Source organism: Mastigoproctus giganteus, chromosome 11, assembly GCF_048544385.1.
Source record: "Mastigoproctus giganteus isolate SK-2022 chromosome 11, ASM4854438v1, whole genome shotgun sequence".
NCBI lineage: Eukaryota > Metazoa > Arthropoda > Arachnida > Uropygi > Thelyphonidae > Mastigoproctus > Mastigoproctus giganteus.
Window position 1 is genome coordinate 35443014 of NC_143585.1, and position 70322 is coordinate 35513335.

Sequence of the window (70322 nt, forward strand, 5' to 3'; positions counted from 1 at the left end):
TCCACATCAGCACCTATACCTGTGGGTTATGATGTGGTATTCTGTATAAGGAAGTACTACTTAGGCTTACTTTAGGCTTTCTTTGCAGTTTATTGTGTAGTGTAATAAATTATTGCAATACAAACTTTTAAAAGAAAGAGCAGAAATAATTGAATTAAAAAGTAGACAGCTGCTCTTATGCATTAAGAACCACAGGCTACTTTTTAATTGTACTGTAATACACCACAAGTGAGATGCAAAAATGTGATAGAAGTCACTTATATGGCTATGCATGAATATAAACTCAGTGATCACTGAATTATAACCAACTACCCAATACCATGTTGTGCCTCTGTCCACTATTTGCCTAGGCATTGACTCCACTAGATGTCTGAAGATATCTATAGAGATCTGCAGCCATGCTGTCCATATGCCTCACTTCCCATTCCAAAACATCCCACAGGTATTCAATTGGATTCAGGTCAAGTGAATTTGGAAGCCAATCAAGATGAGTGATATCTTCACTGTGTTCCTTGAACTACTTGTTCACAGTGTAAACCTGATACACAGCTCATTATGGTTTTGGAAGAGATCGCATCCTGGAAAAAAATGCAACATGGCAGGGCATCCGTGGTCTCCTAAGAGCTGTTTGTACACTTTACCGGTGAAATATTAGTCCAATCGCACCAGGGGTTCTAGTTCTTTCCAGCAAAACATGCCCCATATTAAGCAACTGCTGCCACCTGTCTAAATAGTGGGCACCATGTATAACAGACCAATGGACTCCTGTTGCTTGCACCACACAGAAGGCGTCGGCATGTTGCACCAGATATTTTTACTTATTCAACCAATGCACTTGTTTCCAATCCTTCAATGCTCAACCAGTCTGTTGTTCACACCACAGCATTTGCCATTGATGATGATCAGCAGTGAGGAGTGTGTGTCTTTTGGGTTGTCTGTTGTGGAAGCCTATACATCTGAGTGCAGCCTATCATCATTTGGGATATTGTTCTTGCATTCCTCATATTGTATTGCAATGTTAACTGTTGCACAGTGATCTGCCATTGAGCCTGTACAATACCCTTTGCTCATGAACATCCACCTTGCATAATCCTCTACGGTTCTCTCGGTGGGAGGTGGTTTGACCCATTCAACACCAATCTTTATACACCTTAATCGAAGTGGGCCCTAAGTAATGAAAAAGACATGCCATTTTTGATATGGAAGCACCTGATACATGAGCCCACCACAATCATTCCCTTTTGAAACTCCCTGATATCTTTACTGCATCCCATAACTGCTACTTTATCACTTTGACTTGCATGACCAGGTGCAAATTAGCACTGCTCTAGTGTACAAAGCTGTTTGACTTTTTACACTGCAAGCTATGTGGCATAGTCCATTACAGATGGCGTGATCATAATTTGGTAATCACTGAGTGTATAACTGTGGAGTCAGCTTATATGTTGTTTGTAGAATCAGCTTATATGATGTTTGTAGAATCAGCTTATATGATGAAATATAAACTGAATCTACTGTGATATATTTTATCACAGATACCTTCTTCATCTGTGATAAAATATATAATAATAATTGGCAGCTAAACGTTACAGCATTGAAAAGGTTGTTTATGCATGGGTAATGCACTTCCATCATTTCTACTACCCAGGTAGTATGAATGTGTCATTCAATTATGTCTCATATTGTGAACACTTTCACAACGAGTTGCCTAGGCATTGCACTGCTTTGAATAAGTAATGCTTCGCTAGTGGAGAAGACTAATATCACTTATTCTCGGTATATACCACCACCCAGACAGCACTGTTTCGAAGCTTGTTGGCTTACTTATCGGTACGTGGGCAGGTACCCTGTTGCAATATATTCTTATTTTATATTCTATAGTCCACTATAGACATTTTAGACATTTAGTCAAGAAATATATTTAGATTAAACCATGCACACCATCAAATATCTCTCATATTGCGGAGTTATACTTCATAACTGGGTTGTCACTATTGCAACAAGATACCTGCCCACCCACCGATGAGTAAGCCAACAAGCTTCGAAACAGTGCCGTCTGGGTGGTGGTATCCACCGAGAATAACTAGCATTAGTCTTCTCCACTGGTTAAGCATTACTTATTCAAAGCAGTGCAATACCTAGGCAACTTGTTGTGAAGGTATTCACAATATGAAATATAATTAAACTATGCATGCATACTACCTGAGTAGTAGAAATGATGGAAGTGCATTACCCAGCATAAACAATCTTTTAATACCCTTAGACATTTAGTCAAGAAATATACAGTCAGTCCTCGTATAACACGTGTTTACACTACACAATTTGATACTAGAGAGCTTTTAAGTGCTAGCTTATGTATAACTACACAATTTATAAATAGGGGAACGATATCTTATATAACACGAACCGAATTCGCTTATGTACGATTCGCCTTTGTGTTTACAAGAAATGACAGTCGAATGCGGAATCACCCCAACTGAACACAACACGATAGGAATGAAGAGAAGATTCTGAAAATGTATTTATGTTTTTTATATCAGTGAAGGGGAAACACATTTCACCATAATAACGTAAAAACCAACACAATTCCAGCTATTGGTTTAATCGTAAATGCAATTAGATCGAGTTTACTACCAGTTTATAACAGATTGCACTAGCAGAAACGCAACCGGAAATTGTTTTTATTGTTTTATGGTAGTAACCCCTAGAAATGTGCTTTAGTAAAATGTTGGGTGTTAATAGTGTATCTCTGCCTTTATGCTGTTGTTTATTCAGTTGCTACAGGCACGCAGCTTTGTTTATGTGTATCAAGCGTGCCTCCTCGTTTTGTAATTGTGCTTTATTCCCCAAAAATGAGTAAAATACTGTACTTAAAAGGTGTGAAAAGGAAGCGTCGCGGTGAAGACACTGCAGATTCAGAGAGAAAAAGAAAAGCAATATCGATTAACAGAGGCGGACTGGGTCAAAAATTCTTACCCGGGAAAATTTATAGTGGCCTCATACTATGGTTTATGGCCAAATCACACCAGCCTCCGGCCCACCGAGGTTTCCCCGGTAAGGCTTACGGCCAGTTCGCCTCTGTCGATAGAGAAAAAATATGAAATTGTGAAACGCTTTGAGCGAAATGAAAGACCATGTGATATTGCACGTGCTACAGACCTAAATGAGGCAACGCCAAGAATTTCAAAGAATGCAGAGAAAATAAAAACAACTTTCATAGCAGGAACAACTCAAAGTATAATTAAAATCCATTAGATCAAGACACAAAGAATTGGAAGAGATGGAACGGCTGTCATCTGTTTGGATAGAAAATCAAACAAAAAACAAGTTTGCTTACGATAGAAGTAAAAGCATTAGCAATATTTTATTACGTAATAGTCGTAATAAAATTTTATTACGACAATTTATTGTGTTTGGTAATGTTTTGGTTACAAATGTGTGTTCAATCTTGGGTGGTCGGCACCTAACCCTATTTTTCCCGTAGGGCCTGTTGTTTATATTGTACGATTTTGCATTGCACGAGGTGTTTCTAGGAACACAACTATCGTGCTATACGAGGACTGACTGTATTTCGATTACAATATTGTTGCAAAAAGGCTAAAACATCTTCATCCTAAAAGCACAAACATGAAATTAAGGGAATAAGAGCTACAGGAAACACTGGGAGCTCTGGTGATGTGATGCAAGGAGCTAAAGTTCTTCTAGAAATCTGTCTATAAATGAACTTTAGCTTCTTGAATCACAGATTGGAGTTCCCATTATTCCCTACCTCTCTTAATTATTTAATTGTGTTCTTGGTGGTTTTAGAATGTTGTGCCTTTGCACCATGTTATTCTGATGTACATTTATTGGTTATTATAGTAATAGGCCCTGAGTGCCAAGCGACTACCAACCAGGTCCATCTGGACATTCAGTACTCCGACTCTTCCATCCTCTGTTAAAGCAGGTTACGTAAACTGCAAGATTTGGCCTTACATCCTGATTGCTTACATTTGTTGCTTTAAGTGTCAGAAGTACGGCCATTCTCAGACAGCATGCTGAGGCGATGCTCTGTGTCCTATTTGTGGTTCCAAGGAGCACTTTCAAGAAGACTGCACAGCTTCCACTCCTATTTGTCCAAACTGCAATGAAAACCACTCGGCATTTTCTAAAGCATGTGACCTTTGCAAAACAGGCAAAAAAATCCAGAAATATAAAGTGGAGCATAAAGTCACATACCCTGAAGCAAGAAACCAAGTGCTACTAACCATGCCTAGCCAATCATATGCATCGGTCACCAGAAACAGCCACTTAGCTGCAACTCAAACAGATGTCTCCATAGAACCAAGCATTTCCTTTGCCACCTGGGCCAAAACTGAGTTATCATCCAATAAGAAACTTGCAGTCAATGAAACTAGCATTAGCATTAGCATTAGCATTAGTAGAGGCATTTGATGCAAGAAAGCAAGCTTATGCAGCATCAGCCAAAAAAAAAAAAAAAAACCCCACTTCCACTTCACCCCTCTGTTCGTTCAAAATACCTGTCCAGCTGAGCCTTAAACTTATTTAGGCTATCAACCTCCACCACAAGGGATGGCAGTCTGTTCCACCAACCAACCACCCGCTGGCTAAAGGCAAATTTCCGCACGTCTATCCTACATCTGTCTTTCCTCAATTTGAATTTATGCCCTCTCAGGTGATTTTTCTGAGCTAGAGGAAGAATCCCATCAGCATTGAGCATGCTTAAACCATTCAAGGCTTTATACACCTCTATCAGATCACCTCGCTGGTGCCTAGTCTCCAGACACTGTAATTTGCAAAACTTAAGCCTTTCCTCGTAAGAGCACCCCTTTGTTCCATTCACTAATCTTGTTGCCCTTCTCTGTACTCGTTCCAGCAGCTCTACATCCTTCTTGAAATGCGGCCTCCAGACCTGTATACAGTACTCTAGGTGTGGCCTGACCATTGCCTTATACAATGGAATAATCACCTCCTTATCCCTGCTGGAAAAATTCCTGTATATCATTGACAATACTCCATGAGCTACTCTTGCAGCCCGTCTGCACTGCTCAGAGAACTTCATATCTGCCTGCACAATCACCCCCAAGTCCCTTTCATTCTCTACCACTGTCAGTGTAGTACCACAGAGTTGATACGTTGCCCTGGGGTTGCTGTTTCCCATGTGTAGTACTTTACATTTGTCAATGTTAAACTTCATTTGCCACCTCTCAGCCCATCTGCTCAACCTTTCCAGATCCTGTTGCAGCAGTGTAGTGTCAGTAGTGTCCTTGACAACCCTGCCAACCTTTGTATCATCTGCAAACTTGGACATTAAGCTTGATATACCATCATCAGTATCATTTATAAATACAGAAAACAATAATGGACCCAACACTGAGCCCTGAGGGACTCCACTAATAACATTAGTCCACGATGAGCAGTGTCCATTGATTACCACTCTCTGTCTTCTCCCACTCAACCACCCCTTTATCCATAGCAGCAATTTGCCGCCAATGTCACACTGTTCCAATTTGTGTAGCAGTCTTCCATGTGCAACAGTATCAAAAGCCTTTCTAAGATCCAAGTATATAATATCAAAGTTATTCCCTGCATCCAGTTCTTTTGTGACTGCATCATAGTATCCAATCAAGTTGGTCAGGCAAGACTTCCCCTTAACAAAACCATGCTGTGTCTGAGCTATAACTGAAGTCTTGTCTAAATGATCCTGCAGTGCTTCTTTAACCAGTGCCTCCATTAATTTTCCTGGAACAGAAGTTAAGCTCACAGGTCTATAGTTACTTGTGTCAGTCTTTGATCCTCCTTTGTGAATTGGGGTCACATTTGCACATTTCCAGTCTATGGGTACCTCCCCTGAGTCCAAGGAAGCTCTCATAATTATGGCTAAGGGTTTGCTTACTTCCTTTGCTGCCTCCTTTAATATAACTGGATAGATCCCATCCACCCCGGGTGCCTTTCTTGTGTTTATCTTCAACAGTTTCTCCTCCACTTTACTCCCAGTTATTTCAAGATTCTGTAGCTTACTGCTAGAGTTGAATACACCTCTGGCATTCCCCTTGCTGAATAACTCCTCATGTGTGAATGTCGATGCAAAATATTCATTTAGTTTGTTAGCTACCTGAGCAGGATCATCAACAGTTGACCCATCAATATCAAGTGGACCAATCTGATTCATCCCCTTCCTTCTAGAGTTTACATAAGTAAAGAACTCTTTGCTGTTTTTCTTTGCATCCCTTGCCAAGGATTTCTCGTAATCTGCCTTCGCCTTCCTAACCTCCTTTGTAACTTGGTTGCATATCAACTTGTATCTATCATAGGCTTCTGTGTCATGTGTTAATTTGTAAGTATCCCATGCATTTTTCTTCTCTGCCATATGCCTCATTAGTTCATCTGACATCCATTTTGGCCTAAACCTTGAACAATATTTCTTAGTTGGTATGTAAAGCCTAGTAGCTTCCAAGATATGTTCTTTGAATGCTTCCCATTTTGAATTTGCTGTTGGTAACATCATCAGTTGGTCCCACTGTATAGAATTTAAATACTGTCTCAGTCCTAGTAATACACCAATCTAGTAATACACCAATCCGTATCCCAACTGATACTATCTCAACCTTGCCCGAAACAACAAAATCAGCTACTGTTGAAAATCAGAAGAAAGTGAAACCACGAAATAGCAACATGGAAACTGATGTTCAATCAGAGGATGACAACACAGTGCTAGAGTTACATGCTAATGATATCATGGATACGGGACGTCCAATTTTTCCCAGAAATGAAAAACCAAAACTAAGCAGACAGAAACCTTCTCAGAAAAAACAGTCAGATCAATCTTCCTCAATCAAACCTAACCAATGAATAAATTCCTACAATAGAACTGTAGAGGATTACGCAGTAATATAGATGACCTGATGGATTTATTGTTTCAAACTAATGCAGCAGGTATGTACTTACAGGAAACCTTTTTATCACCACATGCTTCTATCAAATTCAAAAATTATGCTATGTTTAGGCGAGATAGGGTTTCTGACTCTCCTGCCCATGGTGGAGTAGCTATACTTGTGAAAACTACAATACGCTTGTCCTGAGCGTATTGAGCAATGGGAATATCGTTAACCCTTGTATCAATTCACATTTCACTGAATTATCCTTTCTCCTAAACTGAACTTGACAGTCTTATCACACAGCTTCCACCTCCTGTCTGTTTACTTGGTGATTTCAATGGTCACCATCCATTGTGGGGGATCTTCCACCATGGATAGGAGAGGCCACTTAATCAAAACATTCTTGGATAATCATAACCTGATTCTGTTAAATTCTGGCTCTCCAATTCATGTTCAACTACTACATCAGCCATAGATCTATCCACCTGTTTAGCATCTCTTTTTCCAAGCATGGAATGGTCAGTGCTGAATGATTCATTCCACAGTGACCATTTTCCCATCATAAGCTCAATTCAAACGCAGGTCACGTCATACCCTAAAGGCCGTACTTCTTGGAATTTTCACAAAGCAGACTGGAAAACCTATTCCACTTGTGTCATACTTGAAAAGGAATATGCACAACAACAAAATCTTGATGACGTAACTGACACATTACCAGCCATATGTTATCTGCAGCAGAAATTTCCATTCCAAAATCCAACCAGCGCAAGCGTGTACACCAAAATCAGTGATGGAATGAAGAATGCTCCAAAGCAAAACGTGATAAAAACCAAGCTTGGAACCACTTTCATAAATTCCCAACTACCACCAACTTAATTTTACAAAAAAAACTCAGAGCTAAAGAAAGACAAATTAGAAAAAAAGCAAAATATGAATCCTGGATTAACTTTGCTTCATCCATTAACAAAAATACTGACACTTGAATTATCTGGAAAAATATACAAGCTCTCAATGGGAAATTTCTACCGATGCAATCTCCAATAATGCAATGGAATGGGCAGGACCTATCTTCCCCTACTGATATTGCAAATGTATTAGCAGAGTCTTTATAATATTTTCACCTCATCCTCTTATGTGACCTCCTTTCAACACGTTAAAACTAATGAAGAACGTCAAAATTTGAATTTTCAAACTAGACTCTCACTTCCTTATATCCAGCCTTTTACTGTATTTGAGCTCAAGGAATGCTTAAGCAAATCATCAAATAGTGCAGTAGGACCAGATGGAATTCACTACAGTATGTTGAAACATCTATGGAAACTGATCTTGGTATATTATTACTATTCTATAACTGTATCTTTTCAGAAAATACATATCCTCTGTCATGGTGGCATTCCTATATCTGTGCTATACCAAAACCAGGCAAAGATCCCAGAATTCTAGTCCAGAATTACAGAACGATATCATTAACAAGCTGTTTGGGCAAAATATTTGAAAGGATGGTGCATAAGAGGCTCACCTGGTATCTAGATTCCCAGAATCTTCTTTCTGATCACCAATATGGCTTCCGTAAAAACAGATCTACCCTAGATTTGCTTGTAAAAATTGAAAGCAACATACGAAATGCCTTCATCATGAAACAGCATTAGTGATGGTCAACCTATATATTCACAAAGCATTCGATACCACTTGGCATCATGACATTATTAAAAATATGCATCAGTTGGGGCTGAGAGGCTACCTTCCTCAAATAATTCCGAACTTTTTAAAATTATGCACCTCTTTCAAGTCCCACATCGAAACAAGCTGTCAGCATCTCGCATTCAGGAGGAGGGTGTCCCACAGGATTCAATACTGAGTGCTACCCTATTTGTGATTCAGGTCAACAACATATTGGAAGATCTTCCAAAAACCATTCAAATATACATGTATGTAGATGACCTCACTATACCTGCCAGTCACAAAGTTTGAATACTACTGAAAGACAGTTGCAAATTGCTCTAACCAGAATAGAAGCCTGGACCTTATGCAATGGATATCATCTTGCTGAGCAGAAATCCACCACTACTCACTTCTGCAAATTATGATCACTTCATCCTGATCCTGAGCTAAAGATCAATACCCTTGCTCACACTGTCCGTTTTCTTGGCCTAGTGCTAGATGGCAAACTAAACTTTCAAGCACATGTAACCTACCTTCGGACCATCTGCTTGAAGAAATTGAATATCCTCTGGTGTGTGTCATCAATGTCATGGGGGCACTGATCAACATACCCTGATCCATCTTTATCGAGCTCTCATCATGTCCCACTTAGACTATGGCTCTCCAGTGTATGTCTCTTCTAGAAAAACTACTTTAGAGCGATTGAACACAATCCAGTACAGTGCTCTGAGAGTTTCTCTACGGGCTTTCAGAACCTCCCCAGTTCAGAGCCTTTATATCGAAGCTCATGAACCTCCCTTACATCTTCGTAGGAAAACATTACTTTTGATGTATGCCGCAAAAATCCACAGCCTTCCCTCTCATCCTTGTTGGAGATGTCTGTATAATACCGAATGGGAGTCATTTTACAATAGCAAGCGAAATTAAAACCGACCTTCTCCACTTAGATTTAAAGAACTGACTCAAACATTGAATATAGAAATCAGTAACATATTTCAGGACATGACACCTCCTGATCCACCTTGGACAAATATTCCTGTAATTTACGACGACTATTTTCAACAGTGGGGGGAGAACACACTGTCCCCCTCCAATATTGTACAGTTACATGAAACTCACTCTTCTAACTCAGAGGCCTGTAAAATCTATACAGATGGATCAAAAACTGAGACCCAAGTTGGTGCTGCAGCAACCTTCCCTTCATTCACCATTTCTGTTTCATTAGCAATAGAATGCAGTATCTTTACTGCTGAGCTTTATGCTATTAATTTAGCTCTTGATCGGATTACTGAACTTTTAATTATGCCTGCTCTAATATACACTGACTCATTCAGTGCTGTCACTGCTGTAATTAGAAGTAATGACTCCTCTCACCCTATAATAAAACAAATACATTCCAAGTTACTTGCCTATAATGAGTTGAACCAAACTGTGACATTCTGCTGGATCCTAGGACATTCTGGAATTGGCGGCAATGAAAGAGCAGATCTTGCAGCCAAACAACCAGAAACTACTAATTTCTCAGACTTTTCAAGTTCCATACGCAGATTACAAACACATTATCCGTAAAGCATGTTATAATAGCTGTTCGCTAATCTGGAAAGGTTATCCAGGAAACAAACTCTACCAAATAAAACCAGAACCAAAGCCATGGCTCTCCAGCTAACAAAAAAACAGGTGAGAAGAAATTATTTTAGGAAGGCTAAGGATTGGGCATACTCACCCCACTCACCTGTATCCATTAATGAATGACAGTGCTCCCCAATGCTCATCACGTCATGTACAATTGACTGTTCGTCATTTATTAGTGGACTGTCATCAGTTTCTAAATATCCATTCAAACACCTTTAAATCATTTGCTAATGCACAGTCATCATTATCATTAATGCAGATTCTTGGAGATGATCCTAATAAAATAGAACTTTTTACCTTCCTAAACTGTATAGGTATATATCATAAAATATAACACCTGTTACAATAAAGTTAGTATTTTGTACTAACCATTTGAAAGACACAATATGGCCCTAGCAGCCTATATGTCGTAAAACTCCATCATAACAACAATAACAATTATAGTAATAGTAGAAGCGTGTGATGCAAGGAAGCAAGCTTATGTAGCATCAGCCTAAAAAAAAAAAAAAAAATATTTCGCAAATCCATTCCCTCTAAACATTTGTCCAGATTCCTCCTTGAATTTATTCAAGCCATCAACTTCCACAACAACAACAACAGATAGAAGTTTGTTTCAGCAATCAACTACCCGATGGCTAAAGGCAAATTTCCGCACATCTATTCTACAACTGTCTTTCCTCAATTTCAATTTATGCCCCCCTCAGGTTCGTAATCTGAGCAAGAGGAAGAATCCCATCAGAATTGAATCTACTCAACCCATTCACCTCAATCAGATCACCTTGCAGGTGTTAGTCTCCACACACTGGAATTTGCAGAATTTAAGCTTTTCTTGGTAAGACCACTCCTTTGTTCCCCTCACCAATCTTGTAGCCCTTCTCTGTACTTCCTCAAGCAACTCTACATCCTTCCTAAAATGAGGCCTCCAGACCTGTACGCAATACTCAAGGCGTGGCCTGACCATTATATCGTTGACAAAACCCCATGACCTGCCCTGGCAGCCTGTCTGCATTGCTCAGAAAACTTCATATCTGACTGCACAATTACTCCCAGGTCTTTTCATTTTCTACCATCTTAAGTGTAGTACCACACAGCTGGTACGTTTCTCTGGGGTTACTTCTACCCATCTGCAGTACTTTGCATTTGTCAATGTTAAACTTCAATTGCCACTTCTTAGCCCATCTGCCCAAATTATCTAGATCCTGTTGCAGTAGCACACTGCCATTACTGTCATTAACAACCCTGCCAACCTTTGTATCATCTGCAAACTTCGACATTAAGCCTGATATACCTTCATCAATATCATTGATAAATAAACAAAACAACAGTGGACCCAACACTGAACCCTGTGGGACTCCACTAATAACATTAGTCCATGAAGAGCAGCACCCATTGATTACCACCCTCTGTCTTCTCCCACTTAACCATCCTTTTATCCATTGTAGCAACTTACCCTTAATACCCTTCTGTTCCAATTTGTACAATAGTCTTTCATGCGCAACAGTGTCAAAAGCTTTCCTGAAATCCAAATATGTGATATCAAAATTATTTTTTGCATCCAGTTCCTTTGTAGCCACATCATAATACCCTATCAAATTTGTCAGACAAGACTTTCCCTTAACAAATCCATGCTGTGTCTGAATTATTGCTGCAGTCTTGTCTAGATGATCCTGCAATGCATCTTTAACCAGTGACTCCATTATTTTATCTGGAACAGAAGTTAAACTAACTGGTCTGTAATTACTCGTGTCACCCTTTGATCCCCCCCTTTGTGAATTGGGGATACATTTGCACATCTCCAGTCCGTGGGAACCTCCCCTGAGTCCAAGGATGCTCTCATAATTATGGCTAAGAGTTTGCTTAGTTGCTTTGCCGCCTCCTTTAATATAACTGGATAGATCCCATCCACTCCAGGTGCTTTTCTTATGTTTAACTTCAATTTCTCCTCCACTTTGCTCTCAGTTATTACAAAATCATTAAGTATCCTGCTACAATTTGATAACCTTCTGCCATTTTCAAACCTTAATAATTCCTCATGTGTGAATGTAGATGCAAAATACTCATTCAGTTTGTTTGCTATCTGAGCGGGATCATCAACAGTCGAACCATCGATGTTAAATGGACCAATCAGATTCATCCCCTTCCTTTTAGAGTTTATATAAATAAAGAAATCCTTGCTGTTTTTCTTAGTATCTTTTCCCAAGGATTTCTCGTAATCTGCCTTCGCCTGCCGAACCTCCTTTGTGACATGATTACAGACTAGCTTATATCTGCCATAGGCTTCTGAGTCGCTTGATAATTTATATGCATCCCATGCATTTTTCTTCCCTGTTACGAGTCTCATTAGTTCATTAGATAACCATTTAGGCCTAAACTTTGAACAATATTTCTTAATAGGTATGAAACTTTTAGTAGCATCCACGATTAATTCCTTGAATGCTTCCCACTTAGAATTTACTGTTGGTAACATCGTCAGTTGATCCCACTGTATAGAATTTTCTGAAACCACTGTACTCACCTTTACGGAAGCAAAAACCCTTTCCTTTACCCCTGATGGTAATTATATCTTTAAGTAAATCCCACATCAGTACACTGTGATCACTGCCACCTAGTGGTTCCTTTATCTGCAGATTCTTAATACACGAATGATCACTGCTGATAACCAGATCAAGAGTATTACTCTCTCTGGTTGCCTCTCGAACATGCTGCTGCAGAAAACAATCATGCAATAAATCCACAAAAGTCTGACTAGTGTGTGAGTGACCAACCCACAAGTTCCAGTCAATATCTGGGAAGTTAAAATCCCCCATTATAAGACATTCTGATTTACTGGCCCACTCTATTTCTCTGTATAATTGTTCATTGTACTCATTCGAGTCATTAGGCCTATAACACACTCCTACTCTTATTTTTGCTTTCGCAGTGCTTATGTCGCACCAAACTGACTCAACAGTGCACTGTTCATCTATATCAAATGGGTGCACTTCTTTTGATTTTATGTTTTTCTTAATTAACAGCATAACACCTCCTCCCTTTCTATCCTTTCTGTACACATTGTACTCCCCAAATTCTAGTTCTGCATTCCTTATATCTGTGTGACACCACGTCTCTGCTATCCCCACAATATCCGCCTTTGATGTTTTGACCAACACTTCAAATTCATCAAATTTATTTACGTTACTTCTAGCATTGGTATACATGCTCCTATTCCTAGTTACGCTAACACATCCCATATACCCACCTATTTCAGGATGACTGCCATCCGTCCCTGAAAACCCCAACACCCCTTCGCTCCAGGTCGCTACTTATTCTAATAGAAGTTGTGCAAGAATCACCTTCACCTCTGCCTATGGCTACTGTTAAACTATTAGTCCTTGTATCCCCCCAAGCTATCAGTTTTCCGACCCACCTAACACTGCCTCGATAGCATCAGCAAATATTCTTGCACCCTTTCTATTTAAGTGTATCCCATCCCTGTAGAAGCAGTCTCTCCTGTTAACAAGTACAGACCAGGCTGAAAAAAATTCTATTCCTTGAGACTTGCACAATCTTTCCAGGGCCGAATTGATCGACAAGGCTCTCATCATATACTCCCTCCTATCGTGTCTGGGCAGAATTGCAGACACTTTCAAATTCAACCCTAATTCTCGGCTTTTGTTCAACAGTGACCTATACTTGTTAAGTAATTCTTTCGGTCTCCTACTCTTAATATCATTAGTGCCAACGTGTACAACTATATCACCTTTTGTGCCCTTAAAAGATGATATCCGCTCTACAACGTCATCAACCTCTGCCCCTGGCAGACATACCCTGGTCCTGTTCCACCTATCCTTTTTACAAAGCATGTTACCCGTTTCCCTGACAATAGAGTCACCAACAACTACTAGTTCCTGTGGGACCAGCGCATTCTGCCTTGGGGTTTGCTGCTGTGTTGCGTGATGACCAAGTGCAAGCTCTGGTGTTGATGTGGGCAGCTGAGAGCCTGATGGGCCCCTCAATTTAGATCTTTCGAGGGCATCCACCCTGTCCTTCAAACTCTCATATAGGCCCATAACAACGCTGAGTTGTCGACTGATTTTTGCAGTACTTTGATCCAAGCCCGAGGCGGGATTTGAACCCTCGACCTTTGGGTTGCCAGGCAGACACTTTACCTACCCGGCTAGCCCGGTCTGCACGAAAGACATAGATATGTTCGAAAGGCTACAGAAACAATCAATGAGATTAGTTGACGTCACAAAAGGCTATTACTAAGAAAGACTGAGTACCTGTAAATTGCACTCTAAAAACTAGGCAGCTGTGTGATAACCTAATTGAACTATGTAAGGCTTTAAAAGGGATAATAATCTAAATGCTAATGATGTATTTACCTTTTCTCAGATGAAATACAAAAGGTGGAGGAGACACATTTAAATTGGAAAAGGATAGTTGCACAACAAATGTGCTGAAATTCACATTCAGTCAAAGAGTAATCATATGTTGGAATAAACTTGTACTTAAATTTGTGGAGGTGGGTGGTTTGAAGAAATTTAAGAAAGGTTTCGAGAAATTATTAGATGTAATGGGGAAACGAAGTACCCCTCTCCCCCCCTTTTTATGTTGCTATATAAGCTTTACTGTCTTGTATCATGTTGTCGGTACTGATATTAAAGTACATTAGACTCTCGATTTTCTGGGATAGATGGTAAAAAACAAATCCCGGATAATCGATTTCCTGGTTAATCCAAAAATACAGAAGTCCCCGACATATGTAAGAAATATGTTCCAGGAATTCTTAGTTCATCGAGTTTTATGTAACTCGGGAATGGCTAATAACATATTGCTACTATATTATTATTGACAAATCTGAATTCAGCACGATATATTTTTTTTTTTTGTTTGTTTGTTTGACCATTTTCATACATCCTTATTAGTTTAATTTTCTGATCCAAATTGATTGCTTTCCTTTTCTTGGTAGATTTACTAGTAAGCGTTGTCACTTATTCTCTTAGTCGGCACCATGATAACGGTCAAAATGAAATTTTTGTAAAGAACTTTACAGGGTTAAGGCTATTATCACCCCGCACGAGCTCACATTTTGCTAAAGCACATTTCTGGAGGTCACTACCATAAAGCAGTAAAAACAATTTGCACTTTTCGTGTTATTGGGCTTCTCTGTTTGTGCGTCTAATTATAAACGAGTAATAAACTCGACCTTATTGCATTTGAAAAAATACCGATTGCTGGAATTCTGTGTTTTTATGTTGTTATAGTGAAATGTGTGTCCCTCTCACTGAAATCTTCAGTCATAAAAAAAAACCCATAAATAAATTGTAAGAATCTTCTCTTCTTTCCTATTTTTTTTTTTGCTTGTTACTCCATGTCTCACTTGTGCAATTTATGCGTGCCGTGATTGTCGTTATTGATTGCTTATTTTATTTATTTATTATTTTCGTTTGTTTTAAATTTTACAATACTAAAAAAAAAAATTACATAAATCTGTAGTTGCGTAAGTCGGGGACTTACTGTATTGAAAAATGTTCAGCAACCTACGTAAAAAATTATGGCGATAGATAAAAAACGAAAAAACTTACCACGCAATACTCGCATGTCCAAATACGATACAGTAAACCCCCGCTATTCGCGGTTTCGCGTATTCGCGGTCGCTGATTTAATATAAAATGAAACCTAAAAAAATTTGAATTTTAAAGTGAACATTTTCCGTGAACATTTTCCGCCATAAAAAAACATGGGCGTGGGTAAAATTATCTTTCCCGGTCAAAACAGCGCTCAGTGGGTGGGGGGAGAGGGGTGACAAAATCGCGAGCGTGGATGTTTCTCGCTAATCCTTGTTCAGTATGTGTTATGCGCTTGTCATGGAAGGTTTCGTCGTTTGCTTTTAATTTATATGCTTATAAATTGAATAAATTTATCAATTTATAAATTGATATGCTTACAAAAGTGATAAATCTACCGTTTTGCAGTGTAAAACAGACTTTTTCGAGTGTGTTAATGAAAGAAAGTGACTTTATTGTGGACAAGTTCTTTCTAACCCGTACAAAAATATGGCTACGAATAACAAGGGAAATGTGAAAAGATCAAAGAAGGTGATGACATTAGCGAATAAAATTGAGTTATTAGACAAAATTTCTACTGGTGAAAGTGTCTCGTCGGTGGCAAAACATTATAAAATCAATGAGTCAACGGTACGATCAATCAAGAAATCGGAAGAAAAAATCCGCCGTAGTGTCCGTGAAAACGCGCTAATTGCTTCAAAAATTTGCTCTGTAACTCGTGATGTTAAATTAGAAAAAATGGAAAAGGCTTTAAATCTGTGGATAGAAGACCGAAATAAAATTCCGTTAAGTTCACTCATCATTCGTGAAAAAGCAAAACTCCTTTATCAACACTTTAGCGAAACTGGTGATAGCCCTGGCGGGATAAGTTTTTTAGCTAGCAAAGGCGCTGGTTTGAAAGATTTGTTTGAAATTTCTAATAAATATTACATTTAATATTAAATTGTTTCTTATTTTCATTTCGATGCCATATGCTTGCATTTCACTATGTACCGTATATGACCGGGGTTCAAGCCCGTGACTGCTGAATATGGTGCTGTTTCTTGTATTCTGTATATCTTGTGAACTCCTCTGACCGTTTGGTCGTCCCGGAGTATAAACAGAAAATTTATTTATTTATTTTATATTATGAAGGTACATATAATATATACATAGACAAAATTTTAAACTAGTTTTTCTTATATATTTCATACCTTGGAACGGAACCCCTTTATTGCTATGGGAACCATAACTCAGTATTCGCGGCATTTCTCAGGAACGTAACCCCCGCGAATAGCGGGGGTTTACTGTACTTCCCTTTATTTTTTGCAATGTCGATTTTAAGTGTCTGATAGCTTTTGTATATTTTTTACAATGTTGCGTATGGTTTGGTCCCCAACATTATAATGGTTCATTAGAGATTTGACGGATGCACCGTTTTCAAACTTTTGAATAATTTCAAGTTTTTGTTTAACTGAAAGCGAACAAAAAAAAAAAAAAAAAAAAAACGACATTCCTGACATAAATAATGAAACAAAATTTGTCCTTTTGCGGTGCAACAGAACACTACAATCGACGCAACGCACTAAAACAAACTTTGGGGTTTTTTTTTGGTTTTTTTATTGGCGGGTGTGAAGACAAGCAGGGGTTGCAAGATAATAGGTACACTAATCTCCCAATGACGACTTATAATGCCGCTTATTTATGACTTGCAAAACATCTGTTTATACCTTTCTATTTATTGTTTGAATTTTATGATTTCTGGTGGTTTTTTTTTTTTTAATTTGGAATCTTGAAGTGTCCCGGCAAATCAAGAGTCTGCTGTATTCAATTAGCTGAAATTATGAAAAAATTGTTTAGTGTAGTGTGGTTATTTATCCAAGTTTTGATCCCAGTGTTCACTTTTGTAGTATAATAAAATGTCATAGAATGGTGCAGCATAAGCCGTAGGCTTTCTTGCACCATGCGGCCATTACTAATACTAAAACCATTATGCCCTTCATCTTCTCATTTTAAAAAAACTAGCTATTTATAGCATACCAAAGTTCTACAAGAGAATTCTTGCTAATGTTCTGCCAAAATTACTTGCATTGGCTATATGTATGTTAAATTTTTAGATAGTAAAAATAAGTTAAATTGCATGATTAGGGCACCTTAAACTATTCCTTTACTACAATTTATGATTTTAATTAATCACAAAAAAAAATTAACAGTATACTGACCTGATTTCCCTGCTCATGAGGTTAGCAACTAAGCTAAATAAGCTTGCCTAGAACTGATCAGCAATTTGGTATATGGAAATAAAATTACTAGCAATTTTCTTTGAAATCCAAGGTTTGCAAAAAAAACATTTGCTATAAAAAGAACTTACTTCGTTCATTGTAGAAGATTTTGTTTTAGTTTCTTTTGAAACTAAAAGAAACTAAATCTAAAAAATACATTTCTACAAACTATTATGAACCACATAAAATCATCTAAATGGCCCTAGGTAAAAACACTTTTGATATGATGAGAAATGGAATTATTTACATTTTTAAAAGAGAGTCATCAGATTACCTCCTGAGATATCAGCTATTAATATATATATATATATTAATATATTAACACAAATGGCTTTATTCAGAGAGCCTAAATCCATAGTCATATGGCTTTAGGCTCTCTGCATACACTCGTCATCATCATCAGCCATTTTCAATCCACTGCAGGATAAAGGTCTCTCCAGCAACTTTTTAGTTCCTTCTGTTTTGTGCAATGGCCATCTATTTACTACCCATGAACTTTTGAATTTCATCTATCCATCTCTGTTGTTGTCTTCCAGGTTTTCTTTTAGAAATAAGAGAATGGTACTCGTCTTGGATACCATTCTGTTATTTTATTAGTCCATCTCTCATCATGTCTTCGAGCTATGTGTCCTGCCCAAGACCATTTTAGTTCTTTAGTTTTGATAAGAATGTCCTTTACTTGAGTTTGCTGCCTATTCCATGTGTTTCTAATCTTATCTAACAGTCCGATTCCCAATATAATTTGTTCCATTCTTCACTGTGTAGTTCTCAGCTTCTTTTCCATTCATTTGGTGAGTGCCCAAGTTTCACTTCCATAAGTCATGGTGGGGAGTATACATTGGTTCATTATTTTACGTTTCAGAAAAATTGGGATATTGCTCCTCAGTATGTGACTATATTTCCTGAATGCTATCCATCCAAAATTTATTCTTCTCTTGACTTCCAGCTGTTTATCGTTTTGCAGCTAATGACTTGTCCTAGATAAGTATATGAATCCACCTTTTCAATTTCTACTCCTTCAATGATTATATCGCTTTCTGTGATATACCTGTATTCATCATTACTTTTGTTTTAGCCCTATTCATATTTAGTCCGAAATCCTTACTAACTGTGCATAACTGATTAAGGTTTTCCTCTAATTCTTCAGGATCATGATTTATGACCACAATGTCATCTGCAAATCGTAAATAGTTTAGATACTCTCCATTCAGATTGACTCCTTTCTGCGACAAGTTCAATCTTCTGAAAGCTTCCTGAAGGGCAGCAGTAAACAACTTTGAAGATATTGTGTCTCCTTGTCGAACTCCTTTCTCAATTTTAAATTTGCTACTGTCTTTGTCTAATGTAATAAAGGAGGTAGCATTCTCATATATTTTCTTCAAAATCATAATGTGTGGGGTGTCTATGCCTTGTCTTTCCAGTGCCATTTGCCTTATGCTGTATGGAGTCAAATGCCTTTTCATAATCCACAAATACCAGGCATAATTGAGAGGCAACCAGAGAGGGTAATACTCTTGATCTGGTTATCAGCAGTGATTATTCGTGTATAAAGAATTTGCACATAAAGGAACTACTAGGTGGCAGTGATCACAGTGTGCTGATGTGGGATTTGATTAAAGATATAATTACCATCAGAGATAAAGGGAAGGGTTTTTGCTTCTGTAAAGGTGACTACAGTTTTTAAATTCTGTACAGTGGGACTGACTGATGTCACCAACATCAAATTCGAGGTGGGAAATATTCAAGGAACTAATCGTGGAAGCTACTAATCTTTTCATACCGATGAAGAAATATTGTTCAAGGTTTTGGCCTAAATGGATGTCAGATGAACTAATGAGATAAGTGGCAGAGAATAAAAATGCACGGGATGCATATAAATTATCGGGCGACACAAAAGCCTATGGTAGATATGTTAAGTCTGTAATAAAGTCACAAAGCAGATTAGCAAGTGAAGGCAGATTATGAGAAATCTTTGGCAAAGGATGCTAAGAAAAACAGTATGGACTTCTTTAGTTATATAAACTCTAGAAGGAAGGGGATGAATCAGATTAGTCCACTCAGCCATAATTATGAGAGCATCCTTGGACTCAGGGGAAGCCCCATGGACTGGAAATGTACAAATGTATCCCCAATTCACAAAGGGAAATCTAAGGGTGACACAAGTAATTACAGACCAGACAGTTTGACTTCTGTTCTGGGGAAAATAACGGAGTCACAGGTTAAAGATGCATTGTAGGATCATCTAGACAAGACTGCAGTAATAATTCAGACACAGCATGGGTTTGTTAAGGGAAAGTCTTGTCTGACAAATTTGATTGGGTACCATAATGTAGTTACAAAGGAACTGGGTGAAAGAAATAATTTTGATATCATATACTTGGATTTGAGGAGAGCTTTTGACACCATTGCTCATGGAAGACTGCTGTACAAATTGGAGTAGTATGGTATTAAGAGTAAGTTGCTACCACGGATAAAAGGTTGGTTGAGTGGGAGAAGACAGAGAGTGGTAATCAGTTGACGCTGCTCTCCGTGGACTAATGTTATTAGTGGAGTTCCCCAGGGATCAGTGTTGGACCAACTGTTGTTTTGTATAATTATCAATGATATTGATGAAGGTATAGCAAGCTTAATGTCAAAGTTTGCAGATGATATAAAGGTTTGGCAGGGTTGTTAATGACAATAATGGCAGTGTGCTACTGCAACAGGATCTAGAAAATTTGGGCAGATGGGCGGAGAAGTGGCAACTGAAGTTTATTGACAAATGCAAAGTACTGCATATGGGTAGAAGTAACCCCAGAGGTACTTCTACCCATAAAATGATAAAGATCTGGCAGTAATTGTGCAGACAGATATATGAAGTTTTCTGAGCAATGTAGACTGGCTGCCTGAGCAGATCATGGGGTATTGTCAATGATATACAGGAATTGTACTAGTAGGGAAAATAAGGTGATTATCCCTTCGTATAAGACAATAGTCAAGCCATGCCGTACGGGTCTGGAAGCCTCATTTTTAGGAAGAATGTAAAGTTGCTTGAGTGTGTACAGAGAAGGGCAACAAGATTGGTGAGGGGAACGAAGGGGTCCTCTTACCAAGAAAGGCTTAAGTTTTGCAAATTGCAGCATCTGGAGATTTGGCACCTGTGAGATGATCTGATCTGATTGTGGTGTATAAGGCCTTGAATGGGTTGAGTATGAGTATGCTGAATTCCGGTGCGATTCTTCCGGTTGTGCAGATTATAAACCTGAGGGGGCATATATACAAATTGAGGAAAGACAGTTGTAGAATATGTGCGGAAATTTGCCTTTAACCAGCGGGTGGTGAATTGCTGGAACAAACTTTCATCTGTCGTTGTGGAAGTTGGTAGTCTAAATGAATTCAAGGAGGAACTGGACAAACTTTTAGAGGACTGAATGTGTGAAATTGGGGGGGGGGGTTGATGCTACATAAGCTTATACGCCTGGCTTCTTGCATCGCATGCCTCCATTACTACTACTACTATAATGGTGTTTTATATTCATTTGCTTTCTCCATTTTGGTGTAATATGAAGTGAATGTGATCCATAGTTGAGAATCTTGTCCTAAAGCCAGATTACTCTTTCTGTTGAATCTCATCAAGTATTCTTTTTAATCTGTTAGTGATGACCCTTGTGAATAACTTGTAGATGGGGGTTAACAGGCTAATTGTTCTGTAATTTTCAATTTCTGATTTGTCTGCTTTCTTATTCAGCAAAATTATGATTGCATTATTCCACTCCTTGGAGGTCATGCCTTTCCTAATGTATTTTGTGAAGAGTATTGCCAGTTTCCGTGTCATGTCTCTTCCTCCCAATTTTTACAATTCTACAGTAACTTTATCTTCACCCGGAGCTTTTTGATTCTCATTTTCTTCAATGCATGTTCTATTTCATCAGGAAGGATATCGGGTATGTTGTATGTGTTTCAAATTTGTAATCCTCACTGCTGGCATCATTCCCTTGCTCCTTATATAATACTTTATAGTAGTCTTCTTCTATTTGAATTATGCCTTCTCTGCTGTTTATAAGTACACCATCACTATTCTTCAGATTCAGTATCATTTGTCTTTCTGTATTACTGCTGATTTAAGTCCTTTGATTTCCCTTAATGCTTGTTCTATTTTTCTTGTATTAAATCTTATGTCCTCTCTGAGCCTCTTTTCAATCACTTTGCATAACTTAGTATACTCAGTTTTGTCCTTGTCGATGTTTATCTTGCCCTTCATTTGTCGTCTTCGTTTCATCATGACAAGTGTTTCTCAACTAATTTTTTCTTATTTGGATTTATTTTTACCAATAGAATTTTTCGGACTTTATCACTTTCAGAAAGTTGTTTCCCTCATCGATATCTTGGTTCTGAAAGGTCTGCAGAAGCTCAAGCTTGTTCTTAAGTTCCGGTACATATTGCTTTTTCTCCTCTTCTGTTATCTCAAAGACCTTCATATTATTTCCTTGAATCAGTTTTTTCCCTTTCTTTTCTTACATCTATATCAAGTATGCATCTTACCATTCTGTGATCACTTACAACATTTACCTTGTTCAGGATGGTAACATCATTCACAATATACCTTCTGTTAGTGAGGACAAAGTCAATTTCATTAGTTCTTAATCATTTAGGCTTTTCCATGTCCACTTTGTGTTAGCATTAGCATTAAAGTCCCCCATAATGATGGTGTAGTTAGTTCACTTTTCATCTAGAAGTCTCTCAATTTTGGTGTACATTTATAATCCAGAATAGCATGTCTCGAATAGCAATCTTGACGCCCTTGGTGATGTACTTTTGAATTCCAAAATGTTGTTTTTTATATCTTTATGGACCAAAAAGCCAACTCCACCTTCACTGTTCCCATTGGTGTACAACAGATTTCCACTTTATAAACTTTTAAATGATTCATTTCTTCTTCTTGTTTCAGCCAAGCTGATGATATTGCAATTCACATTTTATAATTCCTTTTCCAGCTCTAATATGCTCTCTTCACCGATGAGCGATGATGCATTGTAACAGGCCAAGTTCAGTTTTCGTACTTGGCAGTCTGGTCATACCCAGAGATTCTTCTGCGTACATTGTATTAAGCCAGACATTAATAGGGGTTGGGGCATTAGGATTCATCACCCTGTCTTTGAAGTAGTAATGCAAGTACAGTGATAAGAAAAGCTATAGTGAAAAGGATAACTTCAATACTTTTGTAACATGTAATTTATGAGTGCATAATGAAGCTTTCCCCCATTATTATAAAATGAGCCTAGCTGGAATTGTATGATTCCCTGAATGGGAATCATACAGTTATATTATAGCCTTGTTTTAGGAAGTTTGCATCCATCCTGAATTAACAGAATATTGTATGTTCATATTTTCTTTTAGCAATTGTGCTTTACAACTATTTAATTATTATCCATCACACTACTTTTATTTGCTGATTAATGTAATTGTTCATTTTTTCTTTCCTTCCTTCCTTCTTTTTCAGATCTTAAGAGAAATGCTGGAATTTTATTCAAAAGAATTGCAACTTTTGTGATTTCACCTCTTCTAAACAGTACTTTATCAATTTCAATGCGTAAGTTTAAATTTATTTATATGGCTTGCATATTTTGTTGTTAACTTTTCCTTGTTGATAATAATTAGAGAGAGAGAGAGAGAGAAAGGAAGGGCAACAAATAAGTAACCCCAGAGTAATGTATCAACTGTGTGGTACTACACTGACAGTGGTAGAGAATGAAAAGGACCTGGGAGTAATTGTGCAGGCAGATATGAAGTTTTCTGAGCAGTGCAGACAGTCTGCAAGAGTAGCTCATGGTGTCTTGTCACTGATATACAGGAATTTTTCTAGCAGGGATAAGGAGGTGATTATCCCCTTGTATAAGGCAATGGTCAGGCCACACCTTGAGTACTGTATACAGGTCTGGAGGCCTCATTTTAAGAAGGATGTAGAGCTGTTTGAACGAGTACAGAGAAGGGCAACAAGATTAGTGAATGGAACAAAGGGTTGCTCTTACGAAGAAAGGATTAAGTTTTGCAAATTACAGTCTGGAGACTAGGCACCTGCGAGGTGATCTGATAGAGGTGTGTAAATGGTTTGAGGTGTGTAAAAGCCTTGAATGGTTTGAGCATGCTCAATGCTGATGGGATTCTTCTTCTTGCTCAGAATAATCGCCTGAGAGGGCATAAATTCAAATTGAGAAAAGACAGTTGTAGGATAGATGTGTGGAAGTTTACCTTTAGTCAGCATGTGGTTGATTGCTGGAACAAACTTCCATCTGTCATTGTAGAAGTTGATAGCTTAAATAGATTTAAGGCAGAACTGGACAAACATTTGGAGTGAGTGGATGGGTGAAATGAGAAGGGTGTGTGTGTTTTTTTTTTTCTTTTTCTGATGCTATATAAGCTTGCTTTCTTCAATCATGTGCCTTTGCTAATGCTAAATGTGATGAAAGTACAGTAGAGCGTTGATAATCTGAACTAACTGGGACCAACGGTGGTTTGGACTTCTGATTTGTTCATATTTTTGAACTTATCAAAAATACTGTTCTGGAGACTAAAAAAATGTATGGTAAGTTTAGAATAAAAACATTGGCTTTAAAATCTGAGGGACTGCATAATTTTTTGTTAATCCAGCACCTTTTCACACAACAAGGGCCCAGATATGGGTTCTTCTAATCTGCATCTCTGTGTGAACCACAAATGAATGGCATTTTCGAGGGATGGGTTATTAGCTGTTCTCATAGTTTTTCTTCTTTTCTTCTTCTTTTTTTTTTTTTTTTTTTTTTTTTTTTTTTTTGCGCAATCTTAATAAAGTTTCGATGTGAACTTTAAAATTTTTTCCTTGTTGTTTTAATGTCTGTTATGGTTGACTTTCCAACCTCATAAAATTTTGCTAACGAAGACCCGCTTTCTCCTTTTGAAAGTCTGTTAAAAGTCTTGATCTTCGATCCAATTGGTAAAAATTTCTGTTTCTTTTTAAAAGATGAAGAAAACTATAGTATTGTAAAATAAAACCATGTTCAGAATCTTTATACTCTATATCTCACTTGTGCGTATCATGTTAGTTGCAATTTCTGCACGCCATGTTCTTTTTTATTGATCGACACATCTTTTTATACTGTTTTAGCTTTTACAACCTCAAGAAAATGTCAGTGAACAGAAATTAGCATTAGCATTAGTAGAGGCATTTGATGCAAGAAAGCAAGCTTATGCAGCATCAGACAAAAAAAAATAAAGTAAAATAAATAAATAAAAAATAACCACTTTCACTTCACCCCTCTGTTCGTTCGAAATACCTGTCCTGCTGAGCCTTAAACTTATTTAGGCTATCAACTTCCATGAAAAGGATGGAAGTCTGTTCCACCTACCAACCACCCGCTGGCTAAAGGCAAATTTCCGCACATCTATCCTACATCTGTCTTTCCTCAATTTGAATTTATGCCCTCTCGTGTGATTATTCTGAGCAAGAGGAAGAATCCCATCAGCATTGAGCATGCTCAAACCATTCAAGGCTTTGTACACCTCTATCAGATCATCTCGCTGGTGCCTAGTCTCCAGACACTGTAATTTGCAAAACTTAAGCCTTTCTTCATAAGAGCACCCCTTTGTTCCATTCACTAACCTTGTTGCCCTTCTCTGTACTCGTTCCAGCAGCTCTACATCCTTCTTGAAATGAGGCCTCCAGGCCTGTATAGAGTACTCTAGGTGTGGCCTGACCATTGCCTTATACAAGGGAATAATCACCTCCTTATACCTACTAGAAAAATTCCTATATATCATTGACAATACACCATGAGCTACTCTTGCAGCCCGTCTGCACTGCTCAGAGAACTTCATATCTGCCTGCACAACCACCCCCAGATCCCTTTTATTCTCTACCACTGTCAGTGTAGTACCACAGAGTTGATTCGTTGCTCTGGGGTTGCTGTTTCCCATATGTAGTACTTTACATTTGTGAATGTTAAACTTCATTTGCCACCTCTCAGCCCATCTGCTCAACCTTTCCAGATCCTAATGAAACAGGCCTACGCGCTCTGGATTCATTAAGAAATTTATTATAGTTGCACAAAGCGTATAAATAAAAGAAGAAATATATAAGCTTTCGGCTATATGGTAGCCTTCCTCAGAATTAAAATACATGAATGGCAGTTGGAATAGAGATGTGCACTGCCAGGTGCGTGAGACGCGAGATTTAATTGTTTGTTGACGTTTGTGGCTGTGACGCATGATGACGTGGCCAGCGTTTGTCCAATGATAGAACTACTGACTCTGTGATCGGGTTGACTTGGCAACCACTGTTCCTGTTCAAGGATTTATCCGAAGATTTTATATTTAACGATTCCAACCAGGTACGCTTTAGGTAATGGTGGGATCTGTCTACCACCACGACATCGCGGTGTGGATCGATGTCGTGGTGGGTTGTCCAGACATGCTCGGCGATAGCTGAGTGTTCCACATCCGCTAAGCGGATCGCTCTTTTGTGCTCCGAGAGACGTTTCTCGAGTCGACGTCCAGTCTCTCCAAAGTAGCAGCTAGTGCAGTCACGGCAAGAAATGCGATAGACCAAACCGCTCTGCAGAAGGGTGGGGACAGGTGTTTTCACGTTGGAAATGAAAGAACGCAGTTTCTTGCCTGGGAGTTGGATGCACTTTATCCCGTGTGTTCTTAGGATTCTACCGATCTGTTGTGACAGGTTGGGGTAGTATGGGATAAATGCCCTCGTGGATGGCTCGTCACTGTTGGTGCTGCAGTTGGTCGTCACGTTGTCACGTGTCTGTAGATCACACCTGTCGAGGACGTCAATGGGGTAGCCACACCTCGTAAGGTCTACTTTGACGTCTCTTTGCGTCTTTCATCGGCCGATGAAAGACGCAAAGAGACGTCAAAGTAGACCTTACGAGGTGTGGCTACCCCATTGACGTCCTCGACAGGTGTGATCTACAGACACGTGACAACGTGACGACCAACTGCAGCACCAACAGTGACGAGCCATCCACGAGGGCATTTATCCCATACTACCCCAACCTGTCACAACAGATCGGTAGAATCCTAAGAACACACGGGATAAAGTGCATCCAACTCCCAGGCAAGAAACTGCGTTCTTTCATTTCCAACGTGAAAACACCTGTCCCCACCCTTCTGCAGAGCGGTTTGGTCTATCGCATTTCTTGCCGTGACTGCACTAGCTGCTACTTTGGAGAGACTGGACGTCGACTCGAGAAACGTCTCTCGGAGCACAAAAGAGCGATCCGCTTAGCGGATGTGGAACACTCAGCTATCGCCGAGCATGTCTGGATAACCCACCACGACATCGATCCACACCGCGATGTCGTGGTGGTAGACAGATCCCACCATTACCTAAAGCGTACCTGGTTGGAATCGTTATATATAAAATCTTCGGATAAATCCTTGAACAGGAACAGTGGTTGCCAAGTCAACCCGATCACAGAGTCAGTAGTTCTATCATTGGACAAACGCTGGCCACGTCATCATGCGTCACAGCCACAAACGTCAACAAACAATTAAATCTCGCGTCTCACGCACCTGGCAGTGCACATCTCTATTCCAACTGCCATTCATGTATTTTAATTCTGAGGAAGGCTACCATATAGCCGAAAGCTTATATATTTCTTCTTTTATTTATACGCTCTGTATGCAACTATAATAAATTTCTTTCCAGATCCTGTTGCAGCTGCATAGTGTCAGTAGTGTCCTTGACAACCCTGCCAACCTTCGTATCGTCTGCAAACTTGGACATTAAGCTTGATATACCATCATCAATATCATTTATAAATACAGAAAACAATAAAGGACCCAATACTGAACCCTGAGGGACTCCACTAATAACATTATTCCACGATGAGCAGTGTCCATTGATTACCACTCTCTGTCTTCTCCCCCTCAACCACCCCTTTATCCATAGCAGCAATTTGCCTCCAATGCCACACTGCTCCAATTTGTGCAGCAGTCTTCCATGTGCAACAGTATCAAAAGCCTTTCTAAGATCCAAGTATATAATATCAAAGTTATTCCCTGCATCCAGTTCTTTTGTGACTGCATCATAGTATCCAATCAAATTGGTCAGGCAAGACTTCCCCTTAACAGAACCATGCTGTGTCCGAGCTATAACTGAAGTCTTGTCTAGATGATCCTGCAGTGCTTCTTTAACTAGTGCCTCCATTAATTTTCCGGGAACAGAAGTTAAACTTACAGGTCTATAATTACTTGTGTCAGCCTTTGATCCTCCTTTGTGAATTGGGGTCACATTTGCACATCTCCAGTCCATGGGTACCTCCCGTGAGTCCAAGGAAGCTCTCATAATTATGGCTAAGGGTTTGCTTACTTCCTTTGCTGCCTCCTTTAATATAACTGGATAGATCCCATCCACCCCGGGTGCCTTTCTTGTGTTTATCTTCAACAATTTCTCCTCCACTTTACTCTCAGTTATTACAAGATTCTCTAGCTTACTGCCAGAGTTGAATACACCTCTGGCATTCCCCTCGCTAAATAACTCCTCATGTGTGAATGTCGATGCAAAATATTCATTTAGTTTGTTAGCTACCTGAGCAGGATCATCAACAGTTGACCCATCGATATCAAGTGGACCAATCTGATTCATCCCCTTCCTTCTAGAGTTTACATAAGTAAAGAACTCTTTGCTGTTTTTCTTCGCATCCCTTGCCAAGGATTTCTCGTAATCTGCCTTCGCCTGCCTAACCTCCTTTGTAACTTGGTTACAGATCAACTTGTATCTATCATAGGCTTCTGTGTCACGTGTTAATTTGTATGTATCCCATGCATTTTTCTTCTCTGCCATATGCCTCATTAGTTCATCTGACATCCATTTAGGCCTAAACCTTGAACGATATTTCTTAGTTGGTATGTAAAGCCTAGTAGCTTCCAAGATAAGTTCTTTGAATGCTTCCAATTTTGAATTTGCTGTTGGTAACATCATCAGTTGATCCCACTGTATAGAATTTAAATACTGTCTCAGTCCATCGTAGTCGCCTTTACGAAAGCAATACCCCTTCCCTTTACCCCTAATGGTAGTTACCTCTTTGAGTAAATCCCACTTCAGAACACTGTGATCACTGCCACCTAGTGGTTCATTTATCTGCAGATTCTTAATGCATGAAGAATCACTACTGATAATCAAATCAAGAGTATTACTCCCTCTAGTTGTCTCCCGAACATGCTGATGTAGAAAACAATCATCCAATAAATCCGCAAAATCCTTGCTAGTGTGTGAGTGACCAGCCCCCAAATTCCAGTCAATATCTGGGAAATTAAAATCCCCCATTATAAGACTCTCTGATTTACTGGCCCACTCTATTTCTCTGTACAGTTTCTTATTATACTCATCAGAGTCATTAGGCCTATAGCACACTCCTACTCTCAATTTTGATCTCCCAATGCTTATGTCACACCGAACTGACTCGACACTGCACTGTCCAGCGATGTCGACTGGCTTCACTTCCTTGGATTTTATGTGTTTCTTAACTAATAGCATAACCCCTCCTCCCTTCCTATCCTGTCTATCCTTTCTGTAGACATTGTGCTCCCCAAATTCCAGTTCTGCATTCCTTATATCTGTGTGACACCACGTCTTTGAAATCCCAACAATATCTGCCTTTGATTTGAGCAATACCTCAAATTCATCAAATTTATTTACTAAACTCCTAGCATTGGTGTACACGCAAGTATACATGCACCTGCTCTTCCTCTTAGCCACCCTAACACAACCCATGTGTTTACTTGTACCCCCATGATTCCCAGCAGTCTGAAATATCCTGCATCTTATTTGCCAGGCTGCTGCTCATTCCAATAGAAGCAGTGCAAGAATCACTTTCTCCTCTGCCAGTGGCTACTGTTAATCTATTAGTCCTTGTATCCCCCCAATCTATCAGTTTTCCCACCCACCTAACACTGCCTTGATAGCATCATCAAACATTCTTGCACCCTTTCTATTTAAGTGTATCCCATCCCTGTAGAAGCAGTCTCTCCTGTTAACAAGTACAGACCAGGCTGAAAAAAATTCTACCCCTTGAGCCCTGCACAATCTTTCCAGGGCCAAATTGATCGACAGGGCTCTCATCATATACTCCCTCCTATCGTGTCTGGGCAGAATTGCAGACACTTTCAAATTCAACCCTAATTCACGGCTTTTTTTCGTCAGTGACCTGTACTTGTTAAGTAATTCAGCCGGTCTCCTACTCTTAATATCATTAGTGCCAACGTGTACAACTATATCACCTTTTGTGCCCTTAAAAGATGATATCCGCTCTACAACGTCATCAACCTTTGCCCCTGGCAGACATACCCTGGTCCTGTTCCACCTATCCTTTTTACAAAGCATGTTTCCCGTTTCCCTGACAATAGAGTCACCAACAACTACTAGTTCCTTTGGGACCAGTGCATTCTGCCTTGGGGGTTGCCGCTGTGTTGCGCGATGACCAAGTGCAAGCTCTGGCATTGGTGTGGGCAGCTGAGAGCTTGATGGGCCCCTCACTTGTAATCCTTCGAGGGCATCCACCCTGTCCTTCAAGCTTTCATATAGGCCCATAACAACGCTGAGTTGTCGCCTGATTTCCTTACACTCCTTGCATCGCACACATACAAAGACATCCCCCATGGCAGTATCATGTCCCATACCTGACTGCTCCACAAACATCAAGCAAATAGTGCATCTTAAAAGGCTGTGATTCAGAGGGCAACTGCCCCCCTCAGTTCTCCCCTGAGCCACAGCATTCCCATTAGCTTGAGCCTTTTGCTTTGCTGCTCTGGTTTGAGTCATGATTTCGATTTACTTTCAATAAAATTTCAATTTCAGTACAAAATTAAATCCTAAACTTGTATCCCAACACAGTTATAACGCTATATTTATGTTTCAATAACGAGTGTTATCTACGAAATCTACGAGTGTTATCTACGAAATATTTATGTTTCAGTAACGAGTGTTATCTACGAAGTATTTATGTTTCAGTAATGAGTGTTATCTACGAAATCCCTTTATATAACTTCCGTATCAAGTTATGTATTAATTATTATTGATTTTTACTAATTATTTATGTTACGTAACCTAAGTGGTTATATGTATAGTTAAAAGTACAATTTAATTGCCAATGAAGTTCGACAAGATTAATAGATTTTACTGATTAATTTTCGCGTAACAATGGCGGCTATTTACGAACGGTAAACACATGGATTTGATACCCTTTCCGATACTACGTAATACCTACAAAATCTCTATCTAAGTTAATTTAAACTTAAGTACCGTAAATAGGAATATAAAGCTACTCTAGAAATAAGTTAATATGTCAATTTAAACTAATAAAGCAGAAAATAAATCAGAAAAACTTCTCTGTTCCAAGAGCGGCAGAAAGGCACGTCCGCACAGGCAACTGTCGTCCTCAGACTCCAATCAAATATCAGATTACAAAATGTTATTTTTAGTTAGTACTGTACATATATTAATTAAGCTATGTATGTAAGTGCAAATTTATTTTTATTTTGCTAACTTCTGTATAATAATATTTCAGTTGTTCCAGTTTCAGTTGCCTCAGGTGAACGGAGTTTTTCAAAATTAAAATTAATGAAAAATTATTTATGATTGACAGTATGTCAACGACTCTTAACTTCGCAATAATTTCAATGGAAAATGATCTTTTGGAACAAATAAATATAAATGAAATAATTAATAAATTCACATCTCTTAAAGCAAGGAAACAGAGTTGTATAATTTTTTTACATTATAATTTTCCTTTTTTTTATTATTGTAATAGAGTACGATTACTGCGATTTATAATTTAAAGTTTCTTTCCAGAATTTCAGAATGATTGTTATTTTTTTTTGTTGTTTCATTATATTATATGTGAGATATGTTGTAAATTCTTTTCTTTTTCAATAAATTAATAATAATTATTTACATCTTATTTTATTTTTTAATCAAAATATTTTGGGGCAGCAAATTGGATTTCGTTTACTGGCGGCACATAGGGAGGGCTGAAGCAGCCCTGTGCTAACTAAGTGTCTTTTGTCATACCATCCCTTAGTCAAGAGTGTTGAGAACTGCCACAGGATCTGGTGAAAACACTTTTCTGAGCCATAGGCTTTTCCATGTAGGGGAGTCTGATTCTATTTGATCCCTAAAAAATCTCCAGAGAAGCCTTGTTGCCTACCTTTAACCCATCCATACACAGTACTAACTTTCTACTAACTTCTTTCAGTAAAAGCTATAGTGTGGGTTGCAAGCTGAACGTCAGAAGATGCCATTACCCAGCCGGAATTCATTAATGATCTCTACTTTTGATCTCTGGAACAATTCCCCCCCCCCCCATGTGTATTTTCTAAAAATTGTAACTTACAGAGGTGAAAGGTTATACAAACAAGGTCCTCTTGTATACCAGTCTTTAAACTGTCCATGGCACTCTTTTAATAGGATCTCCTAAACAAAGTAGAATGTGCATTTAAAAACAGATGGGTAGTACACTCCATCAAAAATACAAAATATCAGGAATGGTATCGTGAACACTGAATTCACCATTTACAGCACAGCATGTTAAAAGTTTACATTTTCTGTCTTGCTTTGCCATACACCAAATTCTCCCAAAGAATTCACCAAATTGTCTTTCATCAAATTGTCACATACAGCAAAATGTCATTCACCAAATTTTCTTGTACACCAAACCATCGTGCACCAATTTGTTGCATACATGCATACAACAGCCAACGTTATAATATTTTATTAAAGATTTAATGGATAGACCGTTTTCAACCTTTTGAATAATTTCAAGTTTTTGTTTAATTGAACACGCAACTCTTTTGCATTTACCCATCATTTTCGCGATTTCTAAACAAAAAAAATTCAACATCCCTGACATAAATAACAAAACAAAATTTGTCTTTGTGCTGCGACCGAACACAACAATTGACATGACACACTAAATTAAAGAAAACATTTTTTTTTTTTTTTTTTTTTTTGCAGCAGGTGTGAAGACAGTGAGGGTTACAAGATAATAAGTACATTAATCTCCAAATAACAGCTTATAACACCGCTTCTTGTCACTTATTTACGACTTACAAACATCTGTTTATACTTTAATTTTATGATTTCTGGTTGATTTTTTTTTTCTTTTTGATTTTTTTGTGATTTTTTTTATTTGGAGTCTTAAAGTGTCCTGGTTAATGTGATCCCTGTAAAATGAGAGTCTGCTGTACTAAAATAAAAACATTAGTATCTCTGTGAGCTGAATCTATGCAACCAGAAAAGTGAAACCGGCTGGGGTTATGAACATAAAAATCACCAGGGAAAATTACATTACTGTTTTCAAGCTTCAGTTCCTGTTTGGTCAGCATCAACAAGGAAATTTGGATTAGAGAAAATAGTTTCAAAGTAATGTTCCAAATAATTTATAGAGTTATTTGGAACATTACTTTGAAACTATTTTCTCTAATCCAAATTTCCTTGTTGATGCTGACCAAACAGGAACTGAAGCTTGAAAACAGTAATGTAATTTTCCCTGGTGATTTTTATGTTCATAACCCCAGCCGGTTTCACTTTTCTGGTTGCATAGATTCAGCTCATAGAGATACTAATGTTTTTATTTTAGTACAGCAGACTCTCATTTTACAGGGATCACATTAACCAGGACACTTTAAGACTCCAAATAAAAAAATCACAAAAAAATCAAAAAGAAAAAAAAAATCAACCAGAAATCATAAAATTAAAGTATAAACAGATGTTTGTAAGTCGTAAATAAGTGACAAGAAGCGGTGTTATAAGCTGTTATTTGGAGATTAATGTACTTATTATCTTGTAACCCTCACTGTCTTCACACCTGCTGCAAAAAAAAAAAAAAATGTTTTTTGATAAAATCGGATAAAGAGATTTTAAATCATAGGAGATGTAAAACAAGGAAATTCCAGATTAGGAATATCAGAGTGAAGATATTTGTACCACCTTTAAAGCAAAATGAATAATAGTTGTGGTTTTAACAACTGATAGTTAAAATTCCATCGGGAAAAAGTAGCAGATTGCAGGAAATGAACATCACAGTTGAAACTGAAGCCACATATATTCATGAAATAAATATATGTATAATATATTTAAGTTTTTTCCATTAATTTGACTAGTTTTTTCTTGTTGATAAGTTTTTTTCTTTAATTTGACTATTCCTAATGCTTTGCATAAATGAGATAAAAGTTGGTGGAAAAACATAGTAATTGATGAAGTTTTTGGATATGACTTACACACAGCAAGAATGTTTGTTCTTCTAACCTGCATGAGGAAGGAAACATATAGGTTGTTTATTTTCTATATTTATTTTTTTTATTATACATTCCTTTATTTTTTTTTAGCTGTTTATATTATTATTATTATTTATTTTATTTTTTTTTTCTGGCCAGTGCAGCAAAAGCCTATGATTTCCTTCCATTGAATGGCTGATACTAATATACCTAGCTCCTTGACATAACATCGCCTGAACAGTATCATATTATGTCAAGGATCTGCCACAATATACTGCTTAGACTCCCTCCAGGTTAGAGGCAGCAATGTTATACATTAGCTGATCCTTGAGTATTGCCAGGTGATGCCATTCATTTACCACTTGGTGTTTCCAGTTGACACAGTTTGTCAGTTATTGATCTGTGTGGTGTATACACCACACCTCGATTTCTGCTTACATTGGTTCACACTTGGGTAACTATATGTGAACCAATTTCAGGATCAAAAATCAACTAATTTAAGGATCAACTTCTTTTTGCATCATAGGAGAAATGGTTTCTTTTTACTTTTGTTTTGCAACATAGACAAGATTCTCTTAAATGCTGTAAAATTTGCTGTAAAATTCACCAAGAAAAATATCTAAATATGTTATATGTTAGTTATGCTTATATTTATGGAAGATTTGTATGTAATAGACATATATGAACAGTATGATTCAGTTTATCTTTCTTTATTTATATGTATATATATTTAAATTTTTTTTTTTTTTTCCACCACCCAGAAATTAACCAGCTTCAATACAGAGTTGGGCATCTGAAAAATCAATTTAACAAGTACCTTTCTGCTCCACTTGAAAGTGTTATAGCTCAGCATGAAAGATTAAAAAATCAATCTAAATTCCTTCGTAGCAGTCTTTCAGCTTCATATCCACATCATCCTACTGTTGTGATACTTAACAATTTTGAAAATATATCTTTCAAATTTCAATCAAATGTGACTGAAGAAATGTTTGCCAGGACTCAGAAAATCCTTCAAGATGCAAAATCGGTTAATCTAATTTCAGATGCACTATTGGTTAAAAGCAAGTTGGATTCATTGCCTGAAGCTATTTCTGTTGATACTGTCAGTTTCGTGGACCGTAAGTACATTTTCCTTTAGTTTCAGATCCTTTTCTCCTTCCAAATACAGGGTTATTCAAAATGAAGTCCGGGGTTTCAGAATTTTTTTTTGGGAAAGCACACGTGTCATAATCATTTGTAGCCATCTCGAAAGAACACATAATATCTCAAGTTTCGTTCCCACACTCGCGATGTTCGGTATGCTTTACGGCTAACCACCAGATGCCGTTGGATGCATACCGCCGTGCAGTCGTTCGTTTGCCTGTGACGCCAGTTCTGCTCTGTTGCGACATGGTTTCGGGATGTAATGAGAACGCTTTTACTGTGTTGGAGTTTCATGTAAGTAAATCTGTTACCATTGTGCAATGCCACTTTGCTGACAGAATGATTTTTTTCTGATGAATCGACCTTCCATTTGTCGGGGAAACTGAATAAGCAGAATGTGTGATTTTGAGCGATTTCACTAAAGGCTCTCATATTGAACATTTATGAAGTATGTAAAAAAACTTCATTACTATACAGTCAGTCCTCGTATAGCACGATAGTAATGTTCCTAGAAACCCTCGTGCAATGCAAAATCGTGCAATATAAACAACAGGCCCTATGGGAAAAATAGGGTTAGGTGCCGACCACCCAAGATTGAACACACATTTGTAACCAAAACATTACCAAACACAATAAATAATCTTAATAAAATACTTACGTATTTTATTACGATTATTTATTATTATACATAATAAAATACATAATACGTAAGCATTTTAATTACTTAAGTATTTTAAGTAATACGTAAGTATTTTATTACGACTATTACGTAATAAAATATTGCTAATGCTTTTGCTTCTATCATAAGCAAACTTGTTTTTTGTTTGATTTTCTATCCAAACAGATGACAACTGTTCGTTCCATCTCTTCCAATTCTTTGTGTCTTAATCTAATGGATTTTAATTACACTTTGAGTTGTTCCTGCTATCAAAGTTGTTTTTATTTTCTCTGCATTCTTTGTAATTCTCGCCGTTGCCTCATTTAGGCCTGTAGCATGTGCAATATCACTTAGTCTTTCATTTCGCTCAAAGCATTTCACAATTTCATATTTTTTCTCTATCGACAGAGGTGGACTGGCCATAAGCCTTACCGGGGAAACACCGGTGGGCAGAGGCCAGTGTGATTTTGGCTATAAACCATAGTATGAGGCCACTATAAATTTTCCTGGGTAAGAATTTTTGATCCAGTCCGCCTCTGTTTATCGATATTGCTTTTGTTTTTCTCTGTGAATCTGCAGTGTCTTCACCAGAACGCTTCCTTTTCACACCTTTTAAGTATTTCGCTCATTTTTAGGGAATAAATCACAATTACAAAACAAGGAGGCACGCTTGATACACATAAACAAAGCTGTGCGTGTGTAGCAACTGAGTAAACAACACTGTAAAGGCAGAGATACACTATTAACACCTCACATTTTACTAAAGCACATTTCTAGGGGTTACTACCATAAAACAATAAAAACAATTTCCAGTTGTGTTTCTGCCAGTGGAATCTGCTATAAACTGGTAGTAAACTCGATCTAATTGCATTTGCGATTATACCAATAGCTGGAATTGTGTTGGTTTTTACGTTATTATGGTGAAATCTGTTTCCCCTTCACTGATAGAAAAAACGTAAATATATTTTCAGAATCTCCTCTTCATTCCTATCGTGTTGCGTTCAGTTGGGGTGATTCCGCATTCGACTGTCATTTCTTATAAACACAAAGGCGAATCGTGCACAAGCGAATTCGGTTCGTGTTATATAAGATATCGTTCCCCTATTTATAAATCGTGTATGATCGAATTCGTGTAGTGTAAACACGTGTTATACGAGGATTGACTGTACTTGCATTTTGGAAATATTTCTTTCTTCCTATTTCTGCTCATGTGTGTACAGGAATTGTTTGAAACCCCGGACTTCATTTTGAATAACCCTGTATAAGTACATTTTCCTTTAGTTTTAGATCCTTTTCTTCTTCTTCTTCCTAATATTAGCAGAAGTGTTAGTTGAGGCATATGATGCAAGAAAGCAAGTTTATACAGCATCAGCAAAAAAAAAAACCTTCCCATTTCACCCATCCGGTCACTCCAGATGTTTGTCTAGTTCAGCCTTAAATTTATTTAAGCTATCAACTTCCACAACAATAGATGGAAGTCTGTTCCAGCAATCAACTACCCGCTGGCTAAAGGCCATGCCACCTCAGGTTCTTAATCTGAGCAAGCGGAAGTAACCAGTCAGCATTGACCTGCTCAAACCATTCAAGACCTTATACACCTCGATCAGATCACCTCGCAGGTGCTTAATCTCCAGATGCTGCAACTTGCAAAACTTAAGCCTTTCTTTGTAAGCACACCTCTTTGTTCGTCTCACCAATCTTCTTGTTCTTCTCTGTACTCATTTTAGCAACTCTACATCCTTCCTAAAATAAGATTTCCAGACCTGTATACAGTACTCAAGTTGTGGCCTGACCATTGCCTTATACAAAGGGATAACCACCTCCTTGTCTCTGCTAGCAAAATTACTATATAGAGAAAACATTCCCATTTAGAAAACTCCATGACCTGCTCTGGCAGCCCAACTGCACTGCTCAGAGAACTTCATGTCAGACTGCACAATTATTCCCAGGTCTTTTTACCACTCTCTGCCATCTCCCACTCAACCATTCCTTTATTCATTTCAGTAACTTGCCCTTAGTGCCATACCACTCCAGTATGTACAGCAGTCTTCCATGCACAACAGTATCAAAAGCTTTCCTGAAATCCAGGTATATGATATCAAAATAATTTTTTGCATCCAGTTCCTTTGTGACCACATCGCAGTATCCAATCAAATTGGTCAGACAAGACTTCCCCTTAACAAACAGTTGCTGTGTCTGAGCTATTATGCTGTCTTGTCTAGGTGATCCTGTATCACCTCTTTAACCAGCGACACCATTATTTTTCCCGGAACAGAAATTAAACTAACAGGTCTATAATTCTGTCACCCTTTGAACCTCCGTTGTGAATTGGGAATACATTTGCACATCTCCAGTCCATAGGGACCTCCCCTGACTCTAAGGATGCTCTCATAATTACAGCTAAGGGTTTGCTTACTTCCATTGCTGCCTCATTCAATATAACTGGATAGATTCCATCTGCCCCAGGTGCCTTTTTTATGTTTAACTTCAACAATTTCTCCTCCGCTTTGCTCTCAGTTATTACAAAATCACTTAGCTCCCTATTACAGTTTGATAAACTTCTGACATTCCCCTCCTTGAATAACTCCTCATGTGTGAACGTAGATGAAAAATACTCATTCAGTTTATCAGCTACTTGAGCAGGATCATCAATAGTCGAACTATCTATTTGATTCATCTGATGAATCAGTGGACCAATCTGATTCATCCCCTTTCTTCTAGAGTTTACATAAGTAAACTCTTTGCGTCCTTTGCCAAAGATTTCTCGTAATCTGCCTTTGCCTGCCTAACCTGAGTGGTGGGATCTATCCAGTTATATTAAAGGAGGCGGCAAAGGAACAAAGCAAACCCTTAGCCATAATTATGAGAGCATCCTTGGACTCAGGGGAAGTATCTATGGACTGGAGATGTGCAAACGTATACCCAATTCACAAAGGGGGATCGAAGGGTGACATGAGTAATTGCAGACCAGTTAGTTTAACTTCTGTTCCGGGTAAAATAATGAAGTCACTGGTTAAAGATGCATTGCAGAATCATCTAGATAAGACTGCAGCATTAATTCAGACACAGCATGGGTTTGTTAAGGGAAAGTCTTCTCTGACAAATTTGATTAGTTACTATTATGTGGTTACAAAGGAACTGGATGCAAAAAATAATTTTTATATCACATACTTGGATTCAGGAAAGCTTTAGCATTAGCATTTGTAGAGGCATTTGATGCAAGAAAACAAGCTTATGCAGCATCAGCCAAAAAAAAAAAATAAAGTAAAATAAATAAATAAAAAATAACCACTTCCACTTCACCCCTCTGTTCGTTCGAAATACCTGTCCAGCTGAGCCTTAAACTTATTTAGGCTATCAACTTCCACGACAAGGGATGGAAGTCTGTTCCACCTACCAACCACCCGCTGGCTAAAGGCAAATTTCCGCACATCTATCCTACCTCTGTCTTTCCTCAATTTGAATTTATGCCCTCTCAGGTGATTATTCTGAGCAAGAGGAAGAATCCCATCAGCATTGAGCATGCTCAAACCATTCAAGGCTTTGTACACCTCTATCAGATCACCTCGCCGAGAGAGGCTTAAATTCTACAAGTTGCAGCAGCTGGAGACTAGGCACCTGCGAGGTGATCTGATTGAGGGTGTATAAGGCCTTGAATGGGTTGAACATGCTGAATGCTGATGTGATTCTTCCGCTTGCTCAGATTAGCATTAGCATTAGTAGAGGCATATGATGCAAGAAAGCAAGCTTATTCAGCATCAGTCAAAAAAAAAAAAAAAAAAACACAACCACTACTCCCATTTCACCCCTCCGTTCGTTCGAAATACCTGTCCAGCTGAGCCTTAAAATTCTTTAGGCTATCAACTTCAACAACAAGTGATGGAAGTCTATTCCACAAACCAACTGCCCGCTGGCTAAATGCATATTTCCACACATCTATCCGACATCCGTCCTTCCTCAATTTGAATTTATGCCCTCTCAGGTGATTATTCTGAGCAAGAGGAAGAATCCCATCGGCATTGAGCATGCTCAAGCCATTCAAAGCCTTATACACCTCTATCAGATCACCTCGCTGATGCCTAGTCTCCAGACTCTGTAATTTGCAAAACTTAAGCCTTTCTTCGTAAGAGCAACCCTTTGTTCCATTCACTAATCTTGTTGCCCTTTTCTGTACTCATTCCAGCAGCTCTACATCCTTCTTGAAATGAGGCCTCCAGACCTGTATACAGTACTCAAGGTGTGGCCTGACCAATGCCTTATACAAGGGAATAATCACATCCCTATCCCTGCTAGTAAAATTCCTGTATATCATTGACAAGACACACCATGAGCTACTCTTGCAGCTCGTCTGCACTGCTCAGAGAACTTCATATCTGCCTGCACAATTACCCCCAGGTCGCTTTCATTCTCTACCACTGTCAGTGTAGTACCACAGAGTTGATACGTTGATCTGGGGTTACTGTTTCCCATATGTAGTACTTTACATTTGTGAATGTTAAACTTCATTTGCCACCTCTCAGCCCATCTGCTCAACCTTTCCAGATCCTGTTGCAGCAGCATAGCATCAGTAGTGTCCTTAACAACCCTGCCGACCTTTGTATCGTCTGCAAACTTGGACATTAAGCTTGATATACCATCATCAATATCATTTATAAACACAGAAAACAACAATGGACCCAACACTGAACCCTGAGGAACTCCATTAATAACATTAGTCCACGTTGAGCAGTGTCCATTGATTACCACTCTCTGTCTTCTGCCACTCAACCATCCCTTTATCCATAGCAGAAATTTGCCTCCAATGCCACACTGCTCCAATTTGTGCAGCAGTCTTCCATGCACAACAGTATCAAAAGCCTTTCTAAGATCCAAATATATAATATCAAAGTTATTCCCTGCATCCAGTTCTTTTGTGATTACATCATAGTATCCAATCAAATTGGTCAGACAAGACCTGCCCTTAACAAAACCATGCTGTATCTGAGCTATAACTGAATTCTTGTCTAGATGATCCTGCAGTGCTTCTTTAACCAGTGCCTCCATTAATTTTCCTGGAACCGAAGTTAAACTAACAGGTCTATAATTACTTGTGTCAGCCTTTGATCCTCTTTTGTGAATTGGGGTTACATTTGCACATCTCCAGTCTATGGGTACCTCCCCTGAGTCCAAAGAAGCTCTCATAATTATGGCTAGGCGTTTGCTTACTTCCTTTGCTGCCTCCTTTAATATAACTGGATAGATCCCATCCACCCTGGGTGCCTTTTTTATGTTTATCCTCAACAATTTCTCCTCCACTTTCCTCTCAGATATTAGAAAATCATCTAGCTCACTGCCAATGTTTACTTTACCTACGACATTCCCCTTCCTGAATAACTCCTCATGTGTGAATGTAGATGCAAAATACTTGTTTAGATTGTTAGCCACCTGAGCAGGATCCTCAACTGTTGAACCATCAACATCCAGTGGACCATTCTGATTCATCCCTTTCCTTCTTGAATTTAAATAGGTAAAGAACTCTTTTCTGTTTTTCTTTGCATCCTTTGCCAAGGATTTCTCATAATCTGCCTTTGCCTGCCTAATCTTTGTGACTTGGTTACAGACCAACTTATATCTATCATAGGCTTCCATGTCACCCATTAATTTGTATGTATCCCATGCATTTTTCTTCTCTGCCGTATGTCTCATTAGTTCATCTGACAACCATTTAGGCCTGAACCTTGAACAATATTTCTTGGTTGGTATGTAAAGCCTGGTAGCTTCCAAGATTAGTTCCTTGAATGCTTCCAATTTTGAATTTGCTGTTGGTAACATCATCAGTTGGTCCTACTGTATAGAATTTAAATACTGTCTCAGACCATCATAGTCGCCTTTACGAAAGCAAAAACCCTTTCCTTTACCTCTGATGGTAGTTACCTCCTTGAGTAAATCCCACTTCAGCATACTGTGGTCACTGCCACCTAGTGGTTCCTTTATCTGTAGATTCTTAATGCATGAAGAATCACTACTGATAATCAGATCAAGAGTATTACTCCCTCTAGTTGCCTCCCGAACATGCTGTTGTAGAAAACAATCATCCAATAAATCCACAAAATCCTTGCTAGTGTGTGAGTGACCAGCCCCCAAATTCCAGTCAATATCTGGGAAATTAAAATCCCCCATTATAAGACTCTCTGATCTACTGGCCCACTCTATTTCTCTGTACAGTTTTTTATTATACTCATCAGAGTCATTAGGCCTATAGCACACTCCTACTCTCAATTTTGATTTACCTGTGCTTATGTCACACCAAACTGACTCGACACTGCCCTGTCCATCGATGTCGACTGGCTTCACTTCCTTGGATTTTATGTGTTTCTTAACTAATAGCATAACCCCTCCTCCCTTCCTATCCTGTCTATCCTTTCTGTAGATGTTGTACTCCCCAAATTCCAGTTCTGCATTCCTTATATCTGTGTGACACCACGTCTCTGATATCCCAACAATATCTGCCTTTCATGCTTTGAGCAATACCTCAAATTCATCAAATTTATTTACTAAACTCCTAGCATTGGTGTACACGCAAGTATACATGCACCTGTTTCTATTCTTAGCTACCCTAACACAACCCATGTGTTTACTTGTACCGCAATGACTTCCAGCAGTCTCTGAATATCCTGTATCTTGTTTTTCAGGCTTCTGCTCATTCCAATAGAAGCAGTGCAAGAATCTCTTTCACCTCTGCCAGTGGCTACTGTTAATCTATTAGTCTTTGTCTCCCCCCAAGCTAGCAGTTGTCCGACCCACCTAACACTGCCTCGATAGCATCAGCAAATATTCTTGCACCCTTTCTATTTAAGTGTATCCCATCCCTGTAGAAGCAATCTCTCCTGTTAACAGGAGAGATTATGAACCTAAGGTGGCATAAATTCAATTTGAGGAAATATAGTTGTAGAATAGCTATGCAGGAATTTGCCTTTAGCCAGCAGGTGGTTAATTGCTGGAACAAACTGATGCTACATAAGCTCATACACTTACTTTCTTGCATCACATGCTTCTGTTACTACTACTATTACCTCCTTTGTGACTTGATTACAGACTAGCTTATATCTGCCATAGGCTTCTTCTGTTGCCTGATAATTTATATGCATCCCATGCATTTTTCTTCTCTGCCACGAGCCTTATTAATTCATCCAACATCCATTTAGGCCTGAACCTTGAACAGTATTTCTTAGTTGGTATAAAAAGCTTAGTAGTCTCCAAGTTAAGTCCCTGAAGGTTTCCCATTTAGAATTCAACGTTGGCAACATTGTTGATCCCCCTGTATAGGATTTAAAAACTGTCTGAGACCACTGTAGCCATCTCTATGAAAGCAAAAGGCGCCTCCGTAGCCAGGTGGGAAGAAGCAGCAGTGCATAGTACACACTTCTTGATTAGACCGGGGTTCGAGCCCATCACCTCCAAATACGGAGGATGCGGAAAGGTCAGGGAATGACCACTGCATATCCCGAAGCAATATGGCATTGGTTGCTAATGCTCCTAAAAACCAAATAAAATCTATGAAAGCAAAAACCCTTTTCTTTACCCCTGATGGCAGTTACATCTTTAAGTAAATCCCACATCAGTACACTGATCAATGTCACTTAGTGGTTCCTTTTCTGCAAATTCTTAATGCATGAATAATCACTGCTGATAATCAGATCAAGGGTATTACTCCCTCTGGTTGCCCCTCGAATGTGTTGCTGTAGAAAACAACATTCTAGCATCTTGCTAGCATACGAATGACCAACCCACAAATTTCAGTCAAATCTGGAAAGTTAAAATTCCCCATTACAAGACATTCTGATTTACTGGCCCATGCTATTTCTCTGTTCAACTGTTCATTGTACTGATCAGAGTCATTAAGCCTGTAACATACTCCTACTCTCATTTTCCCTTTCCCAGTGTTTATTTCACACCAAATGGACTCAACATTGCACTGTCCACCCGTGTCAACTGGATACACTTCCTTAAATTTAGTGTTTCTTAACTAACAGCATAACCCCTCCACTTTCCTACTATGTCTGGTCCTTTCTGTACATATTGTACTCCCCAAATTCCAATTTTCTGCTACTTATATCTGTGTGATACCATGTCTCTAATATCCCAACAATATCTGCCTTTGATGTCTTGATCAGCGCTTCAAATTCATCTTGTTTATTTACTATACTTCTAGCATTAGTGTACATGTGATTATACATGCACTTGTTCCATGATGACTCCCAGCAACTCTTGAAGTCCCCAGTAACTTGCTCTCTAGGCTGCTGTTCATTACAATATAAGCAGTGCAAGAATCACTTTCGCCTCTGCCTGCAGCTACTGTTAATCTTTTTAGTCTGTGAATTCCCCCAATCTAGCAGTTTTCCAACCCACCTAACACTGTTTCAATAGCATCAGCAAATATTCTTGCACCCTTTCTATTTAAGTGTATCCCATCCCTGTAAAGCTGTCTCTCCTGTTAGCAAGCACAGACCATGCTTAAAAAATTCTACCCTGTGAGCTTTGCACAATCTTTCCAGGGCCGAATTGATTGAAAAGGCTCTCATATTCTCCCTCCTATCGTGTCTGGGCAGGATCGCAGACACTTTCAAATTTAACCCTAACTTACGACTTTTTTTTTCCAGCATTGACCTGTACTTATTAAGTAAATCTGCAGATCTCTTACTTTTAAGGTAATACCCTAACATACTCTCTTACTCTTAAGAAAAGATTAAGCCCTTGCTATTTTTGAATTTAGTCCAATAAAACAGTACTTTAAGACACACTATAACTACTAAGTGTCTTAAGGTAATATAATGTAATGACAGTATTAAATATAATTTTAACAGCTTTGTAGAAGCAAGCTTTCCATTATGAAATTTCTAGATTCAGAAATCTCTTTCTTGTTCTAGTTTTACTCTTATAAAAATAGTGATTCCAAGAGAAGGATCTCAGGACAGGACCTTAAGGCATCAAGTTTTTTCTTCTCTCTTATTATTATTATTTTTTTTTTTAACCCTCTTAAGGAAAAAAAAAAATCAAATGCTAAATGCGTAGAGTTTCAGTTTATTTTTTAGGTGTCTACATTGAAATATAACCATATAATCTTTACTGATTTGCTATATATAGAAAACATGGCCCAGTATTATGGATTAAATGTACACACAACTTTTGTTATATGTTTAATTAGAAGTTTTTCTTTCATGTCCCAATAGGCTGCTCATTATACTTTATATTATTCACCATTCAGTGTAGATTTTTTTTTTAATATAGTCCACCTGTAATCTAATGAGAGACTAGTAAATCCCCAAACAGCTGTCATATGGCACCTTGAATATTTTTAAAAAATAGTGGCACCACTGTTTTGGTACTGCAGTTTATGTTGAATTTATAATATCGGTTTAGGTCAACTTATTGCCAGAGACTGTACCATTATTTGGATAATGGTTTGTCTCTGATCTGAACATAAGCCCTTGCCTTGGAGGTTGAAAGTTGATATCTGTCACTGAAGTAACCAAAGTGCCTCAAGACAGAAACTGAACTACAAAATTCATGCAATTTTCAGATTGTTTCAATGGCTGTAGTGAAGTATAATCATTACTACTTTAATTATACTTTTGGATTGCTGCTTATTGTATAGATGTAGAATACAGAATATATTGTACATCTATTTATTTATCACTTAATTCAACTATGATTTATTCTTCTGCCCCAATTTCCAGAACTGTGTTTTTTTTTTTTTTTTTTTTGTTGCCATTTATTATAAACTGTGTGTGTGTGTACTATTACTTGGAAACATAATTGGGGGAGGTCAAGATTTCAAGACAATTTGAACCATAACAAACACATTATCTTGAAAACAAGTGTGTGAAGAACTTGTACTTTGGTGGTTCAAGGTTGACTGAACTTTTTTTTTTTTTTTTTTTTTAAGATGTGTGCACCAGAACAACAAAACATTCCTCATGATAGATGGTGCTCTTTATTCTGGCATTTGAAGTAGTACAAGTTGGCATTGGACTCTACCACTCTGACCCTAGAACTCTGCTGCAACATCCAATTTCTGTTAAAAGAAAAAAAGGTGAAAGTGGCTGAAATTCTCCATAGGTTAAGTGCATAATATGAGAGAGAAGCCGTGCTGCATGCAGATGTGCAAGAAGTTTTCCAAAGGCCATTAAAAAAGTTACTAACATACTGCATGTTCACATGAAACTAATATCTGTCCTAGTTGTGAATGTTCATTGTGTTAAGGTTCTGGTTTTGGGAAACATACAAATTATAGTACACAATCTTGCAACAAATTACTTCTCAGTGATGTGCATACAGCAGTTTTCGTGAAACTCAAAAGGAATCATTCTGTTTCACAACAGTTCATGTTCACATATGGCAAATATGACAGTGATAACATTTGCAACCATGGGCTGTGAAATCATGATCCACCCACCTTACAGCCAGGATTTTATCCAAAACAAGTGATTATCATTCGGCCAATGAGGGAGGTATCTGGAAAGGTAGAACATTCAACAGAGATGAAAAACTCAGGCATAGCATCCTGAATTTCTTTGTATCTTTCTAGGATCAGTGCCCAAGCCCTTGCTTGGTGATAGCAAAAATATATCAGTGTAGATGGACAATATCCTGCAAAAAGAGTAATAAGTTTAGTGTTCTGGTATGTATGTGCTTTCTTTTATTTTGTAAGAAATAAAAGTACAGATCAAAGTGGACTACCGTTCTACCTAAGTTATATAGTTCTATAACTTAGCTTCATCTTGACATCAAATACACTTTTCAGTTTTAATTTTTTCTGGAAGTTAATGAAATATTGTTAATATTGGACATGAATACATTTAATAGCTCTTTTATCCATATATCTTGGAGGTTTTAAAATTTTTAAATAAACCATGTTATCAATTGTGCACAAATCTATCAAAGTGATGATGTCTTCAACAGTATTGTTGTCATTGCTACTGCTTGTCACTTAACAGGATTTTAACTAGCAAGCTTTTAATGGGGAAAAAAATTTATACTCTGGAGAGTAGAGTAACTTGCAATTGAAGCTATTTAGAAGCATTTTGCCATGTTTTTCATCTTGTAGATTCAAACATGTAGCATATGTAAGACTACTTGAACCTGACTATTTGGCTATGGTCACACCGCAGCCATTTGACAGAATTATGCAAATGGCTGCGATGTGGAGTATAAAGTTAAGGACAATCTTCTGGTATATTATTCAATAATTAAATATGAAAAGGGTAAACTCGTTTTTTAACCATGAAACTTATAAATATAAATTTAAAAATTTCTCTTCTATTTTCTTTAAAAAAATACATTATGATTTCAGAAATAACTGAAGCTTTATTTCCTGTGGAGGAGCACCTTTGGTCAAGAGTAGAAGAAATTACAGATGTGCTGCAAAGGGCTTTATCAGAACCACTGGTAAGTCAAAATTTTAATGATTCCAGAAAAGAGTTATATCTATATGTTATATTTAATATATATATATATATATATATATATATTTTTTTTTTTTTTTTGTAATTTACATTTGCTTATTTTTTTAAATTCCCTTATTTTTAATAGATTAAAGAATGCTTTAAAAAAAGTGAAATCTAAGCAGACTAATCCTTCTATTCAAAAAAATTTCACAGACCAGAAACTGTATAGTAAAATGGATCATTTAAAGAAAATAAACTTCTACATATTAAGTATTTTTATTTATCATTCAGTTCAAGAGTCTCCTTCCCTTATTATTCACTGCATTTTCCCAAGTACCCTGCAGTACCCAAAGTACTGTATATGGGTAGCAGTAACCCAAGAGAAACATATCAACTGTGCGGTACTACACTCAGGGAGGTGGAGAATGAAAAAGACCTGGAGGGGGGATATTGTGCAGTCAGATATGAAGTTCTCTGAGCAGTGCAGATGGGCTGCCAGAGCAGGTCATGGAATTTTATCACTGATATATAGGAATTTTGCTAGCAGAGACAAGGTGATTATCCCTTTGTATAAGGCAATGGTCAGGCCATACCTTGAGTACTGTGTATAGGTGTGGAGGCCTCATTTTAGGAGGGATGTAGAGTTGCTAGAACAAGTACAAAGAAGGGTAACAAGATTGGTGAGAGGAACAAAGGGGTGCTCTTACCAAGAGAGGCTTAAGTTCTGTAAGTTGCAGCATCTGGAGACTAGGCACCTGCAAGGTGATCTGATTGAGGTGTATAAGACCTTGAATGGTTTGAGCAGGCTCAGTGCTGATGGAAAACATCTGCTTGCTCAGATTAAGAACCTTGTGGGGGGACAGAGATTCAAATTGAGGAAAGACAGTTGAAGAATAGGTGTGTGCAGGTTTGCCTTTAGCCAGCATGTGGTTGATTGCTGGAACAAACTTTCATCTGTCATTGAAGAAGTTGACAGCTTAAATAAATTCAAAGCAGAACTAGACAAACATTTGGAGTGAATGGATGGGTGAAATGGGAAGGTTTTTTCTTTTTTTTTGTTTTTTTGGCCGATGCTGCATAAGCTTGCTTTCTTGCATCATATTCCTCAGCTAATGCTAATTTCTTTTGTGCTCGGCCACTTAATTTGAAAAAATGCATTTTCGTATTGGAGTCCACCCTCTTACCATTCCAGAGAGAAACAGTTTGGATGTGTACAATCTGCTCTGGCCCATCTGTACGGAATGAAAGGTGTCAAATAATAATTTCTACAAGATTATAGGAAAAAGCACATTGTGACAACAGATATTTAGATTGACAAATGTTTTTGGCAAGCCAAGTAAGTGATGAAAAAAAAAAAGAGCATGTAACTACAGCAACAAAAGAAAGAGGAGGGGGGAAATAAATCAAGATAAAGGGTGTTGCAGAAGGAATATGTGTCTTAAATAATTTAGAAAGAATGCCACTTAATAAGAATATACCATATAATAAAAATTTGTAAAAATACCAATTAATTCAAACATAGCGGCACCCCTTGATGGTACCAAGTCCAAATTTCATGAAATATCATTATAAACAGAGACCACAACATAAACAACCGGGTGAAAAAAAAAATAAAATAAAATAGACCAACCATAGTGCCCCCATCTCGTTGGAAGGCCATGAAGTCAACAGTGACTGGGGAATCCCTACATTTCAAACATTAAAGAAATCAATGCATTGCTGCACACAGATATACTAATCAACCAGCCAATGATCCTTATGTTGTGAAATATTATACTATTCTGCTGTAGATAGTCAAAGATAGCAGATGTGTTTCAATTTGGTTCCTGAAAGGGAGGAACATCAGGTGTCTGATAGAAAAATTTTTTTAAAAATTTGTTTAAATTTAATTTCTGTAATTTTGTATATTTTATTTCAGTAATTTTATAAATTTAATTCTTCACTTTTCTAAAGTATTTCTGCTAAGTTAAATTCTATCTGGTAACTTCGGTAGCTTAAATTTAACTTCACTAGTGGATAAAGTTTGTTAACAGTTTAATTTATGTAATACTTTGTTAATTTAAATTCTATAATATATTTTTATAATTTAAATTTTTTAATTTTCTTAAACTCACATTTTACATAAAAATTGGTTTTTACAAGATTCAATTTCAATACAAACTCCAAGGACACCATAACCCAGACAGAAATGTCTGTGGACATTTCCAATGTGAGTCATGAATTTGTTGCTTGTATAAGCCTATGACATGTATTCAAAAGTTGATCTAGTAGACAAACCAAGTTCAACTGACGATTCTTTTTATTTACACCCAATCTAAGGAATGCACCAATCTCAGATTAATACTTTGTGCATTACTAGAAGAATTTGATTCACTGAAGAAAAAGGTGAAGAAACAGCCTTAGAAATGAATGTAACTGGGAGCCCATTGTGGACTGAGATATATCTTGACCCACCAAGTGATACACCCCCCCCCCACCCTTACTCCCCGATTTGGGTCCAACAAGAATGGAACAGTTAAATGCACACTGCTCTGGTTGAAGGAGATTTAGTTTTATTGGGAGACTCTATTGTCAGGCAAAAATAGATAACAAAGATAGGTGAACCAGAACAAGGGTGTTTGCCAGGAGCAACAATTGATTATATTACCTGCAGTTGTCAGATTTTAATGGAGATAAAGAGAGAGCATCATTATTCATGTGGGCACTAGCAGTATTTAAACAAAGACATCCTGACAATTTGTTGGATAAATATTGGACCATGCTGAAAAAATGGCAGATATGGTAGGCTAATAAGAGTAAGCTTTATCCTTTAACTTTGATATTACTGTGCAAGTAAACTTTAATTTTCTTAAACTTGTACCTTGCCATCCTGACTGCTAGATAACATGTGTAAACTAAATTTTTCCCAAAAAATAATGAAAATTTGGGAAAAGTGAGTTTCAATAACGTCCTGGCATTGCACAAGTTATTTTTCTGAATATAAAATGTCATAGAGATCAAACCTTTGCAATGGTCTTAGGTTTCATGTTGTATAATAAATGAGCTGCAATTTCGTTGTTGATTTTAATTTTTTTTTTTTTTCAGGTTGAAAAATACAGACAGGACCTATTATCTTACAAAGATGAATTGCACAATGACTATTGTAAAGTTCGTATAGCTCTCATTATTATCGGAACCATTCCTCTATTTTTCAGCTTTTCTTTTGCAGTTGGTACTGGGCTTGGACTTGTAGGAACTAAAGCTCTTGCCTGTAGCTCTGAAATCCTACCTTCTAATATGCGTACAAATATCTCTGACAAAGGAGCTAAAGTTATTACTTAGTAAGAAAATATTTTATATAACTATTATTTATATATTATTCTAGGTTCTATTTTTCTATGTTCTATTTTTCTATGTTTATTATTCAAATATTACTTCAAAGTAATATAGTAATATTCAAATGTGCACTTCGGTTAAACATTAGCATTAGGGAGATTTATTGAAATTCAAGGCTAAGAAAGGCACAGAAAGTGCTGTATTATTCCCTCACATTTTAAGTTATGAATCCATAAATTACATTTGTCTACACTATAAAATCATCATTTTCTAAAAATTGTTTTATAGTTATAAATGATTCTAAGAAAATAATGATAGTAAAATTGTGTATTATACAGTCAGTTGGTAAATTATTTGGAATTCTACTCGTATTTTGTGAAGCTGCAGTACAACAACAGTTGTCTTAACATACAAGGTGTGGCAACAAAGTTTCTGGACTGGTCACATTCCTTTGGTATGTAAAAAAAAGGAACAAAGTGAAGGGGCTCAAAAATGATTTTATTTTTATGCAAAGTAATCACCACCTTATTGAATGCACTTATTGCATCATTCTAAAAGTTTCCGAAAAGAGCCAACAAAGGCAGAGTTGATGTTAAGTTTGGTGGTTACTTTTTTCTTTAAGTCCTCAACATTCTAAAATCTCTTTCCTTTGAAGACAGCTTTCACTCAGGAAAGAGGAAGAAGTCTGCTGGTATTAGGTTGAGAGTGTAGGATGGATCATTGATTTCTGTAATCCGTGTTTCTTCACACCAAGTGCTGAATGGGTGGGGTGATTGTCTTGCAACAAGAACCAGCCACCTTTCTCTTGAAACTGAGTAGGATGGATGATTGATCTGTATAATCCGTGTTTCTTCACAACAAGTGCTGAATGGGTGGGATGATTGTTTTGCAACAAGAACCAGCCACCTTTCTCTTGAAATTGCTGCCTCACATGGGAAATGCATTTCAATAATCATTAAAGTCTGTACATAGAATGCAGCACCGACTCTCTCCCTTTGTAAAAATTCCTTGCGAATCACATCTTGTTTGCTGAAAAACATAATCAGTACTATCTTGATTCTGGACTTCTGTAAACAAAACTTTTTGGGTCTTGGTGATGATTTTCAAGTCCGCTGCTCGCTCTGACACTTCATCTCTGGGTCATACTGAAAAACTAGTAGTTGTTGGTGACTCTATTGTCAGGGAAATGGGGAACATAGTATGTGAAAAGGATAGGTGAATCAGGACCAGGGTATTTTGGCCCTGGCAGACATATGACGTTGTAGAATGGATATCATCTTTTAAGGGCACAAAAGGTGATATTGTTGTACACGTTGGCACAAATGATATTAAGAGTAGGAGACTGGCAGAATTACTTAACAAGTACAGATCACTGTTGAAAAAAAGCCTTGAATTAGGGTTGAATTTGAAAGTGTCTGCAATTCTGCCCAGACATGATAGGAGGGAGTATATGATGATAGACTTGCCGATCAATTAGGCCCTGGAAAGATTCTGCAAGGCTCAAGAGGTAGAATTTTTTTCAGCCTGGTCTGTACTTGTTAACAGGAGAGACTGCTTCTACAGAGATGGGATACACTTAAATAGAAAGGGTGCAAGAATATTTGCTGATGCTATCGAGGCAGTGTTAGGTGGGTCAGAAAACTGCTAGCTTGGGGGGATACAAGGACTAAATAGACTAACAGTAGCTACTGGCAGAGGCGAAAATGATTCTTGCACTGCTTCTATTGGAATGAGCAGCAGCCTGGAAAACAAGATGCAGGAAAGACTGCTGGGAGTCATTGCCGGTACAAGTAAACACATAGGTTGTGTTAGGGTAGATAAGAATAGGAACGGGTGCATGTATACTTGCGTGAAAACCAATGCTAGGAGTTTGGTAAATAAATTTGATCAATTTGAGGTATTGCTCAAAACATCAAAGGCAGATATTGTTGGGATATCAGAGATTTGGTGTCATACAGATATAAGGAATGCGGAACTGGAATTTGAGGAGTACAATGTGTACAGAAAGGATAGATAGGATAGGAAGGAAGGAGGGGGTTATGCTATTAGTTAAGAAACACATAAAATCCAAGGAAGTGAAGCCAGTTGACATCGCTGGACAGTGCACTGTCGAGTCAGTTTGGTGTAACATACGCATTGGGAGATCAAAATTGAGAGTAGGAGGGTGCTATAGGCATAATGACTCCGATGAGTATAATAAGAAACTGTACAGGGAAATAGAGTGGGCCAGTAAATCAGAGAGTCTTATAATGGGCGTTTTAATTTCCCAGATATTGACTGGAATTTGTGGGTTAGTCACTCACACACTAGCAAGGCTTTTGTGGATTTATTGGATGATTGTTTTTAGCATTAGCATTAGTAGAGGCATGTGATGCAAGAAAGCAAGCTTATGCAGCATCAGCCAAAAAAAAAAAAAAAAAAAAAAACCACTCCCATTTCACCCCTCCGTTCATTCGAAATATCTGTCCAGCTGAGCCTTACATTTATTTAGGCTATCAACTTCCACAACAAGCAATGGAAGTCTCTTCCACCAACCAACTACCCGCTGGCTAAAGGCAAATTTCCGCACATCTATCCTACATCTGTCTTTCCTCAATTTGAATTTATGTCCTCTCAGTGATTATTTTGAGCAAGAGGAAGAATCCCATCAGCATTGAGCATGCTCAAACCATTCAAGGCTCTGTACACCTCTATCAGATCACCTCGCCTGTGCCTAGTCCCCAGACGCTGTCATTTGCAAAACCTAAGCCTTTCTACATCAGCATCGCTTACGTTTTCTACATTAGCATGTTCGGGAGGCAACAAGAGGGAGTAATACTCTTGATCTGATTATCAATAGTGATTTTTCGTGCATTAAGAATCTGCAGATAAAGGAACCATTAGGTGGCAGTGATCACAGTGGGCTGAAGTGGGATTTACTCAAAGAGGTACCTACCATCAGGAGTAAAGGGAAGGGTTTTTGCTTTCGTAAAGGCGACTACGATGGTCTGAGACAGTATTTCAATTCTATACAGTGGGACCAACTGATAATGTTACCAACAGCAAATTCAAAATGGGAAGCATTCAAAGAATTTATCTTGGAAGCTACTAGACTTTACATACCAACTAAGAAATATTGTTTAAGGTTTAGGCCTAAATGGATGTTAGACGATATAATGAGACATATGGCAGAGAAGAAAAATGCATGGGATACATATAAATTAATGGGTGACAAGGAAACGTATGATAGATATAAGCTGGTTTGTAACCAAGTCACAAATGAGATTAGTCAGGCAAAGGTAGATTATGAGAAATCCTTGGCAAAGGATGCAAAGAAAAACAGAAAAGAGTTCTTTACCTATGTAAATTCTAGAAGGAAAGGGATGAATCAGATTGGTCCACTGGATATTGATGGTTCAACTGTTGATGATCCTGCTCAGGTGGCTAACAAATTAAATGAGTATTTTGCATCTATATTCACACATGAGCAGCTATTCAGGAAGGGGAATGGCAGAGGTGACTCTGGCAGTGAGCTAGATGATTTTGTAATAACTGAGAGGAAAATGGAGGAGAAATTGTTGAGGATAAACATAAAAAAGGCATCTGGGGTGGATGGGAACTATCCAGTTATATTAAAGAAGGCAGCAAAGGAAGTAAGCAAACCCTTAGCCATAATTATGAGAGCTTCCTTGGATTCAGGGGAGGTACCCATAGACTGGAGATGTGTAAATGTGACCCCAATTCACAAAGGAGGATCAAAGGCTGACACAAATAATTATAGACCTGCGAGTTTAACTTCTATTCCAGGAAAGTTAATGGAGCCACTGGTTAAAGATGCATTGCAGGATCATCTAGACAAGACTTCAGTTATAGCTCGGACACAGCATGGTTTTGTTAAGGGAAAGTCTTGCCTGACCAATTTGATTGGATACTATGATGCAGTCACAAAAGAACTGGATGCGGGGAATAACTTTTATATTATATATTTGGATCTTAGAAAGACTTTTGATACTGTTGCACATGGAAGACTGCTGCACAAATTGGAGGCAAATTGCTGCTATGGATAAAGGGATGATTGGGGGGAGAAGACAGAGAGTTGTAATCAATGGACACTGCTCATCGTGGACGAATGTTATTAGTTAAGTATTGAACTAATTAGTTCAGGGTTCAGTATGGGTCCATTGTTGTTTTCTGTATTTATAAATGATATTGATAAATGATGGTATATCAATCTTAATGTCCAAGTTTGCAGACGATACAAAGGTTGGCAGGGCTGTTAAGGACACTACTGACAGTATGCTGCTGCAACAGGATCTGGAAAGGTTGAGCAAATGGGCTGAGAGGTGGCAAATGAAGTTTAACATTGACAAATACTGTATTAAGTACTACATATGGGAAACCATAACCCCAGAGTAACGTATCAACTCTGTGGTACTGAACTGACAGTGGTAGAAAATGAAAAGGACCTGGGGGTAATTGTGCAGGCAGATATGAAGTTTTCTGAGCAGTCTGCACTGCTTAGAAAACTCAGGCTGCAAGAGTAGCTCATGGTGTCTTGTCAATGATATACAGGAATTTTTCTAGCTGGGATTGAAATAAGGAGGTGATTATTCCCTTGTATAAGGCAATGGTCAGGCCATACTTTGAATACTGTATACAGGTCTGGAGCCTCATTTCAAGAAGGATGTAGAGCTGCTGGAACGAGTACAGAGAAGGGCAACAAGATTATTGAATGGAACAAAGGGTTGCTCTTACGAAGAAAGCCTTAAGTTTTGCAAATTACAGTGTCTGAAGACTAGGCACCGGCGAGGTGATCTGATAGAGGTGTATGAAGCCTTGAATGGTTTGAGCATGCTCAATGCTGATGGGATTCTTCCTCTTGCTCAGAATAATCACCTGAGAGGGCATAAATTCAAATTGAGGAAAGACAGATGTAGGATAGATGTGCGGAAATTTGCCTTTAGCCACGGGTAGTTGGTTGGTGGAACAGACTTCCATCCCTTGTTGTGGAAGTTGATAGGCTAAATAAATTTAAGGCTCAGCTGTACAGGTATTTCGAATGAACGGAGAGATGAAATGGGAGTGGGTTTTTTTTTTTTTTTTTTCCTTTTGGCTGATGCTGCAAAAGCTTGCTTTCTTGCATCATGTGCCTCTACTAATGCTAATACCCAACACTCATCTCCAATGACAGTTCAGTAAATAAAAGTAGGAATGTCTCAATAAGTCTGGATGAAATCTTTACATGATGAAATGCTTCGTTGCTTCTACTCATCAATGAGGCTGTGTAGCAAAAATTTTGCACAGACCTTCCCTTTCCCTAAATCAAAAAATTATCCAAAAGTTCAAGAAATTGTCTCCTTATTCGTCTCATCGGCTATCATTTTAAGGGTTAAACGACAATGTCTTGTCACAATTTTCCGAAATTTTTGCAGCTGTGTCTTCATTTTGAGAGGTTGATGGATGCACACTTCTTGGATCATTGTGAACATCCTCTCATCCATCTTTGAACGATTTCTATCATTCAAACACACTGGTATGATTTAACATTTCTTATGTTACTGTTGCAGATTTTTCCAATTTAAAGCAGAATTTGACATTCATTGCTCCATTGCAAAATCGTGGCACGGAACATTAATACTACTATAAAAAGTAGTGTGCATGTTGTTACTTGCAACCTGTCAGCCTTACTCGACAATCTCTATGTCACACTATTTGTTGGTGGAAGTATGAACTCTAATATACCACCTCCTTTTTTTTTTTTGTTTTTTTTTTTCAAACTCATCAAGCACGAAAACAGCACCAGTTCAGGAACTTTATTGTCACACCTGAGAATGTGACTAACACATGGTATTAGTCACATTCCTTTGGTATGTATATTCAGTAGTGAAGACAAAATAACATCCTGTGTATTCCTTAGCTAGGTGAATATAAACGGATATAAAGGACCATTAGTGTGTAGGTCTAATCGTCCTTTATATTTCATTCTATAAATACTATGTACCATTTAAATTTGATGATTGTTTGAATGAGCAAAGTAAAGATAAGTCACTGTCATGCTCCATGAACAGAGTTTCTCAAAGCAGTGACATAGATGGGCAGTGCAATTTTGAGTCAGTTTGGTGTGACATAAGCACTTGCAAAGCAAAAATGAGGGCAGGAGTTTTGTTATAGGCCTAATGAGTCTGATGAGTGCATTGAACAATTATACAGAGAAATAGAGTGGGCTAGTAAATCTGAGTGTCTTATAATGGGGGATTTTAACTTCCCAGATATAGACTAGAACTTGTGGGTTGGTTACTTGCACACTATCACGTTTTTTGTGGATTTATTGGATGATTGTTTTCTACAGCAGCATGTTAGAGAGGCAACCAGATGGAGTAACACTCTTGATCCGATTATCAGCAGTAATTATTCATGCATTAAGAATTTACAGATAAAGGAACCACTAGGTGGCAGTAACCACCGTCAGGGGTAAAGGGAAGGGTTATTGCTTTCGTAAAGGCGACTATGATGGTCTGAGACAGTATTTAAATTCCATACAGTGGGACCAACTGATGATGTTACCAACAGCAAATTCAAAATGGGAAGCATTCAAAGAACTTATCTTGGAAGCTACTAGGCTTTACATACCAACTAAGAAATATTGTTCAAGGTTTAGGCCTAAATGGATGTCAGATGAACTAATGAGACATGTGGCAGAAGAAAAATGCATTGGATACATATAAATCAATGGGTGACACAGAAGCCTATGATAGATATAAGCTTGTCAGTAACGAAGTCAGTAATAGATATAAGCTGGTCTGTAACCAAGTCACAAAGGAGGTTAGGCAGGCAAAGGCAGATTACAAGAAATCTTTAGCAAAGGATGCAAAGAAAAACAGAAAAGACTTCTTTACTTATATAAACTCTAAAAGGAAGGAGGTGAATCAGATTGGTCCACTTGATATCAATGGCTTGACTGTAGATGATCATTCTCAGATAGCTGCCAAATTAAATGAGTATTTTGCATCTACATTCACGCATGAGGAGTTATGCAAGGAGGAGAGGGCCAGATATTTATCAAACTCTAATAGGGAGTTAAATGATTTTGTAATAACTGTGTGCAGAGTGGAGGAGAAATTGTTGAAGTTAAACATAAGAAAGTCACATATGGTGGATGGTATCTATCCAGTTATATAGGCGCCTCCGTAGCCAGGTGGGAAGGAGCAGCAGTGGGTAGCACATGCTTCTTGATTAGACCGGGGTTCGGCCCGTCACCACCAAATATGGAGGATGCGGAAAGGTCAGGGAATGACCACCGCATATCCCGGAGCAATATGGCCTTAGTTGCTAATGCTCCTAGAAACCAAATAACAACATCCAGTTATATTAAAGGAGGTGGCAAAAGAAGTAACCAAACCCTTATCCATAATTATGAGAGAATCCTTGGACTCAGGGAAAGTCCCCACAGACTGGAGACGTGCAAAGGTATCTCCATTTCCCAAAGGAAGATTGAAGGGTGACACAAGCAATTACAGACCTGTTAGTTTGACTTCTGTTCCAGGGAAGATAATAGTCAGCGGTTAAAGAAGCATTGCAGAATCATTTAGACAAGACAGCAGTAATAATTCAGAGACAGCATGGGTTTGTTAAGGGGAAGTCTTGTCTGACCAATTTGATTGGATACTATGACGTAGTCACATAGGAACTGGATCCAAAAAATAATTTTGATATCATGTATGGAATTCAGGAAAGCTTTTGATACTGTTGCACATAGAAGACTGCTGTACAAATTGGAATGGTATGGCATTAAGGGCAAGTTGCTACAATGGATAAAGCGATGGTTGAGTGAAAGATGGCAGACAGTGGTAATAAATGGATATTGCTGTACTTGGACCGTTATTAGTGGTGTACCCCAGGGTTCGGTATAGGTTTTGTATATTTATCAGTGATATTGATGAAGGTATATCAAGCTTAATGTCAAAGTTTGCAGATGACACAAAGTTTGGCAGGGTTATTAATAACAGTAATGACAGTATGCTGCTGCAACAGGATCTGGAAAAGTTGGGCAGATAGACTGAGAAGTGGCAATTGAAGTTTAACATTGACAAATGCAAAGTGCTGCATACGGGTAGTAGAAATCCCAAAGAAATGTACCAACTGGGTGGTGTTACACTCAGGGTAGTGGAGAATGAAAGAGACCTGGGGGTAATTATGCAGTCAGATATGAAGTTTTCTCAGCAGTGCAGACATGATGCCCGAGTAAGTCATGGGGTCTTGTCAATGATATACAAGAATTTTGCAAGCAGGGATAAGGAAGTGATTATCCCCTTGTATAAGGCAATGGTCAGGCCACATCTTGAATACTGCATACAGGTCTGGAAGCTCCATTTTAGAAAGGATGTAGAGTTGGTAGAATGAGTAGAGAGAAGGGCAACATAATTGATGAGGGGAACAAAGGAGTGCTCTTACGAAGAAAGGCTCAGGTTTTACAAATTGCAGCATCTGGAGACTAGGCACCTGCAAGGCAATCTCATTCAGGTGTATAATAGGTGGAACAGGACCAGGGTATGTCTGCCTGGGCCAAAGTTGATGACATTGTAGAGCAGATATCATCTTTTAAGGGTACAAAATGTGATGTTGTTGTACACGGAACCAGTCACATTAAGAGTAAGAGATCTGCAGATTTACTCAACAAGTACTGGTCAATGTTGAAAAAAAGTCGTGAGATAGGGTTGAATGTGAAAGTGTCTGCAATTCTGCCCAGACACGATAGGAGGGAGTATATGATGAGTCTTTTTGATCAATTCGGCCCTGCAGAGATTGTGCAAGGCTGAAGGGGTAGAATTTTTTTCAGCCTGGTGTGTGCTAGCTGACAGGAGAGACTGCTTCTATAGTGATGGGGTACACTTAAATAGAAAGGGTGCAAGAATATTTGCTGATGCTATTGAGAAGTGTTATGTGGGTCGGAAAACTGCTAGCTTGGAGGGATACAGAGACTAAAAGGTTAACAGTGGCCGCAGGCAGAGGGAAAAGTGATTCTTAGCATTAGTAAAGGCATATGATGCAAGAAACCAAGCTTATGCAGCATCAACCAAAAAAAAAAAAAAAAAAAAAAACACTTCCACTTCACTCCTCCATTTGTTCGGAATACCTGTCCAGCTGAGCCTTAAATTTATTTAGGCTATCAACTTCCACAACAAGGGATGGAAGTCTGTTCCACCAACCAACTACCCGCTGGCTAAAGGCAAATTTCCGCACATCTATCCTACATCTGACTTTCCTCAATTTGAATTTATGCCCTGTCAGGTGATTATTCTGAGCAAGAGGCAGAATCCCATCAGCATTGAGCATGCTCAAACCATTCAAGATACATTATACACCTCTATCAGATCACCTCGCCGGTGTCTAGTCTCCAGACACTGTAATTTGCAAAACTTAAACCTTTCTTCATAAGAGCAACCCTTTGTCCCTTCACTAACATTGTTGCCCTTCTCTGTACTCGTTCCAGCAGCTCTACATCCTTCTTGAAATGAGGCCTCCAGACCTGTATACAGTACTCAAGGTGTGGTCTGACCATTGCCTTATACAAGGGAATAATCACCTCCTTATCCCTGCTAGAAAAATTCCTGTATATCATTGACAAGACACCATGAGCTACTCTTGCAGACTGTCTGCACTGCTCAGAGAACTTCATATCTGTCTGCACAATTACCCCCAGGTCCTTTTCATTCTCTACCACTGTCAGTGTAGTACCACAGAGTTGATATGTTGCTCTGGGGTTGCTGTTTCCCATATGTAGTACTTTACATTTGTGAATGTTAAACTTCGTTTGCCACCTCAGCCCATCTGCTCAACCTTTCCAGATCCAGTTACAGCAGCATAGCGTCAGTAGTGTCCTTAACAACCCTGCCAACTTTTGAATCGTCTTCAAACTTGGACATTAAGCTTGATATACCATCATCAATATTATTTATAAATACAGAAAACAATAATGGACCCAACACTGAACCCTGAGGGACTCCACTAATAACATTAGTCCACGAAGAGCAGTGTCCATTGATTGCCACTCTCTGTCTTCTCCCCCTCAACCACCCCTTTATCCATAGCAGTAATTTGCCTCCAATGCCACACTCTCCAATTTGTGCAGCAGTCTTCCATATGCAACAGTATCAAAAGCCTTTCTAAGATCTAAGTATATAATATAAAAGTTATTCCCTGCATCCAGTTCTTTTGTGACTACATCATAGTATCCAATCAAATTGGTCAGGCAAGACTTCCCCTTAAATACTGTCTCAGACAGAATTTAAATACTGTCTCAGACCATCGTAGTCGCCTTTACAAAACCATGCTGTGTCTGAGCTATAACTGAAGTCTTGTCTAGATGATCCTGCAATGCTTCTTTAACCAGTGCTCCATTAATTTTCCTGTAACAGAAGTTAAACTCACAGGTCTATAATTACGTGTGTCAATCTTTGATCCTCCTTTGTGAATTGGGGTCACATTTGCACAACTCCAGTCTATGGGTACCTCCCCTGAAGCCAAGGAAGCTCTCATAATTATGGCTAAGGGTTTGCTTACTTCCTTTGCTGCCTCCTTTAATATAACTGGATAGATCCCATCCACCCCAGGTGTCTTTCTTGTGTTTATCTTCAACAATTTCTCCTCCACTTTACTCTCAGTTATTCCAAGATTCTCTAGCTTACTGCGTGAGTTGAATACACCTCTGGCATTCCCCTCTCTGAATAAATCCTCATGTTTGAATGTCGATGCAAAATATTCATTTAGTTCCTTAGCTACCTGAGCAGGATCATCAACAGTTGACCCATCGATATCAAGTGGACCAATCTGATTCATCCCCTTCCTTCTAGAGTTTACATAAGTAAAGAACTCTTTGCTGTTTTTCTTTGCATCCCTTGCCAAGGATTTATCGTAATCTGCCTTCGCCTGCCTAACTTCCTTTGTAACTTGGTTATAGATAAACTTATATCTATCATAGGCTTCTGTATCACATGTAAATTTATATATGTATCCCATGCGTTTTTCTTCTCTGCCATATGTCTCATTAGTTCATCTGACATTCATTTAGGCCTAAACCTTGAACAATATTTCTTAGTTGGTATGTAAAGCCTAGTAGCTTCCAAGATAAGTTCTTTGAATGCTTCCCATTTTGAATTTGCTGTTGGTAACATCATCAGTTGGTCCCACTGTATGGAATTTAAATACTGTCGCCTTTACGAAAGCAATAACCCTTCCCTTTACCCCTGATGGTAGTTAACTCTTTGAGTAAATCCCACTTCATCACACTGTGATGACTGCCACGTAGTGGTTTCTCTATCTGCAGATTCTTAATGCATGAAGAATCACTACTGTTAATCAAATCAAGAGTATTACTCCCTCTTGTTGCCTCCCTAACATGCTGTTGTAGAAAACAATCATCCAATAAATCCACAAAAGCCTTGCTAGTGTGTGAGTGACCAACCCACAAATTCCAGTCAATATCTGGGAAATTAAAATCCCCCATTATAAGACTCTCTGATTTACTGGCATACTCTATTTCCCTGTACAGTTTTTTATTATACTCATCAGAGTCATTAGGTCTATAGCACACTCCTACTCTCAATTTTGATCTCCCAATGCTTATGTCACACCAAACTGACTCGACACTTCACTGTCCATCGATGTTGACTGGCTTCACTTCCTTGGATTTAATGTGTTTCTTAACTAATAGCATAACCCCTATTCTCTCTTCCTATCCTGTCTATCCTTTCTGTAGACGTTGTACTCCCCAAATTCCAGTTCTGCATTCCTTATATCTGTGTGACACCACGTCTCTGATATCCCAACAATATCTGCCTTTCATGCTTTGAGCAATACCTCAAATTCATCAAATTTATTTACTAAACTCCTAGCATTGGTGTACACGCAAGTACACATGCACCTGTTCTTTTTCTTAGCTACCCTAACACAACCCATGTGTTTATTTGTACCGCAATGACTCCCAGCAGTCTCTGAAATATCCTGCATTTTGTTTTCCAGGCTTCTGCTCATTCGAATAGAAGCAGTGCAAGAATCACTTTCACCTCTGCCAGTGGCCACTGTTAATGTTAGTCCTTGTATCCCCCCAAGCTAGCAGTTTTCCGACCCCCCCTAACACTGCCTCGATAGCATCAGCAAATATTCTTGCACCCTTTCTATTTAAGTGTATCCCATCCCTGTAGGAGCAGTCCCTTCTGTTAACAAGTACAGACCAGGCTAAAAAAAATTCTACCCCTTGAGCTTGCACAGTCTTTCCAGGGCCGAATTGATCGACAATGCTTCTGTTAGAATGAGCAGCAACCTGGAAAGCAAGGTAATGGAGATTTCCAGGACTGCTGGGAGTCATAGTTGAACAAGTAAATACATGGGCTGTGTTAGGGTAACTAAAAGTAGGAACAGGTGCATGTATACTTGCATGTACACCAATGGTAGTAGTATAGTTAATAAATTTAATGAGCTTGAAGTGCTATTCAAGACATCAAAGGCAGATATTGTTGGGATATCAGAGACATGGTGTCACACAGATATAAGCAGTGCAGAATTTGAATTTGGGTTGTACAATGTGTACAGGAAGGAAGGAAGGACAGGACAGGACAGGAAGGGAGGAGGGGTTATGCTGTTTGTTGAGAAACACAAAATCTAAGGAAGTGCATCCAGTTGATGTTGATAGACAATGCAGTGTTGAGTGTTTGATGTGAAATAAGTGCTGGCAAAGGAAAAATGAGAGTATGTGTGTGTTATAGACCTAATGAATCAGATGAGTATAATAAGCAATTGTGTAGAGAAATAGAGTGGGCCAGTAATTTATAATGGGGGAATTTTAACTTTTCAGATATTGACTGGAACTTATGGGTTGGTCACTTGTACGCTAGCAAGACTTTTGTGGATTTATTGGATGACTGTTTTCTACAGCAACATGTTCGAGAGGCAACCGAGGGGGGGTAATACCCTTGATCTGATTATCAGCAGTAATTATTCATGCATTAAGAATCTGCAGATAAAGGAACCACTGGGTGATCACAACATACTGATATGGGAATTACTTAGAGATGTAACTACCATCGAGGCTAAATGGAAGTGCTTTTGCTTTCGTAAAGGTGACTACCGTGGTCTCAGGGTGACTGGACTAGCCAGGTGGGTAAAGTGCCTGCCTGGCAACCCAAAGTTCGTGGGTTCGAATCCTGCCTTGGGCTTGGATATCACGATTGTGCTGCTCTATCCGGTTGGATCTTAGGGCCATGATATACGAAGGAATCGGGAAAAAACTGGTTCCTTCGTTTATTGCTCACATCATACGATAAAAAAAAAAGTGGTCTCAGACAGTTTTTAAATTCTGTACAGTGGGATCAACTGATTATGTACCAACTTTGAATTCTAAATGGGAAGCCTACAGGGACTTAATTTTTGAGGCTACTGGGTTTTTCATTCCAACTAAGAAATACTGTTCAAGGTTTAGGCCTAAATGGATGTCAGATGAATTAATGAGGCTTGTGGCAGAGAAGAAAAGTGTATGGGATGCACATAAAGTATCAGGTGACACAGAAGCCTATGGCAGGTATAAACTAGTCTGTAATCAAGTCACAAAGGAGGTTAGGCGGGCAAAGGTAGATTACGAGAAATCTTTGGCAAAGGATGCAAAGAAAAACAGAAAAGAGATCTTTACTTATGTAAACTCTAGAAGGAAAGGGATGAATCAGATTGGACCACTTAACATAGATGGGTTGACTACTGATGATCATGCTCAGGTAGCTGATAAACTGAATGAGTATTTTGCATCTACATTCACACATGAGGTGTCATTCAATGAGAGGAGTGCCAGAAATTTATCAAACGCTAACAGGGAGCTAAGTGATTTTGTAATAACTGAGAGCAAAGTGGGGGAGAAATTGTTGAAGTTAAACATAAAAAAGGCATCTGGGGAACGGGATCTATTCAGTTATATTAAAGGAGGCAACAAAGGTGGTAGATAATTCTCATCAAACGTTGCAATACTACCACTTTGTGTATTGGAGGCTTGAAGTGGTGAAACCCATGTTTAGTCTGTAGAGCAACGTTTCTGGCATCCCCCACCCATACTTCTCCTTCTACCCACGCACGGTACTAAGTACTATAGGTTTTGAAGTCTTTCGTGTTTGGGGTTTTCGTAAAAAAAAAAAAAAAAAAAAAAAAAGGAAGCAAGTAAACCCTTAGCCATAATTATGAGACTTCCTTGGTCTCCTCAAGGGAGGTCCCCATGGACTGGAACTGTGCAAATGTCTAGCCATTCACAAAGGGGGTTCAAGACGTGACAAATAACTACACACCTGTTAGTTTAACTTGTTTTACAGGAAAAATAATGGAATCACTGGTCAAAGAAGCATTGCAGGATCATCTAGACAAGACTGCAGTAATAGTTAAGACACAGCATGGGTTTGTTAAAGGGAGGTCTTGTCTGACCAATTTTTTTTGGATGCAGTCAGTCCTCGTATAGCATGATAGTTGTGTTCCTAGAAACCCTCGTGCAATATAAACAACAGGCCTTATGGGAAAAATAGGGTTAGGTGCCTGCCACCCAAGATTGAACACACAAACCAAAACCAAAACATTACCAAACACAATAAATAATCGTAATAAAATACGTAAATATAATTTATTACGACTATTACGTAATAAAATATTGCTAATGCTTTTGCTTCTATCGTAAGCAAACTTGTTTTTTTGTTTGATTTTCTATCCAAACAGATGACAGCTGTTCCATCTCTCCCAATTCTTTGTGTCTTAATCTAATGGATTTTAATTACACTTTGAGTTGTTCCTGCTATGAAAGTTGTTTTTATTTTCTCTGCATTCTTCGTAATTCTTGGCATTGCCTCATTTAGGTCTGTAGCACATGCAATATCACATGGTCTTTCATTTCGCTCAAAGCGTTTCACAATTTCATATTTTTTCTCAATCGACAGAGGCGGACTGGCCATAAGCTTTACTGGGGAAACCCCGGTGGGCCGGAGGCCGATGTGATTTTGGCCATAAACGCTAGTATGAGGCCACTACAAATTGTCCCGTGTAAGAAAATTTTTGATCCAGTCCGCCTCTGTTTATTGATATCGCTTTTCTTTTTCTTTCTGAATCTGCAGTGTCTTCACCAGGACACTTCCTTTTCACACCTTTTAAGTATTTTACTCATTTTTAGGGAATAAAGCAAAATTACAAAACGAGGAGGTACGCTTGATACACATAAACAAAGCTGCGTGCGTGTAGCAACTGAATAAACAACACCGTAAAGGCAGAGATGCACTATTAACACCTCACATTTTACTAAAGCACATTTCTAGGGGTTACTACCATAAAACAATTTCCAGTTGCGTTTCTGCTAGTGGAATCTGTTATAAACTGGTAGTAAACTCAATCTAATTGCATTTGCGATTATACCGATAGCTGGAATTGTGTTGGTTTTTACGTTATTATGGTGAAATGTGTTTCCCCTTCACTGATTTAAAACACATAAATACATTTTCAGAATCTTCTCTTCATTCCTACCATGTTGCGTTCGGTTGGGGTGATTCCGCGTTCAACTGCCATTTCTTGTAAACACGGCGAATTCAGTTCGTGTTATATAAGATATCGTTCCCCTATTTATAAATCGTGTATGATCTCTTGTAGTGTAAACACGTGTTATACGAGGACTGACTGTACTATGATGTGGTTACAAAGGAACTGAATGCCAAAAATAATTTTGATATCATATACTTGGATTTCGGGAAAGCTTTTGATACTGTTGCACATGGAAGAATGCTGTACAAATTGGAGAGGTATGGCATTAAGGGTAAGTTGCTACAATGGATAAAGGGATGGTTGAGTGGGAGATGACAGAGAGTGGTAATTAATGGACACTGCTCTTCGTGGACAAATGTTGTTAGTGGAGTTCTCCAGGGTTCAGTGTTGGGTCCATTGTTGTTTTGTTTATTTATCAATGATATTGATGAAGGTATATCAGTTTTAATGCCCATGTTTGCGGCCGACCGGGCTAGCCTGGTGGGTAAAGTGCCTGCCTGGCAACCCAAAGGTCACGGGTTCGAATCCCGCCTCGGGCTTGGATCAAAGTACTGCAAAAACCTTGGGAGGTGCACTATGGCCACAGAAGCCGATGCGCCAACAACTACCAAAAACAGCAACAACGAATGCCCAGGTTTGCAGATGATACAAAGGTTGGCATGGTTGTTAATGACAGTAAAGACAGTATGCTTCTCCAACTTGATCTAGATAAGTTGGAAAAATGGGCTGAGAAGTGGCAACTGAAATTTAACATTGTCAAATGCAAAGTACTGTATATGGGTAGCGATAAGCAAAGAAAAACGTACCAACTGTGTGGTACTACACTCAGGGAAGTGTAAAGTGAAAAAGACCTAGGGGTAATTGTGCATTAAAATATGAAGTTTGCTGACATTGCAGACAGGCTGCCAGGGCAGGTCAAGGAGGTGATTATCCTGTTATACAAGGCAATGGCCACACCCAGGGTACTGTGTACAGGTCTGGAGGCCTCATTTTAGGTAGAATACAGAGTTGCTAGAATGAGTACAAAGAAGAGCAACACAATTGGTGAGAGGAACAAAAGGGTGCTCTTTACAAGAAAGGCTTAAGTTCTGAAAATTGCAGCACCTGGTGAGTAAGCACCTGCGAGGTGATCTGATCGAGGTGTATAAGGCCTTGAATGGGTTGAGCAAGCTGAATGCTGATGGGATTCTTCCTCTTGCTCAGACTAAGAACCTGAGGGGGCACAGTTTCAAATTGAGGAAAGATAGTTGTAGAATAGATGTGCGGAAATTTGCCTTTAGTCAGCAGGTAGTTGATTGGTGGAACAGGTTTCCATCTTTTTTTGTGTAAGCTAATAGCCTAAATAAATTTAAGGCTGAGCTCTACAGGCATTTGGAACGAATGAAAATGTGAAATGGGAGTGGGGTTTTTGATTTTTTTTCCTGATGCTGCTTAAGCCTCCTTTCTTGCATCGTATGCCTCTACTACTGCTAATAAGGCATTGAATGGATTGAGCAGGCTCAATGCTGATGTGATTCTTCCTTTTGCTCAGATTACAAACCTGAGGGGTCATAAACTGAAATTGAGGAAAGACAGTCGTCGAATAGATGTGCAGAAATTTTTCCTTTTGCTAGCAAGTAGTTGATTGCTGGAACAGACTTCCATCAGTCATTGTGGAAGTTGATAGCTTAAATAAGTCAGAACTAGACAAACATTTGGAATGAATGGATGGGTGAAATGGGAAGGTGTTTTTTTTTTTTTTTTAGCTGATACTATACAAGCTTGCTTTCTTGCATCATATGCCTCTACTAATCTAATGCTAAAGTGTGGCATGCACCCTTATTTTTTTGGTTGGCATGTGTTGTTTTATTTTAATTTTTCATTTTTTTCACAATATCATCTTTTTTATTTCAATCCCATACATTAAATGTATTGAAGTATATATTGTTTTTTATATATTAAAATTCAGTGCCATAAAAATATGTATACCCATAGCTAAATTTTTTGTCAAATCTGCTTATTTGCATTTGGAAGGAGAAGTGTGAAATTTATGAAATATTTTAAGGAAAGGAGGTACAAGGTATAAAATTTTGGAACCTTTGTAGGTGTAGGATTTCAGTGTTTCTCAACAAAACATGTCACCAGCCTGAAACCTTTCAATCAAAAAGGTTGGAACTAAGTCTGGCTTCATGCCATGCCACATTATGGCCTTGCTGCCCTTGTTCCATAAAGCCTATTAACAAACAAACAGCTTTATGCCGCATCCTTTTGATTTTTCTCTCTGTATGTGGCATCTTGAACAAGGATTAGATAAGCATATTTTGGGTCTCTTGGTAACAGAAAAGGTTCTCTGGTCCTTCCAATAATTCTTAACACACTACAATCAATTCTGTTACATGCAAAACAGTAGCGTGGTATGCGGCAGAGCCTTCTGCTAGTGTAATATCTGAATAACACAATTTGTTAAGATAGCCATTATTTTAGTTCGTTATTGAGATGTTATTTGAGCAAATGTGGTCTATCTGTGTGCTCAGTGACAGATTTGGTTATCATGGGACACTAGCTCACATAAATGCATGAAATATATATATTTTTTAAACAAAGTGAGACAACTAAAAGCAGATACTTGACACAGCACAATATATTGTTATGATATATTTAAGTAGATTTAGATGCATATAAATGAAAATGCAATAATTACAGTAAATGAAATTAAATTAAAAGCTAAAAAAAGTTTATTCCTTATGGTAATTGCATTGGCCCTGTAACCATGGTTCCCTGGAGCAACTGCACCTCTGCCCCAGTAATGTGTGTGCCCATACAATCCTGGCCAACCTCCTGTTTGTCAGGATTCCAGATAGATATTCGATTAATACTATTATTCGATTGTACTATTTTACAAACAATGCTTCAGTAATTTTCCATTATTTTTCTCTAGTTCCATATATTTATGGTCAGTTTCAGTTCTCACTATAATAGGATTAGAACCAGAAAACCCTGTTATTACCTTTGGTACTCTCCAAGTTTTTACTATATAAACAGGATGGTTCAAAGTACTGCAAGAATTTCCATGCCATTAATCTGCATCTTTCCAGTGATTCTGCACCCCCTTCCCCAATTAGCAGTTTCCTTGACCCTTTGCAACTCCTCTATTCAGGTAAATTCCATGTTTACTAAACATATTCTTTCTACTCAGGCAGGCCATGCTGTGAAAAATTTCTCCCCATAAACTTTGCAGGCTTTATTTCTTTATAGGAATACTTACAGATACTACTTAAATATTTTGTGGTACTTTCTGTACCACTTCATTAGTGGCTGGGATGCTATCTCTACAATAACATCAACTCAACTTACACATCAGAACAAAGCTTTGTTAGCATAGTACTGGACACTTTGATAACTGCTGAACCTTCAATTGTATAATTTTCCAATACTAAACATATTCTTTCTACTAGGACAGGCCATGCTGTGAAAAATTTCTTCCCATGAACATTGCATGCTTTATTTCTTTATAGGCCGACCGGGCTAGCCAGGTAGGTAAAGTACCTGCCTGGCAACCCAAAGATCGCGGGTTCGAATCCCGCCTCGGGCTTGGATCAGAGTTAAATGCAAAAACTTTGGAAGGTGCATTATGGCCACAGAAGTCAATGTGCCAACAACTAACAAAAAAAAAAAAAAAAATCAAAAAAAATCTTTATAGGAATACTTACAGCTACTGCTTAAGTGTTTTGTGGTACTTTCTGTATACCACTTCATTAGTGGCTGGGATGCTATCTCTACAATAACATCAACTCAACTTACACATCAGAACAAAGCTTTGTTGGCATAGTACTGGACACTTTGATAACTGCCAAACCTTCAATTGTATATCTTTCCAGACCATCTGCTTGCTTATTCACAGCTTGTTTTCATCAAGCTCACTAAGTTTCAACTTAAGATCATTACACTTGCTACATTTAGCATACAGAAATGTATTAAAGTTCATCACCACTAGCCAGAGGAAAGCTACAAAAGCATGCTACAATGAGTACAACAGCAATGCTGCTACTTAA

General features: G+C 38.3%; 1 long non-coding RNA gene across 1 annotated transcript; it reads left to right on the plus strand.

Annotated features, from left to right (window-relative positions):
• Positions 1 to 35247: 35247 nt before the first annotated feature.
• On the plus strand, positions 35248 to 50613 carry LOC150077898 (uncharacterized). The gene is made up of 3 exons (XR_016547626.1): positions 35248 to 35339; positions 47355 to 47449; positions 50533 to 50613. It is a non-coding gene; the product is annotated as an uncharacterized LOC150077898 (long non-coding RNA).
• Positions 50614 to 70322: the final 19709 nt, after the last annotated feature.